A 61484-nucleotide genomic window follows, 5' to 3' on the forward strand; every position below is an offset into this window, starting at 1 on the left:
CACGGCCTCCCACGGCTCTTGCCCGGGCGGGCTGACCCCAGGACCTTCCCGCCAGCACGTCCCAGAGTCCTGCTGCCCTGTCTGATGCCTCCCAGACACCTCAGAGGAAGAAACCGGACTCCTGACCGGCAAGTGCTTTCCCCATTGCGCTTGCCCAGATCTTAAAAACCGGAGCTGTAAGGTCAGTTCGCTTCTTAAAGCCACGCAGAAACCCGAGCGCCTACATCACCTCCTCCGCAGTTACGTTCTTTAATTTCCTGCAGAATCGTCTTCCCCCGCACAGGGGACCCAGCAGCTGCGAAGGGATGCGCCGCCTCCGCTCGCCCCGCCGGCGCCCCTCAGAAGCCCGCTCCGGAGCCACAGCGGACTGCGGCGCAAGCGGCTTCCGGAGGGCCGGCGCCCAGCAGGGCCCGACCCGGCTCACCAGGAGCGCAGCAAACACCCGCCCAGCGGGGCGCGGGGCATCGCGGCTCCCCGGCAGCCCCGCCACGCGCGGCCCCCCGCTCCGCACGTCCCCGCCAGCAACGGCCGCCGCGCGGCGCCCGCCCACCTCTCGAACTTGGACTCCACGTCGAAGTCCTCCACGTTGAGGACCAGGTCCACGTTGTTCTCGGCCCCGAGGCTGGACCGGGTGGCGGTGTACACGCTGAGCTGCGGGGACACGCGCGGGCCGTCGGCGGCAAAGCCCGAAGGAAACCGCGCGTCCAGAGGCGACCCCGGGGGACGCGCCCCGACCGCCCCCAACCGGGACGCTTCGCTCCCCCGCGAGCAGCCCCCCGGGACTCCGCCCACGGCGCGGCGGCTCCGGCGCCTTCCGGGGAGACGGGGGCGGGGGCGGCGCCGGCAGCAGGAGCCCCGAGCAGGCACCACCCGCGGGGCGCGCTGGCGGGAAGGGCCCTCCCCGCCGGGGTCGCGCCGGCCGCCCGCGCTCACCTGCAGCTTCGGCCGCCGCGCCAGGTAGGGCCGGATGCAGCCGCCGCCGCCGGCGCACGGCCGCGTGTGGACGATGCCGTACATGACCCAGCAGGTGTGCGCCACGTACACCACGAACACGCCCACCACCAGGCTGGTGAAGGAGCTGCGGCCGCTCCACATGGCGCCGCCGCCCCCCGGGCCGAGCGCGGCGCCCGCCTCGGCCCCGCCCGGCCCGCCTCGCAGCCGCGGGCCCCGCCGCCTCCCCGGCGCGCTGCCGGGTGCTCCGGCCGCCGCCGCTCACGCGAGAGCCGCCGCGCGCCGCCGCCACCACCGCCGCGTGAGAACGAACGCGCCGCGCGCCGCGGGCCGCCGGCCGCCCCGCATGCTCCCGCCGCCCTCCGGCCGACCTGTCGCCCCAGGATTCGCCGTCCGGCGGCCGCTTCCGGGTCCCCTGCCGTCCGCCGGAAGCGGGCGTGCCGCGCGGCCCCCTGGGAAACGCAGTCCCACCGACGCCAGGCACGCACGCACGCGCGCGTCAGGGGCGCGTCGCACGCTGCTGACGTCTCCTGCCCGCGCCGGCCTCCCGGCGTGCCTGGCGGCGTCCGAGTGCTGGGGCCTCGGCCTGTGGAGGGCGGGGTTTTCGCGAGGGGAGGGGCATGGGGAGGGGCAGGGCTGGTGACGCGTCGCGAGGGGGTGTGGGGGTCAGAGGGCGGAGGGGGGGGCAGGGTTGGGGGCGGAGCGGGGCGCGGCTTGGGGGCGGGGTGGGTCGCGGGCGGGGACATGGGGGAGGCGGACAGAGACACGAGTGGAGGCGGTGCGGGGCGTGGGGGCGGGGACATGAGGGGCCGTCGGGGGACGCGGATCGGGCGATGGGCGGGGCGAGGGCGGGGACATGGGGCGGTCGGGGGGCGCGGGGCGGGGACGTGGGGGCGGTGGGGGGGGTGCGCGGGGCGGGGCGAGGGCGGGGACATAGGGAGGCGCGGGGCGGGGACATGGGGGCGGTCGGGGGGGCGCGGGGCGGGGCGAGGGCGGAGACATAGGAGGGCGCGGGGCGGGGACATGGGGGCGGTCGGGGGGCGCGGGGCGGGGACGTGGGGGCGGTGGGGGGGGCGCGGGGCGGGGCGAGGGCGGGGACATGGGGGTGGTCGGGGAGGCGGGGGCGGTCGGGGAGGCGGGGGCGGGGATATGAGGGCGGATGGGGGGGACGTGGGGGCGGGGACATGGGGTGGTCGGGGAGGCGCGGGCGGAGACGTGGGGGCGGCCGGGGGGGTGGGGCGGGATCGTGGGGCGTTGGGGGTCGCGGAACCTGCACGCCCGCGCGGCGGGGACGGCCCCACGGGTGGGGGCGGGCTGCGGCGTTTAGGAGCGCGGTGGGAGGCGGTGCGAGGGCTCGGAGCGGCCGGGGCGCCCTCTGCTCACCGAGCTGCGGCGGAGTCGAGAGGAAGGGGCGGGCAGCGAGCCCACGGCCGTCCGGGGCCTGCACTCGCTGCTCGGGTGGCGGATCCGTAAACCCGCGGGGAATAGGGTTTCCGTGGGGTGCGCGGGCGAACCCCCCCACCGGAAGGCCGCCTGTGCTGGGGCCCGGCAGCTGCGGGGGCGGGCGGGCGCCGGGCCTTCCTGGGGGAGCGCGGCCGGCCGGGCGGCGGACGGGCTCGAGCTCCGCCGGTGCGCATCGCGGGGCGCGGGGCCAGAACCCTGCGTTGCGCGGCGCGCGAGCCCACCGTTCTGCTCCTCCGTGGCCCGCGGTCGGGAGCACGTCCGGCGCTCACAGGAGTCGTCCACGCTGCCTCCGGCCCCGCACACTGCGTACGCCTGTCCGCGGGGGGCGAGCTGCTTCCCGGTGCTGTGGGACAGCGACTTCAGCCGGGATGGCGGAGGGTGCAGGCCCCCCGGGAGTGAGGGAGCGAGGCTGATTGCAGGGGCACCGCTGGTCCTCGCGCTCCGGGTCTGAGCCAGAGGTTTGGGGCCATTAGGACTTTTCCCTGCTCCTCACACCCTTATGCACTTAGTTTTTCTGCCCTGTAGACCCCCACTCACGGCCCCGTTGGCTCAACCATGGAAGGGTGTGTCGCAGCACCACTTCTCGCGTCCGCTCTGTGCCTGGCAAACCTGTCTCCTGTCACCCTGAGCGGGAACTCCAGCCTCCGCAGGGGGACCTAAAGTCACAGAGCCATCTCTGACCCCTGAGCTGTCATGCCTTGCGCTCCTGCCACGCCTGAGGAGCCCCTACAGAGCCAGGCGGGTCCACACCACGGCTCCGGTCTTCGCCATGCAGGAAGAAGTGCGGCAGGCCACAGGGAACAGAGACCAGCTTCGACCACAGAACCATAAGAGGGGGTTGGCAGGGTATACGGGATGGGGGTCTCACGGAGTCCAAAGGCCAGCACACAACCAAGCCTCGGGAAGGAGCTGCAGAGGCCTGGGAACTCTGAGGTTCATACCCCTTTCCCTCTCTCTCAGACTGCGTTTTGGTCCAGCGCAAACTCTGCCCACGTGCAGAGATCTATCGGCAAGCAGGGACAAAGGCCACACCACCAGACAGGGTGTCCTGCTGCTCCTGCATGTAGAAGCTGATGCAGGCAAGTTGGGTCCAAGGATCCCGAGGGGGTCCTGCAGGACCAGCCCACTGTGTCCCTGGGTCTGCATGGGACAGAAACGGAGCGCGAGCCAGCTGGAGATGAAAGCAGAGTTTATGGCGTGAGAGGGTGCGGGTTCCGAGAGAGTCTGGGAGACTCAGATAGGAGAGGAGGGAGTCTCGTCTTTGGGACCTGGGGTTTTTATTGGGATGGTGGTCTGGTGTATGCTCTCTCAGACATCCAGAGGTCTTTCGTGAGTCAGTTATCCATTGGAGCCTGGGGTCATGGCTTTGAGATGTTTAGTGCCGGTGACCGGGAACACACATATGTTGATTTCATCTGGTTGTTCTCGCCTGGTCCTTCCTTAGATGTTGTCTGTTCTAGAGAAATCACTAACTCCTTATCCTCTACAAGGAGGACATACACTATTTATAGTATGAGGCTTGTGTAAAGTGGAAGAGCAGGTCCTAGTGAGAAAAGAAGCAGGAAAAGGAAGGAAAACAATTTTTTTTTAAATGGAGTCCTTCAGTTTCCTTATCTCAAAGTTGTAGGAAGATCTTGCATGGCATTCTGGAAGGTTGGATACAAACCCCATGCTGTGCAGGGACTTGGGACCGACCCTGCTTCTAGGCTGCTTCCGTATCTCGACTGTTGTAGATAATGCTGCTATAAACAGAGGGGTGCATGTATGTATCCCTTTGCATCAGTATTTGTGTATCCTTTGGAGTAAATACCCAGTATTGCCATTGTTGGGTCGTAGGGAAGCTCTATTTTCAACTTCTTGAGGAACCTCTACACTGTTCCAGAGTGGCTACACCAGCTTGCATTCCCACCAACATGCAGGAGGGCCCCCTTTCCCCGCGTCCTCGCCAGCACCTACTGCTTCCTGAGTTGTTAATGTCAACCATTCTGACAGGTGTGGCATCTCACTGTGGTTTCATTTGCATTTCCCTGGTGATGAGCGATGGTGAGCATCTTTTCACGTGCCTTTTGGTCATCTCTATGTCTTTGCAGAAATCTCTGTTCATGTCTTCTATCCATTTTTTAAAAAGGATTTTGTTTATTTATTTGACAGAGAGAGGCACAACCAGAGAGGAAACACAAGCCGTGGGAGTGGGTGAGGGAGAAGCGGGCTTCCCGCTGAGCAGGGAGCCCAATCTTGGCCCCATCTCAGGCTTGGGATCGTGACCTGAGCCGAAGGCAGACGCTTAACGACTGAGCACCCAGGTGCCCCTCTTCTGCCCATTTTTAATTGGATTATTTGTTTTTTGGGTGTTCAGTTTTATGAGTTCTTTATATATTTTACATACTAACCTTTTATAGGATACAACATTTGCAAATATCTTCTCTCCTTCACAGGTTACTTTTTAGTTTTGTTGATTGTTTCCTTCCCTGTGCAGAAGTTTTTATTTTGATGAAGTCCCAACAGTTTATTTTTGTTTTCGTTTTTTCCCTCGCCTGAGGAGGTGCATCTAGGAAAAGTGTGCTATGGTAGGTTGTAACAACTGTAAACAATAAAGTTCCTTTCTGCTCTCCTATTGCTTCTTTGTAAATTGTCATACGTCCCACTTCTGTGTACGCCATCAAGTCCATGATACATAGTTACTTTAGTTTTAAACCATTATACATTGAATAAGTTAAACGAGGGAACAAATGCACTTTGTACTTATGTTTATGCTATTTGCTCCTCTGTACCTATCCTGGCTTCTGGCTGCGGTTTGTTCCTTTACCCTCCATTGCTTCCTTTTGTCCTTCTTATGCAGATCTGGTGGTGGTGGATCCTGTCCATCACTATTTGTACGAAAATGCTTTTAATTTGTTTTCGTTTTCTTGAGAGATATTTTTACTAATTATAGAGTCCTTGGCCGACGGGCATGTTTTCTCCAGCATGTCAAAGCACACTGTTTTATTTTTCTTGCTTACACTGTTTCTGACAAGAAATGAGCAGTGATTCCCATTCCTGTCCCTCTGTATATAATGTGTCTGTTTCTTCTGACTGTTTTTAGAATTTTTTTTTAAAAGAAGCCATTATTTTTCAGCAATGTGTTGGTGATAGCTGTAGTGTGGTTCGTCTTGTTTGTCCTGCTAGAGGCTTAGCAAACTGATTTGTGAATTTCATCAAATTTGAAAATGTTGCAGCTAAGAAGTCTTTAACATTGTTTGCCTTCTCTTCTGTGACTCTGGTTGTATGAACGGCTCGATGCCGCCCTGATGTCGATGAGGGTCTTCTTACTACTTCAGCTTTCCCCTGCTCCATGCTTAGGTTTGAACACTTTCTAAGGTTGTATATTTTGGTTCACTGATTTTCTTGTTTTCCCCTGTAGTTTCCAAACTGCTGTTCAGCTCATCTTGTGAATTTTTCATTTCAGATGTTATATTTTTCATTTCTAGAAGTTCCATTGGGTTTTAAAATTTTTGTGTATCCTGGAGAAAACACCGTATTGTAAATGGAGATAGTCCCTCTATCCTTGTACAGGGGCACCTCTCTCCATGTTGTGGGCATGTCAGCACATTCAACTGTCTCCGTGTTTGTAGATATTTGAGTTGTTTCCAGCTTTTAGCTGTTAAATGAGGACTGTAGTGCATAACCTTGAACATACGTCCTTTCCTTCTTTCCTTTCCTTTCCTTTCCTTTTCGTTTTCTTTCTCCTTCTTCTCCTCCTCCTCCTACTCCTTCTTCTTTTTTTGCCAGCGTGTCTTTGGGATAGATCCTCAGAAGTGGAATTGTTGGCTGAAATGATAAATGCCTGTGTAGATTTCCAGCTATCACCAAATGCCTTCCCTTGGGTGGTGTAGGGCTCACATCCAACCCGGGAAGTAGGAGGATGTCTGTTTATCCACAGCTCTGTCGTCAGAGGGCAGTGTCAGACCTCTGGGGTTTGGCCAATTTGTTAGGTGAGATGTTGTCATTTCAAGTTGTTTTCATTTATGTTTCTCTGATCATGAAAAAGAACAGGCCGTGTTTGGAGCAGAAGCCGTAGATATTCTGGGCGCATTCTGAGCTGCGCCCAGGCTGTTTGACGAGCTCAAGGACTAGCCACCACCACAGTCCCTTCCTCTCAGTGCTGAGACGGGACGAGCTCTGCAGGATTCATTCAGTGAAAATAAAATCCCATTGAGTGAGTTTAGGGGTTTGGGAAACTGAAAAGTGCAGCTGCGGTGTAACCAGGTACACACACCAGAATCTGGTGGTTGCCAGAGTCAGCAGGGCTGAGCGCCCTCCTCTGTGCGTCTTCTCCGCTGGAACCAAGCCAACTCCGTGTCTCTAGGAAGGAAGCCACCACTGGCGAGTCCCGGAAGCTGGACAGCGTCGTCAGATGAAGCGTATCACCTCCTCTTTGTGACACCAGGATAATGTGCTGGTGGGCAGCGCGCTTGGAAACCCACGGAGTGGAATTAAGAGGACCGGCCGCCTCGTGTGAGTCACCGGCCGCATCTTCGAGGGTCATTAGATCTCGGGTGTGTGGGCAGCCTCGGCTGGCCCTGGACTCTGTGCGAGGCTTGTGCTTCTGTGGTCAGGTCCACAGAGAGGCGGCTTTGCTGTCACACATTATGCCTCCTTGGTTCTGGAGGCTGGAAGTCTGAGGTCAGGCTCGGGCAGGCCGGTTTCTCCTGAATCTCTGTGCTTGAGATACTGACTTCTCTCTGTGTCCTCGCACAGTCGTCCCTGTGTATGTCTGTGTCCTGCTCCCCTCTTCCTGTAAGGACACCGGTCCTATTGGGTCAGGACGCACCTGAATGACCTCCTTTAGCTTGATCGCCTCTGTAAGGATTTCACGTCCACACGCTGTCACGGGCTGAGGTGCTGGGGGTTAGGGTTTCAATAGATGAATTTGCAGAAGACAATTCATGCCGTAATGGCCCCCTCCCTCCCCACCCCCGTTTCATTGCAAACTCTGCCAATGTGTCGCTATAATCCCTGCTGTTTCGAGGGTCGGGAGAAATGCCAGGGGAGCATGAGGTCCTGGGAAGGGGAGACACAGACCATTCCAAGGTATTCAGTGCTCCCCTGTGTCTCTGACACCTGGCTCCACACTGGTCCCTGGAGACGCCCCACCCCTGCTGGGGAGGAAGGAGGCAGGCACCTCTGTCATTGTTTGAGGGGCCTGGTGTCGCATCAGGCATGGGGTCACGGATGGGGAAGTTTGGCCTGTTCAGGCATTGGGAGTGGGCCCCTTGGGTTCCACTGCCCTTGGGAGGCGTTGATGGTCCCTCAGGGTCATGCCCTCATTGACAGTCCCATTTCCCGGGAGGAAAATCAATGAGATTACAGGTTGCAGCCTAAGAACACACAAGCCCTATTATTATCTTACAAAAAGCCAGGCTAGCCTTCCCACAGAGCTTTTAATAAGACTTCGTGTCAATACTGTGGTTTGCAGTTACCTTAGGAAACCTATTTCGAACAAATAGTAGATTCTGTTCTCTGGAACACAGGCACACACGATTTCTGGACGCAGACCGAAGCAGCTCTTCACGTGGGAGGAGGAAGTCATCTCACGGCCACTGGGTCTGACCAAGCTTCCTTGTCCTCCCTGCTGACATTTCCCCCAACTCCCAGCCCTGGGCTCTGACGGCTGACCACGAGTAGTAATGACAGCTGTGGACCTGCCTCGTGGACGCCCATGTGCCTGGGCCCTCCTAGGAGCACAGCCGCACCGAGGTCCCCAGTCAGCTCCGACAGCAGACTCCTCAGGCCCCCGTCGGGCACGTGCCGACAGCGGGGGCCACGCGTGCGGCTCTGACATGAGGTGTGACCCCATGGTGCCGACAGTCCTGTGTTTGAAAACCACAAAGGCTGTCCGATGGTGCCGTCTTGAAAACAGCTGACTTCTCAGCTCTCCCCACCACCTACCCCACACAACCTATTTGCAGATAAGGAAACTGAGGCAGGAAGCCTCTGGGGCTGGGTTCCAGGCCGCCGACCACCCCTTGGCCGGTTCTCATGCCGTGCCCAGCTGTGGGAGGGGCTAGATGGTGGACACCTGAGGGTCTGAGAGGGAGGGCCGGGGATCAGTGACGTGCGGGGTCTCCCTGGGCAGGAAAGCAGGGCTGGGGGTGCCCTGGGCCCTGCCTCTCTGGAGCCTGAGCCACCTCGACGGGGTGGACGTGCCTGTGGCTAAGGGGGCCCAGGGGCTCCAGCAGGCGGAAAGCTCCAACATGGGGCACGTCTCAGATCAGGGAGCCGCAGGGGCCGGGGAGCTGCTGAGGGGTCAGCAGCGCCCTCCCGCACCTCCAAACTCGGGATCCAGTTGGTGGGGAGGAGGGGCTCCCAGCCGTGCCCATGTGAAGCCGTAGGTGGCCACGCACATGCCACAGGCTGGTCACACGGGATGAAGCTGCTGATGCTGAAAGGGGAGCTTCTCCCCCAGCCGGCTTGTGCTCACTGTGGACTTGTGGGCTCTTGTTCTAGGACTGAATGCTCATGTCCGTGAATTCCCAGGCCAAGGCCCCAGCTCCTGCTGTGATGGTGTTAGGAAGCTGGACTTTGGGGGGCTCTTAGGCTAGATGGGGTCATAGGGCTAGGGCCTGCAGGGTGCGATCAGCAGCCTTGTAAGTAGAGATGCCAGTGTGCTTGCCCCCCCGCCCCACTGCCATCTCCACATCCCCCCGCTGTCCCCTACTGTCCCCACACGCCCCCTGCTGCCCCTGCTGTCCCCCACCCCCACACCCCGTGCAATCCCCATGCCTCGCCTGCCCCCCTGCCATCCCCCAACCCCCTCCTGCCATCTCTATGCCCTTCCCTGTCTCTGTGGCTCCTTTCTCCCCAGGTGACACCCTGCCATCTCCAGGGCCTCATGTTTGTGGGGGGCCTGCACTCAGAGCCCCACAGCTGCCGTCCTGAACGTCTTCATGAGTTTGAAAAGGGCCCCGGGCTCTCGTCTTGTGCCGGCCCGGCAGTCACGCAGTGGCTTTGGGCCGTCTGCAGCGTGTTGGCGGCTTGCTCAGTCCTAGAATATAGACATGGTAACTTCAGGTTTGCTAACTCGCCTCTCTGAGCAAGAGAGATTTCCTAACTAGGGCACAGTGTCCAAGCAGAGTTCTCTTTGTCGTGTAGCAGTCAGTCACAACGCAGGCTTCCAAAGACCTGGGCGAGGCCAGGAGGGGCTGGGGGGAGGCACCGAGGGACAGGGGTCAGGGGAGGGGCCTCCAGGCACCCAGGAGGTGGGCGGCTGCTCCCAGGGGGCTCTGGCTGCATGGAGAGGAGCTGGCCTCAGGCGTGGCTGGGCCAAGAGTGTGCACCTGCTGACTCAGGCCCTCCGGTTTCAACTCAGCAGACCTCAGCAAACAGGCAGTGGTGGTGTGTCATCCCCGGGGAGGGATGGGAGCAGGGTGAGCACAGGCTCCCCCACCCCCGCAGCACGGCAGCCCCATCTGAGGCGGCCACCAGCCTCGGGCCGGCTTCTTGTAGAAGCCCCTCACCTCTGGGACCTGGAGAGATCACCAGCCACTGGCCGTGGCCAGCAGCGTGGGCCAGCACGTTTCACATACATTTGCATTTCTTGTTAAAAAGTCCGCTGGAGCCGTAAGAAAACCTGCTTTTCTGCACTCTAGCCATGATCAGCAACTGCCACCATGGGGAGCCAATGAACCAGGGTCCGTCCCACAGCCGCCATCCACCGCCAGATCAGCGGGTCCTCTGCCCGACCCTGCCGGGTGTCAGCTCCTTCCACACTTTGGACCTCCGCTGGTCAAAGGGGGATGGGGGGGCGGTGCAGGGGAGGAGGCACCCGCCTCTCCACTGGGGCTTCCTCCTCCGGCCAGGACTCCCCCCACCCACCGCCCAGCTGCAGACAAATCCAGGCCCCCAAGACAGCCCCCGGCGCGGGGAAGATGGAAGCGGGCAGCATTCACTTGCCGTCTGGTGGAACAGACCTGTAGGCGACGGTCTGCTTCGCCGTCTCAGCTTTTAAAATGACCATTTGTGGTATCATAGAACTCTCTAGAATTTTACATTTAGTTTTTCAGTGTGAAGAAGACTTAGCAGATATCAGAACATTTAACAGCTGGTGGGTTGTAACCCACCTTTTAAAGTGTTTGTCACAAGGCACTCCAAATATTAGCCTGAGATTCAGACAGGGAATGAGATCGCCGTGAGGCCGTGGGGGCTTTGTGGGGCACCTGCGGCTAAGCCTGGGCTCGGCTGGGACCTTCAGCCTCCGACACAAGGAAATGTTGTGTCTGATGGACCCTTCATCGACACAACAAATAACTTTAAGAAAGAGGAGCTTAGCTCCTGGAATAAGTAAAATGACTTAAATTCTAGATAAATATATTTGGTGCATAAGTCAATATGGGCTTGGTTTTTAAAGTTCATCTATAGAAACGGAAGTTTTTTGCCTTCAAGCTGGAAGAGAAAGATATCTAAGCAAATGGTGCCTTCTATTTGCGCTGTGTGCTCAGGGACCCTGGGAGGGCTGTGGCCCTCAGAGGGGCAGCCTCCCCAGAAAACGCCCCCTCCTCGAGGAGGGGGTTCTGCTGCTCCCGGTGGAATTTCCTGGTGTCACGAGGGTCCCATGTTCATCTACTCCCCCCAGGGCAGTGAGGAGGATCTGGGCAGGGGAAGGGAAGATGGTCCTTGTCCCTCGGATGTTGGCGGAGGCCTGTAGCCGGACTGAGTGAGCGTCTGAGCCCCTGGGGTCTCTGTATCACACCATCCTCCCAAGGGAAGGCACAAGATAGGGCCCTACCTGGGACCCTGCTTGGGACTGGGTAGGCTAGAGGGCAGCCAGCTTGGGGTGGGAACGGGGGCGTTCCTGTCCCCATGTGGATTTCTGTAGGGTGCCTGGGACTTGCACGATGGTCTCCCAGCTTCCCCTGCGGTCTCAGCTCTGGGGGTGCGCAGGGGTGGTGAGGAGACCTGCCCCCAGGCCGGCTCCCCGTGTCCCCTGCATAGCCTCCCAGCCATTCCCAGGGGCGTCTGTGAGTGACCACAGGTCCTCGAGTTGGACGGAGGTGGCCAGCAATCCTGGCACAGAGGCCTCTACACTTGAGCGTGAGTCTGCATTTCGGGCTCAGAGGTACTGTCCAACACTGGGCTTCCACGTCCTTGTGACTCAGCAGTCCCATCCACAGCGGGCTGGCCTGCGCTGGTGTCTGTGACCTGTGGCCCTGACCCCCGGGGCACTTGATTCCTGCTGCAGACAGGCAGACGCATTCCAGCACTAAAGGTCGTGAGGCGCCCTGCCCTGCCCTGGGACCTGCGGATAACTCAGCTCCCACCCTGTCCGCTGGGGCGCAATGGCCCCTCCCATCCTCCTCCCAGCCCCCTGTCCCTCAGGACAGGGCCCCCTCTCAGACCTGCCTGCCCTGGGCCTCCCCTCCCCACCTGCCGGCTTAGGCAGATGGGTAGCGCGGGGCCGGAGGAACCTGCAGCTGGGGGTGACCAACCACAAAGGGCAGGGCCCCGAGTCTGCGACCCGGCAGATTCGAGCTCCCGTCTCCCCCTCCTGCAGCCTCCCCACCCCCTGCCTCCCTGCCTCCGTGGCCTCCAGTCCTCTGTCTCTCTTGCTTGCATGTGCTCACGTCTGAGGCACACGTTCTACAAGAGAGACCCTGCCCTTCTCAGGGGCACCTGACTCTGACATTTTCTATTTTGTTAAACTAAAAAGAAAGCAGAGCCAGTCTCACTAATGGATGTATCCTGACGTTTCCGTTCTATGTAAGGACACCAGCCAGGGCAGCAGCAGACGCGGGGGTCTCGGGCTTGGCTGAAGAGGTCTCTGGGGCCCACCCAGAAGGTGGAGGGGGAGGTCGCCGCTGGCTTTTGCTTTGTTTTCCCAGCTCCAGGGTGAGACTGCCTTGAGCAGCCCAGTGAGCTGGGTTTAAGGACCGTGATCTGCTGGGCGGGCACAGCGCCCCAGGCTCTGTGCTGCGTTTAGGACCCAGGACCTTTGGGAGGAGGAGGGCAGCAGGCAGTGTCTCCTGTGGGGGACAGAAGAGCATAGGACGTTACTCGTGAACTCATCTCAAACAAGGCGACCTCTTGTTCCGCTGTTGGTAGTCGGGAGGCGGGTAAAGGCCATGAGGTTGCTGGTCAGATGCATCCACGAGATTAGAGGGGATTGTGGAATCAAAACAAGAAAAGCCAAGCAGGGAGAATCCACTTACCCTGTAAATCACCTATTTCCCTGATGCGGAGCCTTTATTAAAATGCTTCTCTCAAAGGAAAAATCTCACGGCTTTTCTGGGCTTTAACACCCAGACTTTGCATCTAAAGGTCATTTGGCAAAGAGTGTAAATCCGATGGTAAAGTGCAGTGTGGACGGGGGACTCAGACGTGGCACAGACAGAAGCAGGGGGAGAGCAGACTCTCCCCTCTCAGGGAGGTTGCTTTCTGCAGCGGGTTAGTGTGGAAGGAAAACAGGTCTTTAGGTGTTTCTGAAATTAGTTCCACTTGTATCAAAAGCCTGCCATCTCCTTGGAGAATAAATATAGCTCTTGTGAGTCAAGCCCCGTGGGGGGATTTACCAGAACGATAGATTTTTAGGTGTAATATAGGACCTTCCACTCATTCATGCACCCATCCACTGTCTATGCTTGTACTACTCATCCGTCTATGTGGCCATCCATCCAGATACTCCTCCATCCATCTATCCATCATCTGTCCACCCATCTATCTACCCATCCATCCACCCATCCATCATCCACCCATCCATTATCCATCCATCCATCATCTATCCATCCATCATCCACCCATCCATCGATTCATCCACCCACCCGTCCATCCATCCATCATCCACCCATGCATCCGTCCATCCAGTAGCCATCAACCCAAGCACCATCCATCCACGTATTCATCCATCCATCCCTCTACCGTCCACCCACCCAACCATCATCATTCCATCAACCCAAGTGCTGCACATCAACCTTCCATCCACATATTCATTCCCCCGTCCCTTCACCGTCTATCATTCATCATCCGTCATCCATCCACCCACTCTCCCATCCATTCTTCTATCCCTCCTTCCTTCTCCTCCTCTGCCTATCCATCTAATCACCCATCTCTCCATTCACCAAACCCTCACCTGTGTTCCTGTAAACGTCCTCCCATTCACTCATTTATGTGTAAATAGATACCAAGTGCTACTGTCAACCATGTAGCAGGCCTACTCAAGACACTGGCAGGAATGAATAAGACCAGTTCAGTCTTTGCTCACAGGGGAGCTCCCAGCCCACTGAAAAGAGAGACGAGGAGTATCTCCATGGGAGATGTGGGACCCCTGCTGGAGAGGGGAGTTCAAGGAGCACTGACCAGGGCTGCCCCAGAAGCAGGGGTTACAGCAAACTTCCAGACGTGATGTCCAAGAGAAGCTGGGATGGTGTAAGGAGTCAGCAGTGGGAAAGTGGGGAATGGGAGTGGACAGCAGATTGTTCTGGAGAGAGGGACAGGCAGAGGAGAAGACTGGAGAGGTGTCTGGCGAGGCTGGACCCAGCGTGTGGCCTCAGGGAACCTGAATTCCCATGCTGGGTGGACCCACCTCTGTTAGTTTCCTGGGGCTGCTGAGTAAGTCCCCAAAGCCGGGCGGCCGAGCACAGCAGAAATGTGCTCTCACTGTTCTGGAGTTCGCGTCTGGCTTGGGGCAAGGCTGCTTCCTTCCATCCCCCAAGAGTCTGCTCCATGCTCCTCTCCCAGCTTCAGGCGGTGACCTGTGATTTCTGGCCACATCCCTGCAAACTCTCCCTGTCACATGGCCTTCTACCTGATGCGTCTGCGTGTGTGTCTTTCTTCCCTTACAGGGTCACCAGTCACACTTCATGTGACCTCATGTTAACTAATTACATGCTGGCCCATGTGCTTCCCGCGTGGGAAGACCCCTTCTTGTGAGCCACCGCCGCCAGCACTGCACAATGAGAGCCGCTCGTGTTGAAGGGGTGGGACAACGGGGTGCTCACAGCTCGAATACCCCCGAAATGACACGAACATAGCAGTCACTGTACACTTCCAGGGACGGTCATGGCCTGAGGTGCTGCGGCTGACACTTCAATGTCTCCTGCGGGGGGACATGGTTTACCTACGGTGCCGCCCCGGGCGTCCGCGCCGCTTGCCTGCGGTCCTCTCCTGCTGAGCTGACACGCACGTGCTCCCAGAACTTCTGTCGTTCCCGTTTTGCGTTCAGGACCGTGCGCACGGGAGTCCCACACCATGTGCGCGCTCTGTTGGGTGCAGAGCTCTGGGGGGGATTGGGGCGTTTGGGGATCTACCGTATCCCGGCTGGAACTTCTGAGAAGCAGAACCTGAGCTGGGCGCGTGCCTGGCTCCGAAGGAGACGCTCTCAGAGAGCGAGGAGGAGCCGGAGGAAGGACGGATATGGTTTCAGGTGGGGTCGAGGCCAGCCTGACCCTCGGGGGCTCGGGAGTGCACTTCTACCCCAGACCGTGGTGCCGGCGCCTGCGCGTTCGAATCTGTCGGCCTCTGGCAGCAGCCACCACGGGCCGGGCTCGAGTCCCAGGCGCCTGGGGGGCGGGTGTCCTGGGTGTTGCAGGGGCGAGTCACACCCCCAGCAGGTGGGGAACAGTCACACCCGGCGGTGGGAGGACTTCCATGTGGGGGGGCGTCAGCAGGCCCCAAACCTGGGTCTGCTACTGGACGGTCAGCTTCATAGGCAATGCAAACCCTTTCCCAAGTGCGTTCGCTAATTTCCTCTCTTACCCGAAATGTAGCTGGGTCCCCGGCTCCCTTCTGCTCACTGCCGTGGCTGACGGCGGCTCAGATCCAGCTGCTGGGGCAGGTGGCAGGCGGCGTCGCCTCCCATCTGCTTTGCACCCCCTCATTCCTCACATGCTGAGTGTCTTTTCGCGAGGGCGTCCACCACTGGGACACGCCTCCTTTGCTGTGAGCCCGCCCACTTTCCTAACTGGGTTTTGTGGCGGCAGAACTCGTCATACACACACATTTGTTTTCTGCCCACCAGGACCAGATGCGTGTCTCGTCATTCACAAACCCCTTCATGCCACAACCGGGTTTGTGCTCATGAGGAGACTTCGGCAAACGTCTAAAGGAGAAGGACCGGTCGCCAAGGGAACCTGAACTGAGGGAACTCTCAGTCCCGCCCGCTGATTTCCAGGGGAGCCCCTGGGGGAGGTTGAATCGGTCAGCAGTGGCCAAGCACAGCTGTGTAGAGAAGCCTCCTGAAACTGGAAAGGACGGGGATCAGAGAGCGTCCAGGCAGGTGAACCAGACTGCCTCCCTGCGCCACCACACTGGCACCCGACTGCGGGCGGACGGAAATTCTTTTGCTACAGACCTCGCCCTGTGATCTCGTCTTCCGGAGGCTGGTCCGCACCCTTGACCGTTCTTGGGAAGAAGCCAGTAATTTAGTGAGTGGACTAGTCTCCCTGAGTTCTGTGAGCCACTCCCGCAAATTAGCCGAACCCGAGAAGGGGACTGTGGGAGCCTCTGACTCATGGCCATTTGGCCAGAAGTACAGGTGATGCCCGGACTTATGACCGATGTCCGCAGTGGCCACTGCAGTGGCAGTGGGGTGCTCGCGTGGGACAGAGCCCTTAGCCTGTGGCATCGGACGCCAAGTCCAGGCAGACGGTGTCAGGGGTGAGTCAAAGTGCAGGACACCCTGCTGGGGCTGCACAGACTTGCTTGGGCTAGGGAACCCTGCCTCATGTCGGAACCGGATTCAGAATCAACACTGACCACGGACTGATGATGTCCCCAGTTTTTATTGACTTGTAGGAGTTCTTTATATATTGAGATCACTTCCATATGTGGCTCAGTTCTGGGCAGCGTATGGCTGTCTGTCCGTGGGCCGTCTACGCAGGAGCCCAGCCCAGGCCCCCGGGGCCAGGACACCGGTGGAACTCCTGTCGCAACCCCAGGGGTGTGGAGACAAGACCTCTCAGACATGCGGGGTGGCCAGGCTCCACGGAAGCAGGTCTCTGGGACAGTCGGAGAAGTGCTCGCGCCTGAGCCATGCCTGGCTTCCGTGGGGGCCTCTGCCGATTGCTGTGGACTCCGTGTCTGTGGGTGTCCACGTGCACATCAGTGAGTGTCCACGTGCCATGTGTATGGGCCCAGGTGCACGTACGTGTGTCTATGTGCACAATGTGTGTGTCGGCATGCTGTGTCAGTGCGCGTGTCGTGTGCATGCGCGTGTGCAGCCTGTGTGTCTGCATGCTCATGTGGGGCAAATGTAGCTTGCGTGCTGAGTGCACACAGGTGCGTCCCTGTGAGTCTGGGGATACGGAGGAAGGACAACCTGACCCCCAGGAGTTCGGGGGCGTCTTTCTCAGTCCGAGATGTCTGGCCCCACGGCTCTCCCAGGTACGTGACTCCTGCGAGGCTTCCTGTGGCGCTGTGGCCACCATCAGGCCGTTTTACCAGCTTCTTCCAGGGACCTGCAGGTGCCCATGCTGCCCCTGGGGGAGGGCCCAGCTGGAACAGAACGGGCCAGGGTCCTACCTGTGCTACAGGAGGCCACCAGCAGGAGTCTGCGTGGACCTTGTCTGCTCCTGAGGCCCCTTGGTGACTGGTGGCAGGGGCCTGATGGCACTGTGGCCCACGTGGCTCATGCCCTTGGGGCAGGTGTCTTGGCCCCCCCGGTGTCTGTTGTGATGGCTCGTCTTCCCCTTCACATCCAGGGGTGGGCAGAGGTGGAGACACCGTGGGGACAGGGCCCTAGGGAAGCAGCGTGGGCAGCTCTGGATGGTTGAGGCGTGGCTCACTGGCACATGGCTGGGGATGGAGCTGACCCGAGGGCTTCGTGTGTGTCCCGTGGTCCCTGATGAAGTGACACCTGAAGGAAGCACGGCATCTGTCGGGGGATCCGAAAGACGAGCGATTGCACGGGGGCGGCACGGAGCCCTTGTGTGCGTGAGCCGCCAGGATCCTCCGTCGGGGGCCAGGCTGGGGGCCTGGAGGGAGGGACCAGTGTCCTAGGAGGTGAGTCATGGCCTGACGGGACAGACCCGCTGCCCGAGTGTTTAGGTCACGGAGCGGCATTGGTGTCTACTCCAAACTTAGTGAGAAGCCATACATGTCTCCTCTGGGCCGTGGCCAGAGTTGACTGGCATCTAGATCGACCCTTTTGGCTCCAGAGTGGACAAGAGATCCTCTGGGGGCCAAGGGTAGGGAACCATTCAGGACCCTGGTGTCCTGTCCCCAGAAGACAGGCTTGAGTGGGGTGGCGGCAGTGGTCCGAATGCCTGGCTGGAGTCTGGACACGCGGGGAGCCCGCGGGGGAACTGATGGCAGAAGGCGGCTCAGGAGAGGAGGGCTGGGGTGGCAGGGCTGGTGGGTGTGAGGGGAGTCTGCAGGCTGGGGTCCCGGGTCCGGGTCAAGCCCAGCGGTGCTCTCTCCGGGTGGGGGCAGCAGGGGAACCACAGCTTGAGCCAAGAAAGGCACCCACACAGCTACGGTCCATTTTCCCACATGGATTTATTGTTGCCGACGACTCACGTGAGGTGCCGACTACGGATACAGACAGACAGACAGACAGACGCTGATGACACCACTATCTACACAGAGCACTCAGGGTGCCGGCCCCCGCCATCCACGAGCTGGTTCCCTGAGCGGCCAGCTCCTCAGCCCTGGGCACCAAGGGCCCCTCGCAGGCAATGGCCGCACGGGGTCACTCAGCACGACCTCTCGGGGCCCGGGGTACAGGCTGCGTGCAGCCTCTGGGGTTCTGGCGGCCAGGTCCCCTTCAGGGCGACGCCAGCGTGCAGGGAGCAGCGTGGCTGCCGTCCTCCCTTGGTGCTGCCAATGTGCACACAAATGGCAACTGGGACATCACGGAGAGGTCTTCAGAAGCCAGCCCTGCCTCCTGAGGATGGGTCTCGGCTCACAGGTAGACATGATTTGAAACAGCCGTTCCCCAACATGGATGGTGCTGCTGCGGGGGGGACGTGACCCGAGGAACAGAAGCCCCAGCAGCGGCTTCCTTCCCAGGTCCCGGGACCCCAGGCCACCTGCCGTGGGCGCCTGGCAGGGTCAGGGCCTGGGGGTGAGGGGCACATGCCCCTGCCTCCTGGGGCCGGGGATCTGCAGCGAGGTGGCCGTGACTGTGCGGCCCACGATGGGCAGGGGTGGCGGCAGCGTGCATGGACCCCCATTGTGTTTCTGTCCGCTAGAAGGAAGTACAGAGCGTCCCCATCACATACACTGGGACCCTGGGCAGGTTCCGTGCACACGAGGTGCATGGTGTGGGGACACGTGGTGGCCCCACTTTATTGCCTTTTGTGGTTTCCCCAGGGCACCTTCTACACAATTAGGCAACATATGACATGTGGCTCTTCTAGTTGGAGCAAAATAAAATACCCAGGAAGTCACGAGCCCTGGGCTGTCAGCTGCCACGATCACCACTTTTCTTCTCAGCACATGGGTGACAGCAAGACCCGCACTCGGGGCAGCCGGTGGGGGGTGGCGGTGGGAGGGAGTGGGCTCGGCACAAACAGAACACGGACGGACGGCTTCTACCTGCAGGAAGGGGCACGGATCTACGTTACGTGGTCACAGAGACAAGCACGACGGCCAGTCCTCTCCCGGCGGCAAAGGAAGGATGCACGGAGCCGGGAGGCAGAGGCTCCGTGTGGTTCTGGGAGAGCAGGAGTCCCGCAGCCGGCGGCCCCGCCTTTCTCTCTCAGCTCAGGGTCTCTTCTTTGCGGGCATCTCTCCTGCGCTGGGGTGGCCGTCCGGGCCCCCTGCCCGCCGGCTACACCAGGAGCCAGTGGCGAAGCTAGGAAGGAAACAGGTTTCTTCAGAAGCAAAGCAGGGGGCGACCTGGCTCCCGGCGGCTCCTGGCTGCCCACCCAACAAGTTCCGGGAGACGCCGCGCAGCCCAGGAAGCTCAGGTCTGATGCCCATGTGAACCTTCCAGAAACCCGCCTCACGCACACACCCTTAAGTTAAATACGTAGATGTGAACGACCTCCAGCCTGTGCAGATGCGTACGAGTAGGTCTGCGGGCAAAGCGCAGAGAGCACTGCTGCCGCGAGGGCCCGGCCGGGAGCAGCAGCCACCGCAGCCCCGGGGGCAGGGGCACATCTGAGGCGGGACAGATGGTGGGGGGGCAGACCAGGGATGGCCCGAGGCCCCCTTCTGTCGCCTCCCTGGAGCCTCTGCTCCCACCCCAGGGCAAGGCTGTACCCACACTTGTGTCTCACTTGGCATGAGCTCCAGGCGCGCCGGGGAGGCCGCGCTCACCGCTCGGGGAGGCCAAGAGTGACCAGCACGGGTGTGGAGTTCCCCAGCAGATGCGGCTGCCCACTACCGTGCGGCTGTCGCTTCCGTGTGGCTCTGAGCACGAGCCGTGCGGTCACGAAGAACGGCGAGAACTAAGGGTGAATGCTTCAGACCGAGCGCCACAGGCCCTGTCCCGAAACAGCCACACCCGGGGTAGGAAGAGGCCCGACCCCCTGCGGCCGGCACACGGCTGACCTGGGGCTGGGCTCCCCAGGGGCCGCATCGGGGCGGGTAGCCCCCGCCCAGCAGGGCCATGTAGGGCACGCAGGTGGGACGGAGCTGGCCCTAGAGCTCCACGGGGACGCCCCACTGCAGACCGATCGACTTTTTGGGAACACAGAAGTATCTCCAGATGCAAGGAGACGATGGGGGCAGGGGGCATGTGGACCAGAGCAGGAGAGTGTTTGCCTCGGGGGTGGATGGGGGAGCCTCAGGCTGCGCACGGGAGTTATGATCACTGTGAACTTTCTGTGCGAAAGTTCAAGCGGTTTGATTTTTGGATAAATGACTCAAAGCAGCTGTGTGTGCACTGACAAGAAGGTGTTGCACGACGGTGCACCCGAGTCACCACATTCACCAAACTCCTGAGAGACCGTGAGAACTCGAGGGCAGGGCAAGTGTCACACAGCAGAGCCCCGAGGGGAGCCGCGCAGGAGGCAAGGTTGTGAGGCACGACTGCGACGTTCCCCAGACAGACAAAACACATGGATGTGCAGACCCCAGACATAGGCACGGTCTCCAAGCGGCAGCCAAGGGGCACCAAGAACGCACGAGAACGCGCAGTCTCACAGCACTGGAGACAGTGGTTGAGACCCTCCTTCCTGAGAGGGGCCAAATGAAGACGTTTCTGGACACACAAGAGTGGGGAGGTTGATCGAGAGATCTCCTTAAAGGAAAGTCTGAAGGATGTTTGATGTTAAAGCCAGAAAATGATGCTCAAAGGAAAGATGTAGATGTCAAAAAGTCGGGTAGAGAACTAAGTAGTCTCGTGCACGTTAACCCAGAGAGCCTTTCTGTACAACAGAGCATAATTGTAACAGTGCCTAGTTTCTGGGTTAGAAAAGACAGAAATGGAGCACTGGGCACTAACAGCATGATAACTAGCAGGAGAAGTCCTAAGCCCTTGTGACGTTCAGGACGGGGTTGAGATACTGTGTCACTTCACGCGTGCAAAGGGAGGCTGGTATGTCACAATTCCAAAGATAACTGTAAAGGAGTGACGTACAGGTCTGTAAGCAAGTACATGAGTGTGTAAGTTCCATACAGAGAGAAAACATTAAAAAAGGGGGGAAAAGCAAATCCCCCAAAGAGCAATCCATATAAAGGTAAGAAAGGAAAAAATGCACATTAAAAATGAAGCAAAAAGAGTTAAAAAGCCTAGAATCAAGCTGAAAATACCAAAAATCACAACAGATGTAAAGGGACTCATCTTTGTCAGTACAAAGTCCCAGGCGTGTACCGAAGACGGCTGCGTTCTGAGATCGTGGCAAAGGCGAACACAGAAACTCTGTAGAAGGTGCTTCCGGCAAACTGAGGGGAAACCTGCTGCAAGTACCATGTCAGACCAGAGGACCGTCAGCGCAAAAGCAGCTCGAGGGAGAGGGGATGTGGGAGGTCCCAGGGGAGACGCGGCCATCCCAGACGTGTGGTTACCCCGGAAAGCAGCTGCACGATATATAAAGCAAAAAACTGGGGGGATGGTGGGGGGACACCTGGACAAGTTCGCTACAGTGTGCAAACCCGTCCCAGTTCTCACCGGAAGGAGAGCTGAAGTCAGCGACGTGCTGCTCGATCTGAGCGGCAAGGCCACCAGTGCAACGTGACAGGCGCAAGGAGGAGCGTGTGCCGCCAACTACAGGACCCACTTGCATCCACAGATGTGCATCCCGTCTGCCATGGTGGGTCAGGGGTTCTGCCACTCCGAAGTCCTCATGTGCCCCCAAGAGCACGTGACCAGATGCAATCATATCAGACTCTGATCCCCAAAAGATCCACGAAACATCCCCATAGATTTGGGGATTTGAAAGCAAACTTCAAGCAACTCACGGTGGACAAAATCACAATGAAAACTAAAATCTCCTTAACACCAAAGGATAAGGCCAAGGCTGTGCTAAGTGTGGCCACTGCGCCCCAGACAAGGCCTCGAGAGCTTCTACCGGGAAAGAAGAGAGCTTGAGAACGAGGGACCTAAGGTCTCATTTGGGGAGTTAGCACAAGTGCAAGCGAGCAAATCCAAGGAAGGGACGGACCCAATCCTGCCACGGGCCTGGTGAGACCTCCACCCTCTCCCACTGGAGGCCCCTGGCCTCCCGGCTCTCTGCAGCCCCCACCCCAACAGTCTGCAGCAGCCTGAGTGTCCCCTGGGGTCGGGGTCTGACAGAGCACCCCAGCATCCCAACCCCGTGAGGGCAAGGCTCAGAGCTGTTTCGGGCCCTCTCCCTCCACCACTTCAAGCCTCTCCCTGCTTCTGCTCCCTCTTTCTCCCAAGCTTTCTCATTCTGCCTACTGTGTGCCCCCCATCAATTCAGGGGTCCCCGGAGATGGCCCCAGGCGGCCCCTGGGACCGGTGCACCAGCATTCTCCCGCCTTCCCCAGCGAGCTTTGTGGCCCGCAGGGGCCCACCGCCTAGGAGCTTGGGGAAGGCCTCTGAGTCCTCCCTGCGGAGGGCGGCAGGGCGGTCGGCACTCACCCTGAACTGACGCACCTCCCCGCTGTCCACCAGCTCCCGCTCCTGCTCCGGGGTGATGGCGTAGGCCAATTTCTGGAAGAGAAGGACAGGCCGTGGGCAGCAGTGCGCTCCGCAAGGCCGGGCCCCTGCTGACAGCGGTCAGACGCTGGGGCTGAGCGCTGGGCCTCCCCAGACCCTGTGGCCGAGCTCAGCGCAGGGAGCACAAGCCGCTGTCTCCGTAGCACGCTTGCCACGGGCTCTGAGCGAGGGCGCACGGCATGCAGGCCCCCGGGAGTCTCGAGGCCAGGGGACCCTGGGGCGGGGGCGGGCTCAGAGTCCGGCCCCTCGGCTGCAGGCCGCGCCTCCGTCCCCCCACCCCGGGGGCCTTGGCTGGGCCCTGCGGGCATGGAGAAGCGTGGGAGGGGGCCCCACTGCGTGGTGCACCCTGCTTTGCGGCCCTCCCGTCCCGCCCTCCCTGGAGCCCCTGGGACCCCGCCGGCCCAGGCGTGCCCTGACTGCCGAGGACCGCTGTGCGGGGGAGCCGTGGGTGCCGCCGCAGGACCAGGCTGCCCGTGGGCCCGGGAAACACGCGGGCGTGCGGGGCGCTCCTCCCGGGGAGGCCGGCGCCGGGGGGAGCAGCGGTGCCCGGGGGACCGGCCCCCGCCGCCCCCGTCCACGTGGCCTCGCCCGCGCCGCCGCGCGCCCGCCGCAGCCGGAGGAGCACGCGTGAGCGCGCGTGAGCGCAGACTCGGGCAGACGCGCGCAGGCGTGCGCGGGAAGGACGGGTGGACACGCGCGCGCACGGCCACGGGCGCACGCACGCGGACACGCACACGTGGATGCGCATGGGCGCACGCGCACGCACGCCCGGCCCTCTCCGGCCGGCCCTCTCCGGCCCGCCCCTGCCGCGGGCTCGTCCTCCACCGAGGCCGCTGCCCGCGCCGGTCCTCCCCGCGAGTCGGACCGGAGGGGCGCCCGCCCGCCCGCGCTGCGGGGTCCCCAGCTGCCAGGGCGGGGCAGGCCCGCGCGCGCACGCACCTCCCGCAGGGAGCCGGGCAGGCTGCAGAACTTGTAGGCGGCGTAGATGGGCACCATGGACATGGAGGACGTGGCGATGGCCCAGCCCAGCGCGTTGGCCCAGTCGGGGAAGACGTAGGCTCCGTAGTGCGGGGGCCTGAAGGTCACGATGCTCACCACGACCACAAACTGCAACCGAGGGCGGAGGGCGGCTCTCAGCCGGCGGCGGGCAGGTGGGACCCGGTGCCCGGTTCACCCGGAGGGTCTCCCCGACTCGGCCGCGCTGGGGTCCGGCTCCTGCAGGCGGGGGCGGGGATGCCCATGGCCCACGCCCACCCCCGTGTGCGGTGCCTCCCAGGTGGTCATGCTGGGGAGACCCCGCCTGGCTTATCCGACGTCCACACCAGCCCCTCAGCCCTCCGAGCACAGCCCGCATGAACGTGCTGGAAGCAGGCCCCAGGCGTGGGGTGGGGCCTCGGGAGCACCCGAGTGTCCGGGCTCAGCTCAGGGAGACACTGCCGGTCATGGCAGCCGCGGGACTGCGGCTCCCTCCCTCCATGCCTGCCTGCCTCTCTGTCTCTGTCTCTCCGTCTCCTCTGTCTCTGTCTCTGTCTGTCTCTGCCTCTCACTAGCTGGGTTGGTGCAGGACAGCAAACTCCTCATCTGTTGCGGGTCCCAGACATGCCAGGGGTCAGGGAGACGTGCATCTCTGTGAGTAGCTCCTGCAGCTCTCTGCTCAGAGCAGGACAATCCTTGAACGGCCCCTGGGGTCACCTGTCCAGACTGGGCAGGACACATCAGGCTCTGTGAGCCACACGAGGACGGCGTCTGCTGCTGTGGGTGGGAAGCAGCTGTGGGCCATGGTAAGGGGATCCGCGTGGCCCTGTTCTAATGAGGCCGGTGCCCGGCAGCCTTGGCCCATGGGCTTGGGCTGGTGTCCTCCGGCCCCAAGGAGAAGCACCAGGCGGCTAGTAGATGTGCTCTCAGCGGCTGTGCTGTGGCAGCATCTGAGTCACTCCTGTTTTTGGCATTTGAGTCCTCGAGCCCCCCTCCCCCTAGAAGTCTCAATTCCATGACTGTCCTCAGGGGAGGAACCAGCCACTGGCCGCTGGCCATGCTCAGCTCTGGCCTCCCTCCATGGCAGAGCTGCGAGGAGTGGGGTAGAATCCCCGTGGGTCCTCCGTGAGGTTTCTCAGTGGGTCCAGAGGGTGGGGGCCACCTTCCGGGGACCACGGAGGATTGTACGGGACAGCCCCCTCCCCAGCCACACAGGAGCAGAGAGCCGGTGTGTGCGGCCTCGGGGGACCTGGGCGGTTGGGGGGTGCTTACCAGGAGGAAGCAGGGGCTGACAAACTTCCAGCACAGCCTCCAGTAGAGGCTGGGCCGCTGCCCAGTCATCTGCTTGATGTCCTCGCTGAACTGCCTCACGCCTGCGGTACGAGAGCCATGCGGCCGGTCAGGACGGCGCCCAGCCTGCCCGGGGTCCCCCCCCCACTTCCTGTAGCTCCTCCCCGCCAGACCTCCCGGGAGCCTGCTGGCTGGGTCCCCACGCGTGTTCACTGTGGCCACACCTCAACCTGAGTCATGTGCCCCGAGCGCCCTGCCCTCTCTCCCTCCTCTTCCTCCCACAGCCCTTCCTCTCATGCCCTGGGCTGTCCTGTCTCCCCTCGGTCGGAACTACTGCTTTTTTTCTCTTAAAAAAAATTCTGGTTAAATGCACAACATACAAAGTTACCATTTGAGCCATTTTTATGTGTGGCGCTCCGAGGCGCTGACTCACACTGCTGTGCGGCTGTCACCACCATGGGACGGTTCTGGCTAGAACCGTCCCATCTCCCCGGACGGAAGCGCCATCACCGTGCAGCGCTGACTCTCCCCTCCCCCGCCCCGCACGGCCGCAGTCACACCAGCACGTCACGCTGCCACACTGTCACACTCTGTCTCCCGGGTGTGCAGTCCTACGGGGTTTGTCCTATTATGGCCGGCTTATCTCACTCAGCATGGTGTTCTCAAGGCTCCCCTGCGTCCTGGCAGGTGTGAGAGTGTCCTTCCTTTCAAGGCTGTATTTGCCATCATTACTTCTTAAGGAGAGCTACTTCTAGAGATACTTCTAGCTACTTCCGGAAGCTCAGTGAACTGGCACTTTCTCTAGGACATCTCGCCGGTGATTTCTCTCACCATGAGTCTGGCCTGGCTTCCGCTCAGACGACCACAGCTGGTCCACTGAGCCCCGGGTGAGTCTTGCGGGTGTCACACTGGGGACCCGTCGGGAAGACTCCTCTGTTCAGAATTCCCTCTGTGCACACCAACCCCATCATCAGAACCCCGGACACGGAGATGGACCAGGGGCGCACGAGAAGGGAGAAGGGTGAACCCAAGGCCAGTCCCTGGGCCTCTCTGGATTCGGCCCCACGAGTGGTCAGGGCAGACCACGGCCCCTCTCGGCGCTGGGCTGTTGGCTCGAAGACCATCAGGGACCCTAGGTGCACAGAGAGCCTGACACACTCTGATGCATCGTGCAAGAAACACAGACTGCGTTTGGGTCAGGGATGGGAATAGCCGTTTGGGGAAACCACATGGACTCCGTCTCCCGAGGGTCTGGGGTGCGCGTGGTCGCCAGCGTCCCTCCCACCATCGCCAGGCTCATGACCGAGGGACGCTTTTGGGGCACTTCCTCTCTTTCCCTGGGGGGTTTCCTTTGGGGACAGGGGACAGAGCCCCATTCTAAAGGATCAAGTATTGATTCCAGGTGCTAATAAAAGCACAGAATGCAGTATCTCCCTTTCCTGTACAAAAGAAACTAGAATTGAAAATCTGTTCCAAAAATATGAGCTATATGTCAGGGGCAACCTCTCGAAGCCGACATGCTTCTTCAGGCCACGCTGCCCACAGCCCTGAGGCAGAGGCCGTGTGCCCTGCATGACACTAGGGTTCCCACGGGGCCGGGGGGCGGGGAGCCGGTGCAGCACAGCAGGCCGTGAGCTCTGGGCCGGGGCTCCCAGCCAGGGAGGGGCGCGCCCGTTCCCAGAGCTGTCCCTGCCGACTGTTCGGAGGGGCCCGGTTGGGTGCTCTCTCCTTCCGGCGCAGAGGGTCAGCACGTGGGGAAGGAACAGGGCCTTCTCCGGCTCGGGGGCCCGCGGCAGTCACAGTGACCAGGATGATTTGGGGGCCTGGCAGGGGCGGGACAACCGTGGCTGCAGGCGGCCCCGTCTCGCCTGGGGACTGGCCACCCACCAGAGGAGTTCCGAGTTCTAACTCAGGAGCCAGTGGCCGGCAGGCCAGCGGTGGCAGAGACGGCGGAGGCTCTGCCCCTGTGAGGAGCTGGCATGTGAGCCGTGGTGCCATAAAGTGTGCCAATCCGCCCCCACCTTGTGGACTGTGTTGCTGGTCCTGGTCCCCAGTGAGGAACAGGCCTGTTTCCGGGCGGACGGCGGGGACCTCCCCTTCACTGGCCCCCGTGAGCCATTCTCCCTCAGCGACCACGAGGCCGTTGGCCTGGCACAATCGGGTGGCTACACGGAATAGTTCTGACCACGGTAAGCATCTTGGGGTGCCCTGGCTAACTGTATTCATCGATGCGGCGAAGCAGACCCTTTCCAGCCTCCTGTCCTCGTGGTGCCGTGGCAGCCACCACTTGAAGCTTCCCGGAGCTGATGTGTCAGGAGGAGGCAGCACAGGGACCGTGCAAGGACGCCAGCCAGCTGGTCACAGTGGACGCACCGCGGCTCCGGAGAGGCTTCGCCCTTACCGTAGAACCAGGCCACCCCGATGGCCTCGACGAGCACTCCGAAGAGGATGGACGTGCCGGCCGCAAAGTGGTCCAGTAGCGTGAAGACATAAATGCCGCCCTGGAAGACGGCGCCCACTGAACTCGGGGTGCTGGGCACAGCACGCCTCCCTGGGGAGCCCGCAGAGATGCTCTCCCCAGGGAGACGCCAGGCCCAGTTTAAACTGGACCCGGCTCACAGACATAGTCTGTCTTACTCCCCATAGAGTCCGATAGGAGCCGCTGGAATTCAGTCCATGCACAGCTTCTCACAGATGTGCCTTTTGCACGGGACTGGGAAGGACCCTCCCCCCCCGCCCCGTCCCTGGCACTCCGGCTGCAATCCGAGGGGAAAGCAATAAAAATTGCAGCGGCCAAACTTGGGAGTGACTCTGTGGGAGGGAAGGTGGCCCAGCCCCGCTCCCCATGGTCAGGCCTCCCCGGCCCCGCAGATCCAACAGGGAGGGGCTCAGCCCAGGCTGCTTCCAAGGGGGCCGTCCGGGAGCAAAAGGACCATGGACCACGGCTATGCCACGTGTGACCACAGCTGCTCCTGGTGACCACGGCCACCCTGTGCAACCACACAGTCCCACACGTGACCACGGCGACCCACATATCATTCCAAGTCGCGGTCCGCCGCTCTCAGTCAGTGCCAGCTGGGCTGCCCGACCCCAAATGCTGACGCGACCTCGCCCGGCGCAGCGAGTGCTAGTACGTACATTGGTGACGCAGAAGAGTGAGAGGAGGAAAGTGGCCAGGACGACGAAGAGGGTGAAGAGCTCCCGGTGCCGGTGCAGCAGCTGGAACTCGTCCACCAGCCCGGTGATCACCGACTCCATTCCGCCCATCTGCAGCCAACAGAGCAGGGGCGCTGCGGGGCGGGGCGCGCTTTGTGTCCAGTCCAGCAGACTTACAGCAGGGGCATGGGCGCGAGTGGGGGCCGCACAGCGTCTGGGACACAGGGTGCCCTGCGTGCAAGCCCTCGGCCATTGGAGCGGGGACTCAGTGGGGGACGCCGTCCCCGACAGGATGTGCTCAGCAGCCCTGCAGCCCACGTGGGTAATGTGGCACCATCTGCCGATGTCACCACAAAACCCCAGCCCGGCCCGCCCACCCCAAACACATGTTCCCCACAGCAGGGCCTTAGTCTGCTCTTGGGGAGGACCTGGCGTGGCCCGGGGCACAGCCTTCCTGACTCTGAGTGTTGTCGTGATGGGGGTCCTCCAAGCCTCCTGCCCTGCGTGGTGACCCTCCTTGCCCTCCTCCTCTAGGACGTGCTGTTCATCCCAGGCAGACGTGTGGTCCAGGGCCGTGGCCCCCCAGCAGTCGTTGACCAGGCTGCCTGGGAGATGACAGCCGAGGGCCAGGGAGTGGGATGTGTGGTTCTCTAAGCTCTGGGGGACGGGGCACCCATGGCCACTCACGGGGACCCTGAGGTCTCAGCTGTTGGTCCCGAGCAGGCAGTGGGGACCCAGGAGCCTGAGGAAGCCCGCATTCTGCTTCCTCAGCTCACTGCCCCACAGTCCGCACACGTACCCGCGAGCACACGCACACCCAGAGGGCCGCACCCGGTATACTCAGTGGGCGGGGCCTGGGCTGCGGCCGGAGCCCTTGCTGGCCTGCTGTGGGTGCAGCCATCCCTCCTGGGGGCTCTGGGGTCAAGGAAAGCGGGAGGGACCGGCCCTGGCTCTGGGCAGTCCTCACTACATTCCCCGCGCTGCCCTCCCACTACTGGCCTGTGTGCGCGTGTCAGGGTCTGTGGTGACCTGGGCAGAGGGCACGGTGGCCACCCCGAGGGAAGGAAGAGGGTTTGGTCCAACACCCCACCCAGGAAGGGCCCCGAGCACTTGTGGGGACCCTCTTCCCACCATGCGGGCCCCCCCTTTGGGGTCGCCTGGGTTTGCCTGCCCAGTGGGGGCGGTGGGGAGGGGCGTGACCGTGCCGCGCAGGGCCCCCTGGCATGTGAGGTGCCAAGGTCACTCACGGCGCTGTCGATCCCCAGGGTGAGCAGCATGATGAAGAAAATGACGGCCCAGGCCGAGGACAGCGGGAGCGTGGCCAGTGCCTCTGGGTAGATGATGAAGATCAGCCCGGGCCCTGCAGACGGGTCGTCCTGTTGCCGCCACCACAGCCTCCGCTCCCCGCGGGGAGATGACCAGCCCCGCCAGCGCCCGCCCTCCGGGGGGGTCCTCTCTCCGCAGAACGCAGGGGACACCAGGCCGGGACTCCAGGTCATGGAAAGCTGACGTCCGCTGGAGGCCCGCACCTTGTTCCTCTGGGTCCTTCTGGTCTGTGTGGGGCTGTGGGAGCCGGGGGTTGTGGGGGTGGAACCAACCCAGAGGGGGGGGGCTACCTGCCCGCGGCCCTGGACAACCTCCCACAGGCCTCCTGGTCTGTTCTCTGCACGTAATAGACATGTGTGCGCCCACACACACGTGTGCTCTCACACATGCACACATGCACACACACGCACGCAGGCTGACACGTGTACACATCTGTGCTGACACGCGCGCACACACGCACGCTCCCACTCACTGCAGTACATTTAGCAACCCGTGAATATTTGTCCGTGCCAGGAATTACTCTGCATCTGATCTTTAAAAACCACGTGACGAACACGGAAATGCTCAGCTCGGCATGTGCGGGAAAGGGGCAGGTTTCTGTGCACGCGGCCGCTCCTGGGACCATTCCCTGCTGGGACACGGGGAGCGGGGCCGCTGCGTGGAAGACAGGCACGCTGGCAGGTGCGCCGCCCCTGCACCTCACCATGGGGTCTGGGTGGGCGTGGGGGGGCCGTGGGCCGGAGGGGGCGAGGGGGGTGGGGCTGGTGGGGAGGGGGCGAGGGGGCAGGGGTGAAGATGGTGTGGGCCTCCGCTGGACTTGCGGCCGTTTGGCCGTGATGACCCCAAAGCAAAAACATTCCCCCCGGAAGCTGTAATCCGTCTCAGGGTCACTTTTAAAGGATGGGCCTGCCTAAGTCACTCGCACGGCCTCCCGCGTCGTTACGCACGAGGACAGAGCTTCCCCAACCTCTCCACTCTCAGTGGGGCCGCGGCGGGAGCCAGCCAGTGGGATCCGGGCTTTGAGGCATCTTTGCAGAGAGCAGAGCCGAGCTCAGGCCTGGGCTCTACGCAGTTCCCGCCCGCAGGCGAGGGTCACCGTCCCCGCACAGGGCGGATGGAAGCTCATTCCGGACAATCTGAAGCCTCCACACCACGAGCCGCAAACCCCGGGGAAGAGGGGGGTCGGCTCCTCGGAACGTGATGTCAGTGTCCTCGCCCTTCAGTTCCGTACCTGAGCTAACATTTCACCCTGTTTTCTTGAGAATTAGAGCTGTAAATGACATTTACTTTACTGGTCGCGGAAATGCACAGAAGACGCTCACTGCACTTCCAGGGCTAATGGAGGTTTCGTAAGCCGCTGCTATTTATTGTAAAAAAGGGCAGAAGCACGGGAAATGCATAAATGCAGCAGTGAGTAAATTTCACTGCTCTGTATTTATTTGCTTTATGTTCCCATTCTCCTGCTTTTATTGGATTTCTTTCCTGGAGGCAAGAATGCGGACTTAGGAAGCACGCGCCCAGCCCCTGCTTTCCCTTCCAGTCCCGGGGGCGGGACCTCTGCTTCCTACTTCCCAAGTGGGATCCAAAGGCGTAGCGCACAAGAGCCAGGAGTCACATGGAGGCTACGGGCGGGGCGGCCCTCTGCTCCCCTCGGCCCCTCGCTGAGCAGCCAACCGGCCCCACTCTGAAGTAAAAAGACTCAGGAGGAGATGAGTCAGTGACACCCACGTGGGCTCTTCTGAGCCTGAGGCAGCCCCAGGAGACGAGGGGCCTTTTCAGAGAAAGTGGAGGGGCGAGGACAGCCTCCAAGGGAAGAGCCCTCCCCACTTACCCCCAGAATGATCTGACGCAGGCCAGGGCTTGCGGTGATCTCAGGAGACCCCGGGGTCCCGGACTGACCCAGTGCCACGGCTTTCCTCCCACGCACGAGGACCGAGCAGCCCCACGAGTGCCCAGGGGGCCCCTTCCGCACCCCACGCCTATACTTGGCCTCCTCCCAGGGCCCAGCCTGCTCGCTGGGTCACCTGTGCCCACTCCCCCCTGCCCACTTCTGCACGCAGACAGCTGGTGTGTGCGGCTGGCTGGGTGAGCGGGCTGGGAACAAGGGTCTCTGTTGTCTGCGTGCCCAAGATTTCATGATTCCTCTGGTTATTACCCAAAGCCCACCTACGTATGTTGCGATCACTGGGGGTTTGGAGGGAAAAGCTTTGGCGCTAATGAAAGGCTTGTGTGCGAATCCACCGGGTTTCTCCCCGGCCTTGCTCTCCCACCCTGCCGGCTGTGTGGCTCGGAAGTGGTCAGGGCTCCCTCCCTGAGCTGTGTGGGCCCCTTCCCCAGTGTAAACAAAGACAAGGCCTACCCTGAGGCCGTGAACCACAGCCTGTCCTGCAGCCCCAGGGCCTCTGCACGGAGCTGGTGGCTAATGGGGCAGGGGTGGGGTGTGGTGGGTGTGTCGCTGCCCTGGAGGCTGTGTCCTTCTACGCACTGCCCCCCCATCCCGAACACATGTGACTCGGTCTCAGGGCCCGCACGTCTCCCTCCTACTGTGTGGGGAAAACACTCGGGGGGACTGGGTGGACACGGCTGTGGGGACGGTGGCCTGCCCTAGGGGGACTCACCGTCCTTGGCCACATCCCCGATGGGCACGCTGTGCTTCTGGGCCATGTACCCCAGGAAGGAGAAGACCACGAAGCCGGAGGAGAAGCTCGTCAGGGAGTTGACAGACGTGGTGATGACCGCGTCTCTGGGAAACAAGACACACGTCCCAGCCACACGCTGCAGGAGGGGTCACTCCCTCCCTTTGTCCTCGATGCACCCCATCCAGGGTCAGGCGGGCTTTGGAGGGTGCTCTTCCGGGGGCTCCCTGGCCCCTCCTGTGGGCGGCACTGCAGACAGGCCCATGCCCAGGGTGGCAGGACCCTCATCGGAGTGGCTCTAGGCTCCGGGTGTGTGCAGGCTTTGGCCCAGGCGGACCCCTGGTAGCCAGCCATGCGCGTCTGCCCGGGAGCCAAGGGCTTCTGACATCAGGACTTGGTGCAAAGGTGGGATGGTCCGCACCGGCAGTGTGGGGGCCCTGGGTGGGCAAACGGAAACCAACGGGGTCCCCACCCACGCTCAGCAGGGGGATGTCTGGCAGGGTGTCTAGATGGCTTGCGCAGACTGGGAGAAATGAGATTTTGGGGATGTCTGGTGGGGCCCCGATGCTATGCGTCTGTGTGTTCCCGGCCTGGGGGACCCCACTCGGAAGGCTGAGAACTCAGAGGGCCAGAGGGAAGTAGAGGTCGGGGAGCAGGGCTGCTGGAGTGGAAGGACATCTCCCGAGCGCCCAGACCTTGGGGGGACTTAAGCAGAGGCTGCCCCGTGTGGGGTGCCCACTTTGCTATGCTTTGTATTTTTACTGCATTTTCTGTCCTCACGATGTGAAGGAAATAAACACAAGACCATAAAGGTCAGAGAAAGCGGGTCCCATGTGGAGTCACTTTTGTTTTTAGATGGACTTTGGGTCCAGCCTTTGGCTGCAGGTCAGCCTGCCCTGGAGCCCAGTGCCCTGAGCACCCCAGGGAGGCCTGGCCCTGGGCACCAGGAGGCAGCGGCAGCTGGGGCCTGGCAGCGGATGGAGGAGGGGGCAGAGGTCGGGGCCCTTGGTGGTGACTCCGGGAGGTGGTGAACACCTTCATCTGCTAGTACTTTCCTTAGAGTAAGAACCAAATTGCCTGTAGCTTCCATGGTCCGGCTCAGAGGCCCCACGAGCATGGCGTGTCCCCCTCCCCGTCTCTGGGGACATGTCATGTCAGAAGTCAGTGGCCCAAAACAATGAATACTGTTACGATGAAATAAATTTAAAAAATTAAAAAAAAAAAAAAAAGAAGTCTGTGGCCTGGCAGACCCTGCGGTGGGACTTACCGATAGCAGTTGTTGGTGAATTTATTGTAGCTGGAGAAGGCGATGAGCACCCCGAACCCAACGCCCAGCGAGAAGCACACCTGGGTGGCGGCATCTATCCACACCTGTGCGGAGCCAGACAAGAGAGGTGACCTCGGGGGTGTGCGGGGCCTGGGACACCAGCTGTCACAGGGCCACCAAGGGCTCCACGGGAGAGGGGGGCTGACACACAAGATCGTCATCAACGAGCCGTCTGAGCCACGCGATCGGGGCAAATGCCGTCTCGGGGATGCGCCCGTAGCGTTCCCCGGCCCGAGAAAGGCTCACGGAGGGGCGCTGTCTGGGTGCTTCATTGGCGATTTCTCCTGAACGGCAGCACCGCTCTGCGCACGGCCAGACTTGTAGGTCATGTACGATGATGCTACGGACATGGCTGCCTTGGTCAGACGTGCCCACGGATGTCCGCGTCTTTCCCACGGCGTTTAAAGCCACAGGCTCACGGTACGCACATGGCGATACCTGCGGAGAGGCCGTGAAGCCCGGACAGCGCATGTGCTCGCCCGGGGCAGCGCAGCTGGGGCGCACACGTGCTGAGTGTAAGCCCGCGGCTCCTAGCTGCACCAACGTGGTATTTAAAAAGCCATAACTGTTCCTGTCAGGGTGATGCAGAGACCACCCGGGGATGTGGGCACTGCCTCGCCCCTACACAGCCCTGGGTGGGGGTGGAAAGCAGCTGAACCCCCCCCCCCCCCGACCACCACCGGCATCACCCCCAGGAGGACCACACCGGCTATCTGAGGGCTCTGGGAGCTGGCTGGCCCTGGGGACTGCCCCTGAGCGTCCAGACAGCCCACGGTGCAGGCCTGTGGGTGAGAACCCTCAGGCCGTGACAGCAGAGCTCGGCTGGGAATGCCCCAGGGTGACTGGCCTCAGTATGACCTCACGAGGGAGCCGGACAGGATGCAGCAGAGGAGGCCGGAACCCAGGGCTGCCGGGCAGTGCCACCGGCCTGCACACCAGGGCCAGCCGAGCCTCTGTCCTTCAGGCAGCCTGCCTGGAGTCTCGGGATCACCCCGCTGTCAGGGACAGTGTGTTCCAGGCAGTGGGCTAGGACTCGGTGTGCTGCCTCAAGTAGCTGAGGGGTGAGTGGGCCAAGGGGCCTCGGCTCTGCCGTCCCGCTTGTGCTGGCCATCAGTCAGCTCTCTTGGCCACCGCAGGCAGGGGCCATAGTCCTGGGAGAGCCCTGCCCCTGCTTCGCGCCTGGCCCTTGCCAAGTCAGTGTCCACCCCTGAGACTTTGCACATGTGAGGCTCCCTCCGAGATGTGCCGCCCGGACAAGTGTCTGGGCCATTGCTCACTGCCGCCTTGAGCACCCAGCTCTGGACCCGGTCCGGGGCCCATCCTGGAACCCACCTGGCAGCCTCTCTGGGCCCACCTGGAACCGCCTTCCTCCACCACTGGGCCCCTCCTCTCCTGCTGGAATGGGAGCCCTCCAGGATGGGACTCTGTGCCCCAGCCCAGACCTGTCCCACCCTGTGCGACTGCCCCAAGGGCTGCAGGCGAGCGAACGAGGGTCTGGATGCCATCTAAGGATGCTGACCCCTAAGGGGGAACCCTTATCCATACAGGGATCCAGAAACAGATCCCCAGGATGCAGGGCAGCCTCTGTGTCAGAGCAGAGCAAGGTCCGGAGTGCCAGGGATGTTGTGGGAAGAGACACAGCAGATGTCCCTTCTGTCCTGTCTGCTCTGGAAGGGCCCCTGTGTGGCACCTCTGCTCCTGCCCTGCCCTAGACCAGCAGGGATGCTGGCCAGGCGTCCAGCCTGCGACGGGCTCCATCAGGTCACTCCGGACCGAACCCCAGGGGATGGGTGAGGGTCAGGCCTGGGATAGGGCTGGGGAGCCCTTGACTTGATCAGGGCCAGCTCCTGCAGCTGTGTCCCTGGGGGCATCTGGGGCGCCTTCCTCCAACAGCTAAACCCCAGAGAAGGATGCCTAGGACCACTTGATCTCTGAATGGGGCCACCAAGAGTCTGGGGATGGAAGAATGGGCAGCACCTGGGCCAGAAGGAACCCCGGGAGGACACCCCAGGATGACCCCAAGCCAGTGAGGTGCCGCCCCTGTGCTATCCAAAGGTCAGCCAGGACCCTGCAGCAGGACAAGGAATGGCTCCACCCTCTGGACTGGGGATCACATGGGCCTGTCCCTTTGGGACCGCAGGCTCACTGGAGCCCAGGGGTTGTAGGCTTGCTCTGTCCTGGTCTATGCCCCTTCCTAGCACCGAGCTGACAGGTGGTTGGAGAGGACAAGATACACTGGTCTACCACCCATCGACTATGTGTTCATCGATCACCTACCTATGCACATAGTTATCCAACCGTCTATCATCTGTCCATCTGTCTATCATCTATGCATCTGTCTGTCCATCCGTCATCCAATCACCCATCTATCCATCATCTGTGTATCCAGCCATCTGTCCATCCATCCATCAATCATCTGTCCATCCATCATGTATGCATCTGTCCATCCGTCCATCATCTGTCTATCCATCACCCATCTATCTGTCTGTCTGTCCATCTGTCCATCCATCCATCATCCAACTATCATCATAATCTATGTATTCACCTGTCTATCGTCTATCTGTCCATCTGTCTGTCCGTCCATCCATTATCTATCTCTGTGTACCTATCGTCTTTCACCTTCTACCTGTCCTCTATTGTCTAATTTCTGACAATCTCTCGTCTGTCATTTACTCTTCTCTGCTTCACACGTGAGCCTCTTTGCGCACGCACGGGCACCAATCTAGCTTCCTCCTGTGTGCTGCCTGGTTTTCCTGCCCAAGCACTAGCTTCCTTTTGTTGCCCTCATGTTATTTTCTTTGATTTCCTTATCACGGCCTCTGGCCACTGATCCCACAGCCACTCCCCCTGCAAGCATATCTGCAGCAGCCCTTGGCTTCCTGGCGCGTGGACACTGTCTTCCCTTGCCTGTGCAGAGGACGTATCTGCTGTTCTCTTGGCCTCATTGCCTGTCCTTGCATGGACTTCCCAGTGGCTCACTCAGTGCCATTTTCCCTGCCCTTGTCCATGGGTGCCTCCTTCTGCTGCTCCCCCACTCCTGGGGACTTCCTGGGGGCTACAAGCCACACTTGCTTCCCCTTCTATCTGTTCCTACCCATTTCCACTTCAGGGCTGTGCCTTCCTCCATCCTGGTGGGTGCCACACCCGACTCCCCAACACCTAGTGGTTCTGGGTAATGATCCTCCAAACATCCCCCTGTCCCCAGCTTCGTGCCGCCCACACCCCAGCTACCCTTCCCCATTATGTCTCATGGCCCTGCCACAGTGAGTCCCCTGGGTAGCCACTGGAGTCCCCACCATCTGCCAAAATCAAGGGCACCTGCATTTTCCATGATCTCCTGAGAATGCTACTTTTTCCATCATCCCTGCTGCCTCCGGCCAACGGTCACTCACATTTCTGGGCCCTGTTTCCCTAAAATGCTGTTGCCCCTTCTCTCCCCCTCTCTTGGGAGACCTCTGTCTGTCCCATGGCCTGGCCAAGCCCCCTCTCTTCCATAGGCTGTCTCTGAGTATTGTGGTACAGAATGATCATTCTCTTTGTCGAAGAAGTGTGTGGACCACCTGCAGACTTAGTATTTGATGTGAGTGAGTTAACTCCCTCCCTCGTGCCATGGGCGCCATGAGTGTCTCACCAGCGAGCTTTGGCTTCCTGGGGAGGGAGCCCTGGTTCACGCAACCAAGATGAACCAGAGCCGGAGCTCAGACTTGCCTTCCAGGTGAGCGGCCGTGCTTCCTGGCACAGGCTGGGCAGCCCAACGGTGCTCGTCAGAGGAAGCTGAGAGGGTTCCTCCGGGAAGGGGGAAGGGTCGAGGGAAAGACGCCCACTGGAAGCAGCCTTTCAGTCTGTTCTCATAGGAACACAGCAGGGCTCTCCTTAACTTTCTCATTTGGTCCACTCAGCTCCCGGCTATGCCCATGTCACCTAACGGTGAGCCCTGCTCGGTGGGGTCCCGCGTGCAGCCGGTCTGCCCGGGCTGCCTGCATGTGCCACATCTACAGGCTGAGTCAGAAATTCCGGCTCAGCTGCTGCCTCCGGGATCTCCTGCCCCAGAACATAGTAGTCCCATGGCGTGGAGCGTGCCCGTGCGTGTGGCCCAGTGGGCCGCGAGCGGAGGGCGTACTCACAGAAGACTCGCAGAGCCGACGGAAGTCTACGCTCAGGTACGCTCTGATGCCATCGATGGCCCCAGGGAGAGTGATTCCTCGCAGAAGCAGGGCGAAGAGGACCACGTACGGCATGGTGGCCGTGACCCACACAACCTGGGAGAGCACAGCGTCATCAGGCAGCACCAGCCACCCGCTGGCAGGGCGGCCTCAGGGTCACCCTGGTGGGTGGCCTTTTGCTGGGAAGCCCATCATCTCAAACATTTGCAGGGTGCTGGCTCAGCAAAGGTCCCTGCAGAGGGTGTTGCCGCTCTCCATCCTGAAACTTTCCCAGGGACAGAAATGGGACAGATAATCTGGCAAAGAAGGGACATTCTTCTTCTGCATTTGGTCTGCAACAGTGGGCGGGGAGGGGGGTGCTGAGTTCCTGAGGAGTGAGACGCACTGAATTTTCACTGGTTGTGCAAATACACACCCATGTGGTGTGTAAATGGTGGGCCCTGGGTTGGGGGCAGGGAGTAGCCTGTCCTTACTGAGGCTCTGGGTGTCGGCCCTTCACTAGCCATATATAGCAAACAATGGGCACATTTTGGTCAAAATTGCTTTGGGTGCCCAGATAAAAACCAAAATATTTTCATCAGTAAAAAACTATTTATGTTGTGCTTGTGATCATGCTGGAAACACCCTGCTGTGAGTGCCTTCCCTTGACACCATCATTAACCATGGCCAATGGTTGCTCCCCAACCTACCACGGCCCAACTCTCCACTCCCCAACCTACCACGGCCCCCGGCCCACTCCGCAGCTGGCATAGCCCACGGCCTCACCTTCCCAGAGGTCTTCACTCCCTTCCACAAGCTGAAGTAGAGCAGGACGATGACCAGCACCAGGCAGGACGTGAGCTGCCACCGCGGGGGACCCAGGTCATCGATGCCACGGCTCTCGTGGAGGTGCAGCACGCCGCGCCTGCGGAGGAGAGGGTGGGAGAGGCGGGTCTGTCAGGAGTGGTCCCCCACCCCCCAGAACTGGAACCGGAGAGCTGAGTTTGCCCAGAGCCCTTCCCTCCCCCACCTCGGCCAAAACACAAAGAAGTGTGTCCCAGCCTGATGGGACCGGAAACCCCCACTCCGGAGGGTCAGGCCCACCAGCCCCAGCTGAGAGGCGGGGTCTGTGCGCTCGAGGGAGCCCACAGCAGCCCAGCCCTCACCTCTCACCCTTAGCACCCCTGAATTTTGGAGCTGGGAGAGGAATGGGTGCTTCTGATCCAAAGGAAAGGAGCTCCAGGGACCGGATGCAAGGTGCCCAGGGGTGCGGACACTGTGGGGTGGGCCAGGGTCCCATGTGCAGGGCTGAGGCTGAGCAGACTCAGAGCAGTAACGCGGGACATGCAGATGCCTCTGAGGTGAAGAGCTGACAGCGCTGGCTCCGGGCTCCCGCAGCCTCCAGGAGGGTCCGCAGGTAACAGACTCAGGATTACTCTGCTCTGGGCTCGCTCAAGACCCGCCTCCCGGAGGGGATCCATCACAAAGACAGAACATGAGGCCGTGAAGACAGAGCGGGACTGCGGGCTGGTGGAGCACGGCCTGTGCGCCAATATCCCCGGGGGTCCCTGCGACCACCTGCAGGGGCCTGGGCACCTCCCCACACGGTGTCCCCTCAGACCCCCCGACCACCTGCGGGACCGGTGGTGGGACCGTCACGTGGGTCGTGCACCTGCTGCCTCACCTTCGCAGTTGGGATTCTGAATCGAAGCTGACGCCAGGTTGTGCTGCTCCAGGAGGTGGACAGGCCCCATTAGGATAGGAACCATCACTGCCCAGGTTTGTGAGGTAAAGAAAATAATCCTGACACCCAGGTCAGAAAGCTCCAGATCCCAGAGCTTCCCACTGGCTCTAGGCATCACGGGACCATGTTGGAGGGATACGGGTTTTCAGACCTCGGAATCAGGCTTGTGGCAGGGGCGGCGGTGAGGGGCATGAACAGAGCCCACGGCACTCCCAGCTGCCCAGCACTGTCCAGACTGTCACATCAACCTCTCTCCTTTCTAGAGTGCGGGCCACCCCCCGAGGCGATGAGAGCCCCTGCCCCCACTAGACACACACATGTGCTGTGTGTTACACATGCGGGTGAGGTCAGGGACCTGGAGCTCCCAGGGCAGGAGGAGGAGGAGGCCCCTGCTGGGACAACACTCAGGCAGCTGTGCCTTGACTGTCCTCCCCAGGGCTTCACCACCCCTGGTCCTGTCCTCTCTGGGCCTGTTCCCCATGGCCTGTCCTCCTTGGGTCTGTCCTCCAAGGGCTTGTCCTCCCCGGATCTGTCCTCCCCAGGGTCTGTCCTCCTTGGGGGTCTGTCCTCCCCACGCCTGTCCTCCCTGGGCCCTCCCCTGGCAGGAGACTTCCCAAAGCCTCCAAGCCCCGTCTCTGTGTCGGGGTCCTCCCCCTTCCATGTCCTGGTTCCCCAGCCAGACCTTGTCCCCAGCCTCCTGTCACTAACAGAAATCTCCTCAGGATGACAGTGCTGGGTGAGGCCACATGCCAGAAAGCCCCGTCACACTTCGGCCTTCTCGCAAGGCCTCACACATGCATGTGGGTCACATATCTCGGCCTGGAGGCAGGTGGCCATTTACTCATTTGTCCAGGAAAGGAGCCCGGTGGCCTGTGTAGCCTCCTAGCCGGGGGTGGGGGGTTTGCTCAGGCTCCACAACCCCACACACGCTGGGTTCACTTGTAAACATTTCAGATCAACTCTGGAACCAACGTGTCTGTACAGGTTCAATTTCCTCCCAAAGACGAAAACTCATCTGGCTCTGAACTTCCTTGAACCTCCTCAGACAGTTTAGGGGACAGGATGCTGCAGAAGGCCACCAGCGGGGCACGGGAGCCAGCATATACCGACCCTGCCTGGGGACCGCCCCCAGGGACTACAGACAGCCACCGGCACAGAGCGGGAACGACACAGATTAACTCAGAATGGGCAGAGGACTTAAACTTAAAACTTAAACTTAAAAACTTAAAATTGCAGGTTCTCGGAAGAAACAGTAGGGGTAAACCTTTGTGACCTTGGGTTTCTCAATGGATTTTCTGATATGACAAAACAGGTAAATTGAGTTCATCAAAATAAAAAACCTTTTGTGCATCAAAGACACTATCAGCAGAGTAAAGAGGAAACTCAGAATGAGAGAAAATATTTGCACATCATATATCAGACACGAGACGAATATCCAGGATAGATAAAGAGTTAAGACTCTCGAACAGAAACCCCTCCAGAAAGCTCAGCTTGAAGACAGACAAAGCAGGTGCATCTGGCCGGGAAGCTTCTGCCACGGGGAGGGGAGCCACCACCCAGATGAAGTTGGCTTGCTGATGGAAGGAAACACCAGCAAGTCACGTATTTCGTATGAGGTTAGTACCCAAAATATACGAGAAACACATACAACTCAACAGCAGAAAACAAACAATCTGATTAAAAAAAAAAAGGGCAGATCTGAACAGACATTTCTCCAGAGAAGACATCCAGCTGGCCAACAGACATAGGGAGAGAGGCTCGACGCCCCTCACTGCCCGGGAAACGCACCTCAAACCGCAGTGAGTTAGCATCTCACACCTGTCAGGACAGTTTTTATAAGAAAGTCAAGAAATGACACGCGTTAGCAGCAAGGTGGAGACAAGAGGCCTCCATGCACAGTTGCTGGGAATGCACACTGGTGCAGCCACCCTGGAAAACAGTATGGAATTTCCTCTAAAAATTAAAAATAGAACTGCCCCATGATCCAGCAATCCCACTTCTAGGTATTTATCTGAAGAAAATGAAAACACTAACTTGAACATACATTTGCACCCCCACACTCACTGCGGCACTATTTACCACACCAAGACACCAAAACAGCCCGTGTCCAGGGACAGATGAACAAAATGTCCGTCTGGACGTGGAATATTGTTCAGCCTCAAAAGGAAGAAAACAGACCTGCTACAGCATGGAGGAGCCTGGAGGACGTCATGCTCAGTGACATAAGCAGACACAGAGGACAAAGGCTGGACGACTGCTCTTATATGAAGTCCCTAGAGTTGTCAAACTCATCGAGTCAGAGAGTAGGACATTGGGTGCCGGGGGCCAGGCTTGGAAGGGGCGGAGAGGGAGTCAGTGTTGCACGGGAGCAGAGCTTCCGTCTGGGAGCACGAGAAAGTCCTGGAGACGGATGGTGGTGATGGCTGCACAGCACTCTGAGTGTGCTTAGTGCTGCTGAACACACTTAAAAGCGGTGCAAATGATACGTTTCATGTTGTGTATAGTTTATCACAATTTAAAGAAATTCCCCCAAATGAAAGCAAAATATGTTTCAGGAAAACTAAAGCAGAGAAAATTCATTGCCAGCAAGCCTACGCTGTAAGGTGTGTTAAAGGAAATTCTTCAGATGGAAGGAAATGAAGCCAAAATGGAAATCTGGGTCCATGTAAGGATGGGAGATCATCAGAAATAGCAACTATGCAGGTAAATACATAAGTTATTCTTCTATTCCAAATTTATTTAAAAGGTACCTATTTAAAGCAAGAAGAGGAGCAACATAGCATGGAGTTTATAACATCCTGGAGGAAGAAAACCCAGCCAGGGATGGGCTGGGAAAATGGGAGTGTGTTGTAAGGCTCCTAAATTACATGAGAAGTGGGATGATGTTATCTGACAGTGGACAATGAGAAATTAAAGATGTACGTTGTAAACCCTATAAATGACCACAAAAGTTACAATAAAGCTTATTAGCCAATAGCATAGCTAAAATGGGAGCCTAAAAATTAATTAATTCAAAAGAGGGGGATACCTGGAGGGACAAGAAACAAAGAGATGGGACAAATAGAAAAAAAAATAAAGATAAAAGACTTAAATCCAACCATTGGGTTAATTATTGACTGGGAACCCCAAGAGCTAGACATTGTTTTGCTGAATGAAAAAGCAGGGACAGCTCTACACGGTCTACAGGAAATGCTCTCATGATACAACCCACATGGGTTACAAACACAAGGACAGGAAAGGTACCAATGCAAACACGATCCACTGGGAGACAAGGGTGATCACTCTGCTGCCAGGCAGAGCAGTTTCAGGGTGAGGAGTGTGACCAGGAGCGACACTTGGAACTGCAAAGGGGTCCATTCAAAGACTTGCTATCTGTAAACACACACACACTCTGTAACACCACCCCAGCATGCATGAATGAAGTCAACACTGATAGAATCGGGAAGACAGAGAGGCAGATGCACAATCACAGTTGAGTCAATACTCCTTCTCAGCAGCGGGGGGGACAGTAAGGTGCTCCCACCATCCTGCACACAGTGCAGCTACTTCCCCCTGTCAGCAGAACAGCTGTTCTTTGTAAGTGCGCCTGCCATACCCCCCAGGATTAAAAACAGACCGGGCACCAAAGGTCTCAGGATGTTTTTGGGATAATGAAGCTTTACAAGTAGAGTATGTCACTCAGTCTGAATTAAATCAGAAATCAATAATAGAAGCATATCTAGAAAACCTCCAAAGATTTCAAAATTAAATGGGAAGCTCCCCAAGTCTCCCATGAGTCAAAGAGGGAATCACAAGGCATATCAGAGAGTACCTTGAATTGCATGGAGTGGAAACACAGCACATGGAGCTTTGCGGAGGCAGCTAAAGCTGTCTCTTGGAGGCAAAGGTGTAGCTTTCTAGTTTACAGTAGAAAGTAGGCGAAGGTGTGCTAAGTGTCTATAGAACTGGGGGACATTTGAACTGGTTGGAGTTACATGGCCTGTTTTAGGGTTTCCAAGCCCACAGGCCCTGTCCTGACTCAGACTTCACATCCGTCCAGCAAGCTCCCTGCACCATCTCTCAGCCCTGGAGCTACAGCCATGAGCCTCTGGTTTTGGCTCTGAGCCTGCCATGTCTCCTACTGCATGCCCACTAGGGACTGAAGTTGGGGGTGTGGGCAGGTGCTGGGGCTGAGGAAGGCCCCACTTTCTTGGGTAAGACATAACGAAAGTAGCAGTGACATCGTGCTTCACTCTGCAGTCTTGGTGGAATCCTTTCCAGACCTCCAAACAAAGACAGGTGGTCCCAGTGGTGTCACATGGTGCCTTTCAACCTCTCTGCCAGCTTTTCATCTCAGAATTGTAAGAGACGTCCTAGCTGGAAACCTGAGTCCTCATTTTGTTGGTGTAATGACGGACTGAACCCGAGCCAGCCCTGAGCACCCCTGAGTTCCCCTTGGTGCGGGGACCCTGAGCATGGACCCCCAGGTGCTTATCTGCCACTGTGTCTGCCTCTCCACTTTCTGGGACAGAGGGTCCCCGCAGACCCCTTCCCTCTGATCACGGCCAGGCTGAGTGCAGCCCGGGCACGATCTGGCAAGGAGACACCATTACATCTGGTCAACAGCAGTGCAGTATTTTTCACCAAGAAGAGCAAACAGCTTTCTCTTCCTCTGGACCATTCTCACCTGCTCAGCAGAGCAAGATTCCCATCCACACCCTTGAAAGCTTCCCTGCAACTGTTTCTCGCAGCTGCTGTCTTTCAGGCAAGTTGAGAGGGACAGATGGCAGGTGGGCTCCGCTGGCCTCTGAAACCAGCCTGTCCCTCCCGAGCGCTCCGTCTGGCTCGCGGCCCCTCCCTTTCCCTTCCCTGTCCCTCGCGCACGTGCGCTCTCCTCCAGTCCCAAACCAACAATAACATCTTCCTAAACACACCAGCACGTCCTGTGGCATGTGACCGTCACCCTGCCCTGGCCACACTCTTTCTGACCACGACTCAAGGAAACCACCCGTGCTCCTGGCCGCATCTCCAGAAGTGGCAAACCTGCCTCCCACGTTCCTGCCCCTTGATGCCACTTTCCACCATGGAGATACAGTGCCCACACAGGGCACAGAATTCCGGAACAAAGCATTCAAATTCTTAGAGTCTGAAACATAGTGTCATTCCAGGTGCTGAGTGTCTGCAGGTCCCGTGAACACCCAGCACCCAACACTGAACCCCCTGCTGGCAGCGCATGGCCGGACGCTGTGACGGCCGGGTTCAGCGTCGTTTCAGGAGGGCTCCTTGGCAAGTGTCCGGACTCTGAGGGGAAACGACGCACCCACAGGGGCATCAACAGCTCTTCTAGCCTCAGTCACCCAGATGGGGACAAGGGGAGGGGGCAGGAGCCGGTTCCGAGAGGACCCAGAGAAGAACGGACTTGGGGAGAGCCACGCACCCTGCAGGTCGTGGAGGCCACGTGGCGTGGAGTGCAGGGCACGGGAGGGCACCGGGAAGGCCCCTGGATGTGGGGGGCGAGGAGGGACTCGGGCGGGAACTGGTGCCGGTTTGTAAAGAAAGAGGAACTTGTCAGGAAAAGCAACAGTGGGACCCCCTGTAGGGCCGGTCCGTTTGGCAAGGCTGGAGGGAGTTTTCTGTGGGCAGGGCCCAGGTGGCAGGACAGTGTGGCTGAGCCGGGCCCACGCTGGAGGCGGCCCTGCGGACACCGGATGGGCTCGCCTTCCTGCCACGGGCAGCCTCTGGCCAGCCCCCTGCTAGGCACATAGCGGCACCCATGGGACCGAGCAGCCCTGGCCTGTTCTGCCTTCCCCTGGCACCGAGGTGTCCTCCTCCAAGGGCACCTCCGGGCCGCTGGAAGCGGGATTTGGGAATGTGCCTCCAAGAGCCCAGAGGACTGCAGTGTGGGCGTGGGACAGGGGGACAGGGAGACAGGGAGACAGGGGGGCAAGGGGACAGGGGACAGGGGGACAGGGGGAAAGGGGTCCTCACCGCACCCTTGCGGGGCAGCAGGGGGAGTGCTGTGCTGCCCTGTGTCCCTTCCTTCCCGGGGGCCGTCGAGCACGGTGAGTACCGTGGCCCCGGTCCCCCACTCACTCGAAATACTCGGTGGCAGGCGTGGTCCTGAAGGTGTCGTTGGGGCCGGAGCTGGAGTTGCCGGCGTGAGCGTCTGAGCAGTTGGGGCTGTTCCACGTGTTGTTACAGTGGACCCACGGCAGGTCCACGGAGAAGGACGAGAAGAAGTAGTGCAGCGCCCAGGCGATGATGACGTTGTAGAAGAAGCCAACGTACAGCGAGATGAGGATGACCGTGAAGCCCACACCTGGGGCGGGAGAGCAGAGAGCCGTCAGCAAGGTGCCCGCCTGCCCTCCTTCAGCCGTGCTGGCTGTGCTCCTGCACCAGAAACTGGGCCATGTCTCTGCACACCCAGAGACCACTCGCGAGAGCAAGGGTGCCAGACTTCATGCTGTGATCCCAGACAAGGGGCTGCACCCTAACCCTCAAACCTACCATGGCCATCTGTGTGCACACAGATCATCTAGGGTCACCCTGGTAGAACCAGGTCACCCACAGACATACAGGGTGACTAACGGCCATATGTGGCCGTCCACCACCACTCACAGCCACTCGGCAACAACCGTGGTCATCCAGGGCCACCAGGCCATGCAAAACCATCAGAATCATCTATGGCCACCAAGAGTCAGCAAAGATCACCCCAAACCATTCAGGGTCACTCAGGGACATCCAAAGCCACCAAGGAAGACCCAGATCTCCCAGAGCCATCCAGGGCCACCAATGGTCCTTAGAAACGCAGGTCCTCAATGGCCACCGACAGCTACCCAGAGCCATTCAGAGACATTTATGGACACTCATGGCTGCTCATACCCCCTCAAGACTACCCAGGGCAAACAGTCATCAGGGTTCATTTCACAGCTACCCAGAGCCACCTGAAGTCACACAGAGCCATCCCTGACCACTCAGGGTCACCCAGAGCCATATATGTCAGTCCAGAGTCAGCTGGGACCATGCATGACCATCCAGGGTCACCCAGAGCCATGCACGACCAGGACCGTACATGACTGTCCAGAGTCACCCAAAGCATGCATGACTGTTCAGGGTCACCCAGGGCCATGCATGAACGTCCGGGTTCAGCCAGAGCCATATATGACGTTCCAGGGTCATCCGGGGCCATACATAACCATCCACGGTCAGCCGGGGCCATCCCTGATGATCTAGGGATAATCACCCGGGGCCATGACCATTCAGTCTCCTAAAGCAAGCCAGGGCCTTGCATGGCGACCTTTCCAGGATCACAAAACCTGGGATTTGGGATCAGTCATTGAGGGGCTCCTGGCTCCCTGGGAACTAGGGCAGAGTGGCAAGTACTCCTTGGGGCTGTGCCATCCTGCCTGGTGGCAGGTGGGTCTGGCCTCCTCCCACTGGCCAGGAGCCCTCTTGCTCAGTGCTAGGTAAGCTCCACTCCGTTCCCCGCTCCGGGGCCCCACCAGGCTCCACGGGCAGCTCTTTCCATTTCAACTTCCTTCGCGGCTTTGCGGACACGACTTGACTGGCCTGGAGCGTTGATTTGCTCTTTTAAAGCCTGGTTAGGTGCTTTGCCTGGTCTTGCTCGCTCGTGGCTGAGGCCGTGGCTAGGGGAGGAGCACGCCTTCAAGGTGATGTTTATAGGAAGTGGCTTAGGTGTCTTTCCTGGATGTCCCCCCGAGGAGAAGCAATCCTCATGCTCAGGGCATCATTACAGATCTCTCCCTACCCTGGAATCAAAAGGAGAAGCCTGACATTTACTTGTGCGTATCCATTAGACAGATCCTGCATCAGGAACGTGCTAGAAATGAGACAGTTCTGGTACGTAAACCCTCTTGGAAAACGTGTGTCGTAAGCCGTGATGATGAAAACAGCAGTTTTCTTTGCAAGGGCCTCTTGGAGTGGCAGTGGTCAGCTCTGAATAACGTGACGTTGCCATTCTGCTCCCTGAGTTCCTGAGGACAGAGGCTCGGTTGTGATTCACAGCAAACCCACCCAGGCAGCTGGGTTCCTGGGAGCCGTGCCGTCGGGGAGCCGTGGTGTCAGGGAGCCGTGTTCCTGGGAGCCGTGCCGTCGGGGAGCCGTGGTGTCAGGGAGCCGTGTTCCTGGGAGCCGTGTTGTTGGGAAGAGCATCACGTAAGGTTTTCTCGGGCAGCGCCCGACCGTGGATGCTTGACTTGAAACCGTTTTAAGGTTTAAACTTTGTGTGCAAGACCTCAGCTTGAACGTGGGAAACTCAAAGCAGCTGTGAACCAACAGCAGAGCCGATCGGAGTCCACTGTGTGACCCAAGAACTAAGCCCCGTGCTGAGAGCACGGCACTCCCTCTGCACTGGCCAGGTTTCTTGACCTTCACTCCAGGGAGACGAAGTCGCCCCCGAGAACACACGGGCTCGCCCCCTGGCTGCCCGGCACCAGAGGCTCCTGCCCACGAGCCACTGCCCCCACGGGCCCATGCGTCAGCGGGAAGGGCATGGCTGCCCAGGACAGCGGCCGTGAGTGGGGCGGACAGAGCCTCATGAGCTCCCGTGACGTGTCGTTCATCACAGGCCGGCTCGGGACAGTGACCCACCACCCCAGAGTAGCGGGCTCAGCCCTCTCCTGCGTTCCCATGTGGCCTGCTCCTGCCAGACGCCGGCGGAGCCCGGGCCCACGCGTGAGCTCCGGTCGTAGGTCTCATCATCAGTTCCCCAGTTTCTGTTTTCCTTAGTATTTCTTTACATTAACTTTAGAACATTTAACCTTTACATTAAACTGGGTGTATTTTGTTTTATTTTAAGCCACATTAAATTCTTTTTAGAAAGAGGAGCTTGACATTTCACACTAAGATGCTGTTGAGTACAAAATATCATCCTTATTTTATATTCATAAAACAGGGTGGGGGGTGCCTGGGTGGCTCAGTGGGTTAAAGCCTCTGCCTTCGGCTCAGGTCATGATCCCAGGGTCCTGGGATTGAGCCCCGCATCGGGCTCTCTGCTCGGTGGGGAGCCTGCTTCCCCCCGCCCCGAGCCTGCCTCTCTGCCTACTTGTGATCTCTCTCTCTCTCCCTCAAATAAGTAAATACAATCTGAAACAAACAAACAGGGCAGCCGGGTTTCTACGGCACACGTTAGACAGGGTCTGCATGGGGCACAGAGAGGGGGCGTCCTGGGAAAGCAGGCACTCGGGTCTCACAGGCGTGGCCACCCTGTCCCTCCCCACCACCCACCAGAGCCGGGTCACACCAGCAGCAGCATGGACACCGGCTTCAGGAGCACGTCAGGGACGCCCGCCTCGAAAGATGGTCCTCACGGAGCAGCCTGGCCTTCCCGACAAGGGTCACTGCATGTCACTGTGAGGAACGCACAGACCCTTCCCATCAGGCCGGGCGTCCGTAGCCTCTGCTGGGTCTGCACGCGTGCGCCCGTGCGGGAGGAGAGGCACAGAGACAGGGAGACAGCGAGAGAGAGACAGATAAGGAGAGATAGGGAGAGACACACAGATAGGGAGAGAGAGAGGGAGAGATAGGGAGACAGGGAGAGACAGAGAGAGAGAGAGAGGGACAGAGATAGAGATAGGAGAAGACAGAGGGAGAGATAGGGAGAGACAGCGGGGAAGAGAGCGAGAGACAGAGAGAGAGAGTCCATCCAGAGGGGCCACGCGGGCTGGGCCACAGCCCTCCATGTGGACAGGTTTCCACAACTGGACAAAGCTGTCGGGCCGTGTGGAGCGTGGACGTGGCACAGGGTCAGTTTCTGAAGGAGCCGATGCTGGCCTCGGGCGCTCAGGAAAGAGGATTCGCTCCGGGTAGAGGATTTGCTCCGGGTGGGGGGTGCAGGCTCGGGTCCTGGAGGAGCCTGGAAGCCCACGGAAGCGGACGCCACGGCCGCAGTGCGTGCAGCAGCAGGGGCCAGCGTCCCCAGGGGGTCACCCGAGGATGGCGCACTTCATCTCGCTCTGGACGGAAATGCCTCCGCGGGGAAGGCGCCGAGCCCCCGCAGGCTCGGGCGGCCGGGGCGGGGGTCCCCCGCGTGGCGTCCCCCGGGCCTGCGGCCTGCCGTTTCCTGTCGCGTCCCTCCGGCGGGTGTTTGCGGAGGACGAGGCTGACGTAGGCACCTCATTTAAGTTCGACTTCCGCGGGTGACCCCGCGAGAGGGACGCGAGTGGCGCGGAGGCGGGGAGGCCGCGCCTGGCTCCGACTCGGGGCCGCGCTGAGGGAAAGGCGGCCAGGGCCGGGTCGGCGAGCGGCCGCACGGAGGAGGCGCGGGGCGCGGGAGGGGCCTCACGGCCAGTCTCAGCGGCTGCTGTGGGGGAGCCCCCGGGGCCCCAGCCCGGGCATAGCCTCCGTGAGCCGACGGCTGCCCTCTCTGACCTCGACTCACCCACCGGCCCCGCGCGTCCTCGGACACCGGGAGGGCTTCCGCCCGCTGCAAACACACCGACTCTCGGCTTCGGAGGAACTGCCACGATCGATCTTACAGGAAGTTTCCTCGCGAAGCTGGGGGTGCGGACCACGCCACGCCCCGGGTCTCCCACACCAGGCCTCCCTGAGCCACGGGCTCCTGCGAGGCAGCGTGGCTTGGTGGGCCGGTGCACCCCGGAGGTGGATGTGGGGCTTGAGACGGGTCTGGAGCCCGTGCCCCCTGCCCCTGACGAGGGACAGGGCGAGCCCCTCAAGCCCACTAACCCTCAGTGCCTGGACGTCCAGAATGGGGACAACGCGGTGTGGGTCCTCCCCGGGGCTCCCACAAGGGTGGGGTGAGGTGACCATGGAACCGCCGGCCACGGGGCAGCCCCTCGGCTCAACAGACGTGTGTCTGCTTCCTGGTGCCGCAACTTCGCAGCGTCAGACGGCGGGCTCGGTGAGTACCCAGAGAGCAGAGGCCCAGTCTGTATGGCAGACGGACAGATGACCGCAGATACAGACAGATGGTGGTGGATGGAGGGATGGACGACAGGTGGACACCCGACACATGGACATGTTTACGACCGCTGCGGTCACAGCTGATGCCCCGCGGGTGACAGGGAGCCGGATGGATCCGGAGAGGACAGACAGAGCACCGTGGCTGGCACCGCGTCCCTCCAAAGCTCGTCTGCTGAAGCCAAAGCCCGGTACTGCCCGGTGCGACCTCACGGGGAGGCAGGTCTCCGCACAGCTGGGCAAGCTAAGGTGCGGGTGTCGGGACGTGCCCTTGTCCAGGGTGACGGGTGTCCTTAGAGGACACGGACATCTAGTTCCAGAGACACGTGCAGAGGAAAGGTCCGGAACGGAGCCTGTGCCCCAGCCCTCCAAAGGAATCGGTCTTACCAACACACCTGGATTCTGCATCTCTAGCCTCTGGTCACGTGAGACAATAAATGTTCCCTGGTTAGACCACCCAGCCTGTGGCGTTCCTGCGGCAGCCGGACAGACAGCGACAGATGTGCGGGGGAGCACAGAGGACAGACTGACAGATGGACGGAGGGTTGGCCTATCTGCCTCACTAACAACGACAGCACCACTAGCGACTAGCAGGCCGGCCTCACCGGACAGCAGGGGCACATGCTCCCGAGGCCTCCGTCAGCTCAGCCTCTTACAGTAGGACCCAAATGGAAATGGGTCTGAGCTCATGCACTTGTATGGGGAGGAGAGGGACAGAAATAGGGAGACAGAGAGAGATGGGGAGAGAGACAGGGAGAGACACAGACACAGAGAGAGACAGAGAGAGAGACACACACAGAGAGACAGAGATGGAGAGAGACAGAGTCAGGGACATGGACATCGAGGGGCGCAGAGACCTAGTAGAGCAGGACCGAGCACACACACCAGGTCGGGGACTCGCTCTGGGAGCCCTGAGCCAACGCAGTCTGTGCCATAGGAGGGTGTGAGGAGGGTGTGGGCCGTTACCTTTCAGGACGGGGCAGATCTTCCAGACGCCAGCAGCCCCCTCCCTGTTGAACTGCCCCAGGGCCAGCTCCATGTAGAAAAGGGGCATTCCGGCAATGACCATGAAGAGCAGATAGGGGACCAGGAAGGCGCCTGTGGATAGGACAGCTGGCTCAGCCCGGGGGCTGGGGGAGGCCACCTGTGATCACCAGAGTGAGGCCCTCCCACTACCACGTCTTGGGCATGACCGTCTGCTTCTCTGGAAGCTCCCTGCACGGTCGCCCTCCAAAGGGAAGTCCCAGGCTGTGTGGGGCAGCCTCTGACCAACACGCCTGGGTCCCCCCATCATCAGCGCCCTGACACGTCCCTGCTGAACCCCAACCACCCCTTGTGCCAAGTCATGAGATCAGCCTCGGAGCAGGGCAGGCCCCCGCGACAGCTTGGCTCCTGGGGCTGCCCACCCCGCCTGGCCCGCACACCTTGGCCTCTGCCCCTCTCGAGCTGTCGGTCCTCTGGGCTCTGAGGTCCAAGTCTGACCCTATGGGGGCTGTGCCACCCATCCCCAGTTCCCTGTTTTCAGCGTCCACCTCGGTCCGGGGCTACAGTGGACAGGGGCGCCGGAGGAGCCGGAGTCTCCCCAGCGTGCCGCCCCGTCCTCCTGGAGCTACACTTGCCCCAAGCACGAATCCAGGGCCCCACGGCTCTGCATCAGGTGAGGGGTCTTTGCCACACCTCCCTTCCTGGGATGGGGAGGGGGAGGCAGGGAGGCCCCGCCATTCTGCTCAGGCCTCTTGCTGCCCCCTCAGGGCGGGTGTGCTAGAAGGCCCTCCCAGGGGGGCTCCTCCACACCCTCCTCCGAAGCCTCGAGGGACTGATGGGCCACAAGAGCCCACAGGGGAGCGAGCACCTGCTGAACTGGCTTCAACTTGTGGGCGAAGCTGTCACTTGTTTTCCTCTTCTGCCTCGAGCCCGGAGCCGGGTGTGGTTCCCGGGCTGGGCGCGTTCACGGAGCCGGGTGAGGGCTCTGCTCCAAAGTCGAGGGCCTCTGTGCACGCTCGTAACACGGACTGAAGTTGGCCCAAGACTGAGGGTGTTCGAGGACTTTCTTTCCAGAGCAAAAGTCATCTTTGGAAACGGAAGGCAGAGCCCTGGTGCCTCCCACCGCCTCCTCCTGGGCTCAGTGACCCAGCTGGGGAGGGCAGGTCCCGCAGGAGGCTGCCGGGCCCTCTGTTCCTACCGTCTGTGCGTCCCCCGCCCCAAATGCAGGCCCTGCCTGGGCGCACTCAGGAGCCGCGGCCCCCCAGCTGGCCTGGGACTCACCGCCGCCGTTTTTGTAGCACAGGTAGGGAAACCGCCAGACGTTGGCCAGGTCCACCGCAAAGCCGATCACAGAAAGGAGGAAGTCGATTTTCTTGCTCCAGGTCTCCCGTTCTTGGGTCCCCAGGGGTGTCTGCGTGGGGTTGGCGAGGGTGGAGTTTGTGAGCTGCACCCCATTTTGCTCCTTGACCAGGACGAGTTCCACCGCCTTGGGGCCCATGGCGTTGGGTTCCTTAGCAGGGCCCGCGACGGAAGACATCGGTGCCACCGGGCGCTTGTTTTCACTCATGGGCGGACGGGAGCCTCGGACTCTGTGCTCGGGGCCTGCAGCGGGAAAAGAAGCACACACAGAACCGCGACGGTTTAGGAGCCAGAACCACCGCGCACAAGCAGCGCTCAGGGGCAACTCTCTCCGTGTCTTTGGGGCAGAATCCATTCCAAGCAGCTCGACTGATAAGAACCAAGGTTGAGGACAGCAGGACACGGGCTAGATCTCATGGGGGCCGGGACGGGGGGTGGGTCCTGGACACCTCACGACAGATACCACCTTGCTCCCTCTTTCCCTGGCAGTCCTCTCTGTGACAATTACAGTGGAAAGCTGTAGACCCTCTGGTTCTGCTTCGAGTAATGATGCAGAATGTCACCTCTACCCTCCCCACATGGCCAGGGATTAATTTCACAATCGTCACCTAGCACCCAAATGTAAGTCTTTTGGGGCACCCGGGTGCCTCAGTCGGTTCAGTGTCTGCCTTCTGCTCAGGTCATGATCTCATGGTCCTGGGATCGAGACCCACGTTGGGTCCGGCTCCCTGCTCAACGGGGAAACTGCTTCTGCCCCTCCCCCCACCCCACCCCACCCCACCTGCTGTGCTCTCTCTTCTGTCTCTGAAATAAATAAATAAAATCTTTTTTAAAAAGTCTTTACAGCAGTGCATATGTATTTTTTACACACAGCAGTAAAACCAGAGAGCAAACCCTTATAACCACAATCAGCCGCAAGGCTGCGACTTTAAAGACAGCAATTCCAACTGTTTCTTTCAGGAATGCCCGCAGGGTGCACTCCTGTGGCCCGGGGACGCTGTGCCTGCCTGGGGGAGGCGGGCACAGCAGAGCACTGGCCGGCTTTACTTGGGGGCAGATGAGTTCCTGTAGGTAGTAACTCTACCAAGGAATTGCTTCCGGGCACCTTCATAAAGCCGCGTGTGGCACAGTCCAGGAGAGCAGTTACACGTGGACACGGCCGAGAGAGCTTCGAATAGCACTTCCGGTATTCAGACCCATCAGCACCGCCTCAGCTGCAAACACACGCACGTGCGCGAGCACACACCCACACCCACAAACGCATGCACACACCCCCCTCCCACACACACAGCCTGGCTGAAGGAAAAAAATAACGGGGCTCTACTGGGGTCATTTTCCTCTGCATCCGAATTTGAACGACTCATCATAGAAGTGATTTTACCCACTGCTTCCCTGCGGCCCCTTCGCCTCCAGAGTGGGCTGGAGCTTCGGGCATGGGGAGCCTTTCACTCGGATGGGATCCCAGTCATCCCCTGCCAGGGAAGTGGACACTGGGATTGGTGGTGAGCCAACCTAACTCCTGAAACCATGGCCTCCAGGGCCAGGTTTGGGTACAAAAAGCAAAAGGTCTCAGAAAGCTTCCTTCTGTGCCCAGAAGGAGAAACAGAGCCGGCTGACGAACTAGCCCGCTCTGCTCCTTCCCTGCAGCCAGCCCAGGCGCGCACACGCAGCGTCTCCGGACCGCACCCCATCTTAGCGATCGGACAAACACCTGCAGGATGAAATACACCCCACGGGTCCGCCTCATCGTGCGGCATGGCTCAGCAGGGAGGAATCCGCCACAGAGGCCGATCGACCCCCGGAACTGGCGCCCTGGGGACCCCAGAGACGACCGCCCCTTCCCGCGCAGCCCAGAGCGCAGGGTGGCCACGGGACCAGAAGACCAGGCGCTCGGCCCGCAGGACGGGGCCAGGGCTCACCGGGGCGCGATCAGTCCCTCACCCCTTCCCGTGCACACACCGCTCGGCCACCGGCCTCCCTAAGACCGTGAGTGGCATTGTCGGGGCGCGCTGCCCCTGTCAGCGACTTTTGGAGACGCAGTGCCCCCGACGGTGCCCGCCCCAGCCTGGCGCCTCTGGGCCACAGACTTGGGGTCCGCAGAGGGAGCGGCGCGCCCCGAAGATGCGCGGGCGCGGCTCGCCGTGCTCTCGCTCACCTGCCCGCCCCGGCCTCACCTCTGCGCTGGGGTCCCGCCGCCAGCGGCCGCAAAACCTCCGGCCCGCTCCCTTCCCGCTGCGCTGGGCGGTCGCGGCCTCCGGGCTCTTATGGTGTCTCGGGCCCGCCCCGCCCCTCCCGCCGTCGGGGGCGCCCGCCCGCCCTGGCTCCGCCCCCGCACCGCCCCGGGTGGGCGGAGGACCAGCCCCGGCCGCGCCCCCCGTCCCCGCCCGCGTACCCGACCGCCTGGCGGTGGCCCGCGGCCGGCGGCGGGTGCCGACTCTTCACCCGCCGGGAGTCCCACCGCATCCCAGGGCCTCCGACGCGTGGGAACGGGGACACCTCCCGGGCCGAGGAGTCGCAGGACTGAGACGGCGGGTTCGCGGCGGAACCAGTCTCGGCGTCCCTGCTACCCTCGCCCGCACCCCCGGGGCTGCTTGCTCCTCTGAGGCGTCTGCCTTGGGGCGCCCGGGAGCGCTCGACGCTGGACCACAGAGATGCCCCGAGGAGCAGCTGGCGGCGGAGGGGGCAGCGTGGCGCGCGCGCTGGGAACGGCGCTGGGGCGCGCGGTCTGAGCCGGGCCCGCCGATTCCCTGCCCCCGCCCCCAGCAGTCCAGCTGCACCGACCCCTCCCCCTCCGACCGCCCTTCCCTGTCGGGCGCCCTGGGGTCTTCTCCCAGCCCAGTCTAGCCCGGAGCAGGGGCGGCTGGTGACAAACCTCAACTCAAAGCCGGCCCCGTTGGGGCAAACCTGGTCCCTGCTCTACCTCGCGGGCCCCGCACCCCTGTGCAGAGCCCCCCCGCCAGGCACCTGATGGTCGCCCGGGTCCTTCTGTGGCCCCGTGCGCAGCCACCACCGCGGTGCCATTACCATGCTTTGCCCCTAGTACGCGAGCTCTGATCGGAGCCACAGGGATGGAATGATGTGCGGAGGAAAACGGTATCTCCGACAAGCCTGGAAAGCCACCAGCGGTGGATAACCACTCGGGGAGGGAACAGACTGGAATCTTTGCCAAAATGCCTCCTACAAGATTTTACATTCACGGAGTCCACAGGCCACCAACCAAGGCCCAGGAGGTGTGCAGAATGGTGTCAAGGTGAGTGACCGTGCACTGGCTTTACCCTCCGGGTGGCCCAGTCTCTGGGCCTTAACCTTCCTCCTGAGTCTCCTTTGGTTTTGCCGCTGTGTGTTTGCTGTGCTGGGGCAAGCGCACAGGTCCCCCGCTCCCCATCTTGTCTGGCCACTCACTCTGGCTCAGCACATCACAGAAGCTGTGTCCCTTTGTCAGGGGACCTCGGAGTGCTCTTGCTCCTCAGTGGCCTTTACCCCACTCACTCCAGCCTCACCATCTTTCTCCCAGCCTCCTGCCAGCCGGGCTGTTGCCTTAGACAGGAACCCTGCCCAGGGAGACCCCAGAAAGCGCTCCCGGCTGAATTAGAACCGAGCAGAAAGAACCCTTGACTCAGTGTCTCCATCTGCTTTCATTGCAGTAATAAAAATACGAAAGAACTGGAGGTTTATAGATAAAGGAGGTTGTCACAGTTCTGCAGGTGGTAAATGCAGGATCAGGACACTCAGTGCATTGACACTCTGGTGAGGCCTCCTTCCTGGTTTGCGGGGTCTCGTCCGTGTCCTCACCGGGTGCAAGTGGGAGGGACTTGTCTGGGTCTCCAATCCCATTCTGGAAGGCTCTACCCTCGGGACCTAACCACCTCCCAAAGGCCCCACCTCCGGTACCCCTGCACGGATGGTAGGATGTCAACAAGTGAACTTGGGAGGAGATGCAGTTCAGTCCCTAGAGCTGAGGGAAGTGACAGGGACTTCAGAAGACAATGACGTACACCTTGAATCTGTGACAGCCATGGCCATCATGCAGGGGCTGTGTCTTCCCACACCGGCTCAGTAATTCAGGTGGTAAGAAAATAGGGTAATCTAATAGTGGCACTTTAATCCACACGCCGAGGAAATAAATGGCCACCAAAGAAAGATTTTCTTTTAAATAAGGGAACCGGGTGAGAACTGATGAGGTCTGGTCTATATATTAAAAATACTTCCACACATTTGTTTCTCTCCGTTCTGGAGGCTGGAAGTTGGAGATCTGGGTGCCGTCATGGTCTGGGTCTAAGTGAGCCTCTCCGGGCTTGTCTTCGCAGGGTGGGGGAGTGTTTCTGGGCAGAAGGGAGACAACTGCAGGGTGGGGAGGTAGAGAAAGCCGACGTGCTGGTCTCTCTTTTTAAGGGCACTGGTCCTATCACAGCCCACCCACACGAGTTCCTCTACACCGAATCCCCTGCCCAAAGCCCACCTTCTAATACATGTGGGAGGGGGTGAAGGCTTCCACACGGGAACTGTGGAGGGGCACAGCCGGTGTATGTGATGCTTGCCACTTCTTGTGTTTGTGTCATTTCAACTGAGCTGTGGTGTTCTAGGAGTTCATTTCCTTTCTTGGAATTTTTTTTGGTGTTCCTTGAGTTAATTATTGCCTATTTTTGTTGTTGTTTAATTTTCCACATTCCTTTCATTAATTCAACTCCAAACTCTCCAACAATTATATCAATCTTCTTCAGATTTGTTAAAACCTGGGAGGCAGTGCTGACTAGAGTCTTCGGCCTCTGCTCCCTTATGGACACTGGCCCTCCAGTCTTGCCGCCCAGCCTTTGTCCTGGCATTTCCCATGACCATGACTCCGGGAACCCTTGCAAACGCTTTCCTGCGTTGAACCCTTGTTTCTAGGATCCCATGTGTGCTGCGTTTTGGCCTCACCACCACCTGCTTCTCAGATCTCCTCTGCACCACAAAGGAGAAACTAGGAAGTCTCCCTCCTAGGATCCCTGCCCCATATAGTACTAAGTTAGAATTTAGCAGTTAGAGACACTCCTACCTGATCAGGTAGTTGGAAGAGAAGTGGAAGCCGTTATTCCACTATTCCCAGAGGCGTGTTGTTGGCTCTGATGGGGGATGTGAAATTCTTGGCAGCCCCCTGGAGAGCTTTCCAGCTCCAACTTCAGCCTCTGATCTCTTAACCCGAATAACTCAACTCAAACCCTGGTCTATGCAGCTATCAGTGCAGTGAATGCCTCCCTCCACCCCCCGCCCCAGTGATTATTGGGAAAGACCATAAGACCAGTTTCCCTTCACATGGCAGGGACAGCAGGACCGCCCCCCCCCATCTTATCACAGCGCTCTGTCAACTCTCCAGCTCACTGTCATGCCCAGTCCAGACACATTTATTGTCTGCCACCCCGCAGCATACAGCATTGGCCTGCGACACCGTGATGTCACGCCGAATCTACCTGTGAGCAAGAAATAACACCAAGACGCCGTGGTAAGACACATGCGTGCTAGAGATCGGGGAAACGTTATGTTTGAATGTAAATACACATGTAGATACATATTCCGAAGCTTGACATCTTGGTGAAGTCTCTGTGGGTCCACAGAGATTCGGGACTGGTCAGGATCCACCGTGAAAGATCGCTTGCTGCCTCTGGCTGTCCTGCTCTGAAGGAAGCATCACCACACCTGTGAGATTCTTCGGGGTTGGGGGCTTCTAACTGGGAATGCTTCTATGACCCATTTACTGAGTTATCCACAATGTTTTCAGTTTTTCCCCAGAGCAAGAAAGGTTCTGGAACAGTCTGGATTATTCTCAAACTGAGGCATGCATGTAAATCACCTAAATAAGCCTTAATGTGCATGAAACACAGACATCGCCCTGTCTCTGCTGGTGACCCATAGTGCGGAGTTTTAGAGTTTTGGAGAATCGTCTAACATTCTTCTGGAAATACTTATTCTCCTTTTGAATAAGTATGCCCCTGAGCCATAGTAGAAAGTCATGGGACTCCAAGTTACACAGAACCAGAACAGCCCATCATAAACTAACCCACAAACCCAAAAAGTTTGGTATTGACAGCAACTTGCCATCATGAGATGGAAGCAATCTCTACAAAATCAGGCTCGAGCAGGGGCTGAAGACACACCAGGCTGCATGAACAAATGTCCACTCTTGTTGCACAATCACCAACCCTTAACCCCCACCTCCAGCGTCATGGCTGCCCGAGGAAGCATATGGATCCCGTACATCGTACCCTCTCTGCTGAGCCCACCAGTGTGTAGCTGCAGGATCACAGGGACGCCCGGAAGGGGCAAGCAGGGAGATGTTCTCAGTGGGTCGGGAACCAAGCAGTGTGTCAGGCTGTTATTTTGCCGAAAGCGAGTGAGCGAGAGAGAGAGAGAGAGAGAGAGAGAGAGGTCTCAGCTGGCTCGCAGGCATTGGCTAATGGTGTGGCTTGTATAGTAACAGACTTCAAAGAAAATTAAGAAATTGGTGACAGAATCTTAATTGGCAGACTGCATAATTATGGAGAAAATCTTAAGGAATCCTCAAAACAACGACTAGAATTAATAAGTGACTTTAGCAAGGTCATGGGCTATAACAAAAGTCAGTTATATTTCTATATACCAGTAGCAATGAACTGTAAAATGCAATTTAAAATAATTTCATTTATGGTACCCCCTAAAACAAAATGCTTAGGCATAAAATATCTACCAGACATGTGTTGAAAACTAGAATACATTGCTGAGAAACTACAAAGACCTAAGTAAGTGGAGAGGTATACCATGTTCATGGTTGAAAGTCTCACTGCTAAGATGTTATTTCTTCTCAAATTGATATACAGATTCAACTCAATCCTAACCAGAATTCTAACTTGATTTTTAAAATTTATTTTTATTTTTTATTTTGAGAGGGAGAGAATGCACGTGAGAGTGTGCATGCGTGAGTGGGTGGGGCAGGAGGTGAGGGGGAGAGAAACTCTCAAGCAGGATCCATGTCCAGCGCAGAGCCTGATGCAGGCTCGATCTCACAACCTTGAGATCATGATCTGAGCTGAAATCAAGAGTCAGACCATAGCCAACTGAGCCACCCAGGTGCCCTGATGTGTCCTCTTTTTAAAACCAGCTTTGTTGAGCTAAAAATTACACACAATGGACACATTCAAGTTACAGTTTGATAAGTCTTTTGTGTGGCTGTGGAAGCAGGAGCACATGCAGGATGAGGAATGTATTCATCCTTCTCCAACTGCCCCTGCCCCTGGCGATCCATCTTTACCCCACCCCATCCCCAGGCAACCACCAATGTGCTAGCTGTAGGTGAGTTTATTTTTCTTAGAATCTTACACACATGGGACTACACAATAGGTGCTGTTTCTTTGTATCTGTTCTCTTCCACTCAGCATCTTTGAGGTGACTCTGCGTCATGGTGTGAATCAGGCATGAGCTCCTTCGATGGCTGAGTAGTATGCCGCCGTATACTTAGAACGCCGTCCATCTGTCCTTCGCCTGTTGATGGGCACTTAGTTATTCCAAATGCAACTACTATGAACATTTGTGGATAACTCTTTGTATGGACACATGCTTTCATTTCTCTCGGGTAAGTACTTAGTTGTGGAATGGCCGAGTCATCCGGTAGATGGTGCGTAACTGTTTTTAAAAGCTGCCAGGCTGTTCGGCAAAGTAGTTATATCATTTTACACTTCTGTGAACATGTATGGAAGTTTCAGTTGCTCCACATCCTTGCGACACCTAGGATGGTCAGTGTTTTTGATTTTAGCCATTCTGATAGCTGCGCAATAGTGTCTCGTGTCACTTCTCTAGTGAAGGTGGTATTTTAGCAATCTTCCCGAGTGTGGCTGCCACCAAAGTTCTTGTCCGTGTCTGTTCAGATATTTTGCACTTTGGATTGTTATGTTATTCCGGAGTTCTGAGAGTTCTGGGCGTGCTGTGAGTCCTTGTTCAGATGGTGCTTTGCACGTACTTTCCCCATCTTGGATTGTGTTTTCATTCTCTTCGTCGCCTTCCAAAGGAACCAGTCATTAGTTTCGATGAACCCTAAGTCACCATTTTCTTGTTTTCTTTTTGGATCTTGCTCTTTAGTGCCGTATTTGAGAAATCTTTATCTAACCCAAGATCACAACAATTTTTACCGAGTTTTCCTTTACAATGTTTGAAATTTCAGGCAGTACATTTATGTACCTGACCCACTTTAACATGGTCTGAGATATGGACCAACGTTCATCGTTTTACAGGTGGCCATCCAGCTGTGAGGCTTATTTTTTCCACGAATTTGCTTTTGCACCTTTGTTGAAAAATCAGTTGGTGTCTATGTGTGGGTTAATTTCTGGGCTCTTTCCTTGATCTATTCCTTTGTTTTGATGTCGGTTCCACTTTTGCTATGGATGAATTGTATCGCCCCCCCAAAATGCCCTAACCCTGGGGTGACTTTTTTGGAGATGGGGTCTCTAGGAGGCAAAGCTAAATGAGCTCACCAGGGTAGGGCCCTAATCCAGCAGGACTGTGGCCTCACAGGAAGGGGATGATCCCTCTCCCTGCCTGCCGTGCAATGACATGGCCAGACAGCTGTCCTCTGCAAGCCCAGAAGAAAGCTCTCCCTGGGGGATGAATTGCACAACACCTTGGCCTTGGATGTTCCAGCCTCCAGAGCCGTGAGAAAATAAATTGCTTTGTTTTGACCCACGCAGTCTATGGTGTTTTTGTCACGGCAGCCGAGCTGACTGGTACACACTATCTTCGTCACTATGGTTTTGTAATGCGTTTTTAAGTCAGGTAATGCAAGTCACCTAACTTTGTTGTTTTTCAAAATTGTTTTGACTATTCTAGGTTTATCTGAATTTTAGAACCAACTTCCCAATTTCTATAAAAACCTTGGTGGGACTGCTATGGGTGGAGGCTGTCATCGATTTGTGACCTTTATCCTTTTCAAATTTAGGCACTCAGTGCTATAAATTCCCTTCTAAGGTCTACATTAGTTCAATTTCCTAAGGTTTGGTATGTTTTTGTTTATATTCTGTTCAAAATATTTCCTAATTTCCCTTTTGATTTCTTTTTTGAACTATTATGTATATATAATATCAATTAGTTTCCAGATATTTGAGGATTTCCTGTATATTTTATTCTTTTCTGAGTATATGTTTTGTATTGGCACCTAGCTGACTTGCTTTCTTCA

The 61484-nt window shown here is 59.1% G+C and overlaps 2 protein-coding genes across 4 annotated transcripts in view; both read right to left on the bottom strand.

Moving 5' to 3' along the window:
- The window catches only part of CLPTM1L (CLPTM1 like), a 14373-nt gene extending 13151 nt beyond the window's left edge, over positions 1-1222 (bottom strand). The window contains exons 1-2 of one of the 2 annotated variants that reach the window (XM_047730052.1): positions 934-1222; positions 551-651 (exon numbers count right to left, since the gene is read on the bottom strand). In XM_047730052.1, coding sequence (XP_047586008.1) covers positions 551-651; positions 934-1095 — 263 coding nt within the window. In that variant the 5' untranslated portion in view covers positions 1096-1222. The remainder of the gene's footprint in view (positions 1-550; positions 652-933) is intronic. The other variant, XM_047730053.1, reaches the window with a different exon arrangement.
- Positions 1223-17867: 16645 nt separating this feature from the next.
- SLC6A3 (solute carrier family 6 member 3) lies at positions 17868-54551 on the bottom strand. 2 transcript variants are annotated; one of them, XM_047729792.1, is made up of 15 exons: positions 54484-54551; positions 52232-52552; positions 50933-51064; positions 45122-45347; positions 38092-38230; positions 37288-37422; positions 33104-33207; positions 31819-31943; positions 29122-29234; positions 27857-27985; positions 27120-27219; positions 24701-24801; positions 23393-23560; positions 22376-22447; positions 17868-19180 (listed from the first exon to the last, which is right to left on the bottom strand). In XM_047729792.1, the coding sequence occupies exons 2-15, from the start codon at positions 52515-52517 to the stop codon at positions 19157-19159; spliced, it is 1854 nt and encodes a 617-aa protein (XP_047585748.1). In that variant the 5' UTR covers positions 52518-52552; positions 54484-54551; the 3' UTR covers positions 17868-19156. The 2 variants fall into 2 exon arrangements, with proteins under 2 accessions (XP_047585748.1, XP_047585749.1); XM_047729793.1 differs by lacking the exons at positions 17868-19180; positions 22376-22447; positions 23393-23560 and adding an exon at positions 23609-23668.
- Positions 54552-61484: the final 6933 nt, after the last annotated feature.

The sequence above is a fragment of the Lutra lutra genome, chromosome 5 (genome assembly GCF_902655055.1).
Source record: "Lutra lutra chromosome 5, mLutLut1.2, whole genome shotgun sequence".
Taxonomy (NCBI): domain Eukaryota; kingdom Metazoa; phylum Chordata; class Mammalia; order Carnivora; family Mustelidae; genus Lutra; species Lutra lutra.

Excerpts from the sequence above, each read along its gene's own strand:
- SLC6A3 (XM_047729792.1), bottom strand. The coding sequence starts at position 52,517 with ATGAGTGAAAACAAGCGCCCGGTGGCACCGATGTCTTCCGTCGCGGGC. Across the intron at positions 37,423-38,091 it reads GAGTGAAGACCTCTGGGAAG|GTTGTGTGGGTCACGGCCAC; the intron begins GTGAGGCCGTGG and ends GTGCTCTCCCAG. Across the intron at positions 29,235-31,818 it reads CGGGGATGTGGCCAAGGACG|GGCCCGGGCTGATCTTCATC; the intron begins GTGAGTCCCCCT and ends ACCCGTCTGCAG.